The following is a 72,089-nucleotide window of genomic DNA, read 5'->3' as shown; positions in this document are numbered from 1 at the left end:
GCCACCAGTGCCTGCTGGCTTACTTCCCTTCCCAGTGGTTTAGCAGGGAGACGGCACTGAGAGTCTGCGGCTTGGATGGAGCCTTTAAAATGATGGAAGCATTTTTGCTCAGGGTTACGCTGTTTGTCAGTACTTGTGTGGGACTCCTGGTGATGGTATGATTAGACAAAATTATTTACTAGGAATGTGTCAGCGGCTGCTGTTGGAAAAGACTGTCCAGAGCTCTCTGTCAATACAGGCTCTCAGGTACACTTCCCATTCCTCCAGCACTCCCTCCTAAGTGTACTGGGCTTGACCTGCTTCAGGGATGCCCCCAGAAAACCTGGGAGTCTTGGGGCCTGGAGTTTCCTTTGCCTGACAAGAGATACAGCCAAGGCAATGTACGCACATGGGCAATTAGAACAAGTCCTACCTGCCTTCCCAGTACAGCTGTGGGAGTTTGGACTAGCAGAGCTGGGCTGCTCTTGCAGGTAAGTGAGAAGGAAAGGCTGTGTCAAGTCAGCTTGGAGAAGGACCAGGAATACCTGGGTGCAGAGGCAACAGCGGGAGGACCCATCAGGGCTGGTGCTGTCACACAGCCTGCATCCCTGGGCTACACACAAGTCTTTTGGGCCATGTGCAGCCTCACAGCCCTGTGCTGCCATGTGGGAGTCAGGGAGCACACCAGGGAAAGGCTTTTCCTTGCACCAGGCTGACTAATGTCATCCTGACTGCAGCACACCAACAAGTTGCTCAGGGGTGTGAAACTGACGTTAAAGAAACTAATTCTACACCCCATGAATTTCTCCTCCTGTGTTTCCAGCACTGCAGAGAAATCCTTGGGTAAGTATTCCTTACAAGGGGTAGCTCTTTGGTTTCGGGATGAAACCAACTCCTGGAAAGCATCTGGATGTTTATTGTATGGAAGAGCAGGCCAAATGCCAAGCTCAATGCGCCGCTCGATGCCCCGCTAGGCCGCAGCCGCACAGCCGGCCCCCGTGCTCCAGAGGCGGGCGGGGCCCCAGACGGGCGCAGGAGCCCGTGGGCAGGCGGTGTCTGAGGGCCCCAGAGCTGGGCCGTGCCACCGCCTACTGCTTTGAGACCGACCCCCTCTGCCAGCCGAGGGGACATTGTCAGTGACCAAGCTCTGTGGTTTCTAGTGCTGCTCAGTATCTATGCTGGGCCTCCTCTCTGACTCTATTCCCTGGCTTGTACACGGTACAGAAGTGGGCACAACATGGCAATGCTGACCATACCGGTATTAAACAGAGGGGAAGGATCAGATCTCTCAGCCCATAGGCCACACCTCTTATTGTGGGACGCAACTGCTGCTTTTTACTAAAGGGAGTTTTTTTGGAGTTCCTCTATCCTTTCTTGCCACAGAAATACCTTAAATTAGTTTTTGAAGAAATTTAACGCCCACTTTTTTTAATCTTCTTACTGCTGCCTTATGCCATTCCATTCCATCATACAGGCATATGAGAATTGAAGCTTTCATGTTGAAAGCAAAGGAAGCGAATCAAAATTAGGGGTAAAATATTTTTGCTAAGGTGAGTGTGATTTAGCGCACTCTGAAAATCTCTAGGACGTGCTACATTTGCCTAAAGTACAAGACACACCTACTTTAACACTTCATTGTAATGGTGCCAGCTATCTTAGGTACAGTAGTTGAGACTAGATTTCCCATGAAAAATATTGTTTCATTTAAAAATAGGGTTTGTTTTTAATCCACTTAGCAAGCGCATATAACTGCACTATTGATTTTTTAGGACACTTTTGCTGCTAACAGAAATTTAGGATGCCAACATAAACTCAAAGGTTTTCTTTTTATTTCACAAATTTGCACTGAAAACATGGGGGAAAGGATATTAAAGAGAGAGCTGTTACTTAATTTTAGAAATGTTAGCTTAATCTTAGGTTTGGGATACATATCAGGAGCATAAATGTCTGAAATAGGAACATACAAAGTATTTCACAGATTTTTACCACATTATGATCAAGGACAGTTTTAACAGAGGTGTGCTCCAAAAGGGGCAGAAAAAGAATACACAGGTTATTTTTAATTAAACACATCTACTTTGAGATTTATTTATCTTGCTCTCTGTAAATCAAGAGAAGTGCATGTGTTCAGGCAGGCACTATTTTATTCATTTTTGTGTCTGTCCAAAGAGTTGTCATTGTATTCTATTTTTCAATTTTATGGCCTTGTCATAGGATAGTCTGGGGGGTTTAGATTTTAGACTTAGACAAATCATTCATCTCTTCCTTTGTAAATGGTTCATGGGAGACATTGTAAAACTGATGATTATGCTCTGTTAGAAGGCAATGTGTTTCAAAGGAAGTATTTTAAGAAAAACATCAGTTACAGTATGTTGTTCAAACTACTTACATAATTATAGACTGTCAGTTGTATTAAGGTTTCTATTTATATGATTGATTTATAGTTACATTTTAGTGTGCATGTTCCTGGTGATTTTTTATCCCTTATATGGCTTTTTCAGTTAGAGATGCACCGACTTTGCTGGCAGCTCATATGTACCAGGACATGAGATTACTGTAAGTAACGAGGGGGTAGCTGTATGCATTAAGATCTCCCAGTGGTACAATTTTGTCTGTTTTTTAAACATACATATATATACATATATATACATACATACATACATACATACATACATACAGTATAATATTTATAATATATATATTATATATATATATAGAATTTATATAGATATATTATAAAAATATTCAATTAAAGTCTTTCTTCAATTATACATAATATTCTGACAACATTGCAGCTTATGACAGATTCTAATCCTAAAGCATGTGAAGGGGGTTTTGCAGTGTATTACTTAGTATTCAATTATTATCTTTTATTAGGTGGCATAAACATGAATGTTCAAATAGGCTTGAAGAAAAAACTCAATTCAGCTGTTAGAAGAAATAACTTTTTAAAGAGCTGCCACTGAGTGATTGTAATTGTTTTTATATTTTTCTCCAACTTTGGGCAAATTTACACTTTACAGCCTACTTTGAATAAGAGGATACCAAATGTTTCCCAAAGACGATTTATTAACACCTTTCGATTTTTCTTTTCATGAAATGGTTAATGTTTTGCATTTTGAAAATACAACAGCATTTCCCACACCAACTAAAAAATAAACAGAGTAAATGTCAGGAATTGACAAGTCTGGCACCCCAAATGAACAAGGAAGTTAGCAGTGTCCTTCGTTCTTTTCAGGCATCTGTTTATACTCCAGAATCAATCCTTGGTGATTATGGGGTAGATAGTTATCTGAAGAAGATTCACTGTTTATCTTACATGGCCTGCTGAATTTAGATAAAGATGAGGAAGCTTACAAATCAGCAGAAGTAGAGCAATGCTGTTTTGAGTAGTACATGACAAATACTATTCTCTGGGTTTGCAGTTCTGAGGTAATGCTGGTAGCAAAGAGGGTGTTTTGCCACCAAACACCTTTGGAGCATGGAGTATTTCTCATGGAGTTGCTGAAATATGGAAGTATCATCCCTGACTTCTATCTATTGTAGTGTATGTAAATTTCAGGTGGGTAGTGGATAAAAAGCTTCTGATGTTACTGGTTTTCTTCATGTGGCATGCAGGAAAAACTGAGGTTTGCTTTATTTTCTGTTGAGCAAGAGAAAGGAACCTGCACCATCCCTGTCAACCACAAGTAGAATGGCTTGCCTTCACAAGTGGCAGAAGCACAGGAAGTTCCCACTGTAAATATCAAGCTTCAGTCCTCAAAACCAAGGAGTATTTTGAAGTACTCCCAACCATAATAGCTCTTCTGACTGAAAACAAAACACAGAAAGGTGCAGTAAGTTCCAGTCCCCAAATGCAGCTCTTGTTTATCTGTCATTCTACCATGAATCAGCTAACACAAACTGCTACCCTGATCCAGAGCAGCTGTCTAATTACAATTTTGTTATTATTAATTACTGAGTAGAAAATAATTTGTAATTGGCTCAGACTAAATCATAGTTTAAACAGCCAAAAATTACATTACAAACTAAAGTGTAATTAGAGCACTACACTAAAGTGTTTATTTAAACCCAGTCTAGCTACTGCAGATTTTTCAATCAGGTTCTCAGGCTCATACATAGATGTAATTAGTCTTCAGTACTGACAGCATACTGCATTTATTCATTAAGCATCAATATTGTTGAACAAATGTAAATAAAACTTAGACAGGAATTCTTTAAAGGGGCAGTCATGGAAACATCTGGGTGAGATAATGAAGCTGGGAATGATGTGAATGTCAATGAGTTCTGGTGCTGCTCTGGTACCCAAATAATTTTTTTAGACATTCACTTTGAACTCCTACTACTTGCACTGAGTTTGCAAGCACCTTTTACTGGTGTGTAGTCACCTATCTAGACTGATTCTGTGGGACTCTGGGCTCTGCACTTGGACAGATTCCTACCAGAGACAGGATAGAATTTTGTCATCTAACACCAGGAAGGAAAGCAGCACACAGCAATGCCACTGACTTTTCTTAATATATCTTGCTGCATCTAATGTAATTTAACTAATTTTAAAATACACAGTAAGACTCTTGGCAAAATTTGTTTCTTTTGATTATGTGGAACAAAACTAACATATTTCTTACAGGGTATGTCATAATAATTTCAGAAATCTGACTTCTGCTACACATTGCAGGGAGTAACTTTCTTCTGAGTTCTTAGCGGAGAAAGCAGCTTTTGTCCCTGGAAGGAAGAAAACCAACATTACTAGAAAGAAGAACATACTGTGATATAAGACTTCTAGGACACTTGTGGGTAAAACTTGGTGGTAGGCAGGGGCAAGTACACTCAGTATTAGTAGAATGAATGACAGGGATATGGAGATTGCTCTGACATAAATATCAATATTGATGAAAAAAAGCTATACTATGCTGTCTAATGGTGATAGTGTCGTGTCCTCCATGCTCAACTCAGCTATTGACACCATGGTACAAATCTCTGAACAGCCCAGAACTTCATTATGTAGTGTCATGACAGTGATGTTACAAAACAAGGGAAACACCTTTCATACTATTAGCTTCATGAGTATAAAAAACATAAATTCTTTCTTCCAGTTCTATTCAAGATCAAGATTTGATCAAGATCAATATTAGCTTCCAGGGAATTTCTCAGGAGTCACATGCTCAGGTGAAAAAAAATAAATCTTTAGAAGCCTGTTTTATTTCAATCTTTGAGCATTTGAAACTTGGTTTTCCTAAAAATAAGGTTTTAAAGTGTTCAAAGAGTGCCTTTAAAAAGTGCTCAAATAGGTTTTAAACAGTCTAGCAAAGACTGTTCAAAAGCATTCACTGGCAACCCCATCCTGATTTTGTAGGTGGCCTTAAGATATCAATCATGAAGATATGTTGTGCTTGTCTGTGTGAGTGCACTAGACACCTGCTTCATAATAAAAGAAAGTGTAAGTGAATACATTACCATTGGAACTAGTGTTTCTTCACTATTTTGCTAAGATATTGCTCATGTCAACATTTCAGTCACTAAAGTGTGTTTATAATTTGGTAGGCATGATACTTTTCCGATTTTGTGGTTTGCATTCATGTCCTCAGCTCTGTCCCATAAAAAACCTCTAACGGAACTTTGAGAAGCAATGCACATTCTTTACTCTTTGTATCTCCACCTCCAAACCACCTGGCTTAATATAAAATTTCTTTCCTCCTTCCCCCATTTATTGAAGCTGGCTTTGTGGCAGCCTTCCACACTAATGCATTCAGTAACTATCTAATAATAAGACTTATTGAAAATACATATCACTACAGATAATATTCCGCAGAAGCTGACTCCTGTGATGAAACTTTGAACACCATAAACAGGCCAGTAAAGTAAACTTTGCATCTGGTAGTGCTACAGACTTTAAGAATATAAGGAAAGTTCAACAAAAATTATATTAATCCTGCTTGAGTAAGTAGTTATATTATCAAGTGTGCAGGAGTGGAAGAGGGACCACGTTAGCTGTCTTAAAGCCTAAGTATCTGGTGAAAGTGATCTTTCTACGTGTCAGACAGGTGTGATACTTGGGCTGAAATATTAACAGGACAAAACCAAGACACCTCAAGGCAGTAATGGTCTTCCCTTATTTAAGGCTGTGGACAAATTTGGACTCTTCTCTATAGAAAAAAAAGGAAAAGGGAAAAAAAAGGGAAGTTTGAAGAAATCTTGCTATGTAAACTTATAATTTTAACTGAGGTCTGTCTCTTTTACAAACAAGTTTCAGTAACCTCATTTTTTTCTTATTCTTTGTCTCATATTTTCTGTCTTCCTACCCAGATTAGGTAATAAACAATGGTTTAGGATTGGTAAAATGGATTTATGTAATGGATTAGGTAAAAAACAGTGCCTTGTCTGACCACAGTAAAGTGAACCAGGGCTAAATAACCATGATAACCACTTTTTAAATGCAAGCCTATATGAACCATACTGTTCAATGTACTCAGTTCTGAGCAAATGCAGGCCAGCTGTGTACCTTATGTGAAGAATATGGTCTTAGTTTGGTAAAACAGTTGATTGGAAAACATGATAGGTGCCTTTCAAATGTAAAATCAATTTCATGCTTATTTAAAGACTTACTTGCAATAGAGTTCTTGAAGCAGATGCTTATTTCCATCTCTGCAACACTATGTACATATTTAAGGACATGAATAATATAATTTTTAAGAGGAAATTATGTTTTTGTCAAGGAAGCTATCAACCAGATATGATATTTAGTGGGATTTTTTTTTTCCCAATGTGGGAAATGTTTATATGGTTTCAGATGACACTGTCCTTTCACATTCCTTCAGTTCTCTTGACAAAAACGATTCCCACTGAGGAGGTGTTATTAAAATTAAAAATAAAGGACATGGGTATTAATAAAGAAAAGAAAGAAATTATGTCTATAAGATTTAATGGGTTTCTTGTTTTTTGTTATAAAGACTTAGTTGATTATAAAAATCTATATAACTTTAGGCCTTTAGATGCAAGCAGTAAAAATAGTTTTTCTCTCAATATTCATCATATCATGTGTCTGTTTGCTCATGCTAAAGTGAATTTGACATAATGGTAAGTAGTTCAAACAATCTGTACCGCTGGAAGCTTTCCCCCATGAACTATTGATTTACTTACCCCATCCACAGCACGGGCCAAGACACTTTCCATTCTGTTTACCATTCTGTATGGCTAAAATGCATAATTTCATACTGTCTAATGAAATTAAGGAAAACTTGTCATTTTGCTGGAAAACTTGGTATATTTATCTGTAGCTCAGCCTAGTGGGGAGAAGAACCTGGCTAGTTTAGTACCAGACCCAAAAGTTCTTATCATATTAACTTTCTATTTTGCTTGGTGCCTTTGGGTGATTTTATGATGATACACTATTCCCTTATCACCTGCTTTATGCCCAGAAATGTCTGCTGTATCTTTAAGGTGGATCTGAGGAAGGGGTGGGAGCCTAAGGGCTCTGGCATGGGCTTTGTTCAAAGCTGAACTAATGCGAAAGAAGACACTGAAATCCTCGAGCTTTATCTGCTGTGAGAAGGAGATCCACACCAGAGGTTCAACAGGTTCCCATCAGTTTAATCCGATCTGCTGCGTGAACATTTTTTCCTTCCCTTACTCAAAAGCCGGGTGCCATTTTGTTCCCCCTTTTCACATGGCCAGCCAGTTTCTTTCTTTCCCGGACATTTTGAGGGTTTTTGTTCTAATAGCAGGGGGGGTATGTGTCTGGGGGAAGATTCTGAGTGTTAAATATCTACCATTTATTGATTTTTCTCCTGTGCTGTGTGGGCACTTTGTTTATCAATAAACAGTTGGTTTTCTTTGCTTTCACCCACTGGTATTAATTTTCTCATTGGCAGAAAAGGGATTGCTGAAGCCCTTTTTTTTTCTAGAGGAAACAGACAGTCCAGAGCTTTTTCTCCTGAACTTGTCTCTAAACTGAGACACTGGGATAGAGACATTGGTGTTAGCAAGCAAGAATAATATCCTGAGTGAAAATCAAAGTATCTTCAGATTAAAAGTGGTGAGATCATCTGTTCTTTGTCATGAACAGTCAGGCTCAGTGGTGAGCCTTGGCAGGTCAGAGAGTGATGGGCTCTAAAAGAGGTACTGCAGTATGGGTCTTACTTGTCACTTTAAATTCTTACAGGCTAAGGAAGAAGTTGTGCAAAATCAAGAAATCCCGCAGGAAGTGTGAGTTCTGCTGTGGGAGTGAAAACATCTCTCAAATCACTTGAGCACATTCAGAAATGTTCAATCTAGAAATTACATGGATATGAAGGGACTTGTAACAGTGACTTTGAATGGCTTAGCTATCACTCTGAAATACTGGAGTTATAAATGGATGAATGTAAAATGTGAGTAAATTCAAGGAATCATAGTAACATGGAATCATAAAATGGTTTAGGTTGGATGGGATCTTGCAGATCACCTACTTCCAAGCCCTCTCTCATGGACAAAACAACAGCTTGCTCAGAGCTCCTTCAAGCGCGGCCTTGAACAGCTCCAGGGATGGGGCACCATGTTCCAGTGTACCTGTGTGTAAAGAATGTATAAAGCCAATGTGTAAAGAATGTCTTCCTAACATCCAGTCTAAAGCTGCCCTCTTTCAATTAAGGCTATTCCCACTTGTCCTGTCCCAACTGTCCAACTACCCAGTTACCCCAGCTATCCCATTTTCTCATCATGGAAGAGATGCTCTGTGGTAGTACACATTCCTGGGCGTTCCTTAGTTTCTGTGTAAACCCTCCCTGCAGCTGTGACGTGTTTTTTCCCTTCCCCTCCCTGTCCCTGAAATGTTATCCCATTGGTTGATGTTATATGTCTCCCCACCCCTCTCCCGAGGTATGAAAGTACCTGGGAAATGTTTCCTCTTTCTCTTTTTCCTCCTGGATCCCAGCCTGAATAAACATCTGATGTTATCCTGGAGGGAAAAGCAGCCCTTTGGTCTTTATCTTGGTCGTGAAGAGCTTCCCTGCCCTCCTCTTGATGTAGCTAGCCAGGATTACTTCAGGAGGGACAAAGGAGCTACTTTGAGGGAGCTACTTCAATGCTCCAGCCCTCTGATCATCTTTCTGGCCCTCCTCTGGCCTCATTCCTCCAGATCCATGTCTTTCTTATGTTTTGGGCCCCAGAACTGGACACAGTAGTCCAAACAGGGTCTCACCAGAGTGGGGTAGAGTGGGACAGCAACCTCCCTTGGCCTGCTGGACACATGGTTTTGGAGGCAACCCTAGATACAACTGGCTTTCTGGCCTGTGAGAACACAATGATGGGTCACATCAAGCTTCTTATCTACCAGTATCCCCAAGTCCCTCTCAGGTCTGCTCTCAATCTGTTCTCCTAACAGCCTGTGTTTTTTCTTGCGATTGCCCAATCCAGGTGCAGGACCTAGCACTTTGGCCTTGTTGAACTTCATGAGGTTCACACCATGCCACTTCTCAGGCCTAACATGGTCCCTCTGGCTGGCTTCTATTCCTTCCACCATGTTGACCCCCCCCACACAGCTTGGTATTGTCAGCATGCTTGCTGTGGGTGCACTCCATCCTGTGGTCCCTGTCACCAATAAAACTGTTAAATAAAACTGGTCTAAATACCAGCCTCTGAGGACACCATTCATCACTCACTGCTCTCCACTTGGACATTGAGCCACTGACTGCAACTGCTTGAGTGGAACTATCCAGCCAACTCCTTATACACTGAGTCCACACATCAAATTGTTTCTTTCCTTAGCAGCAAGTATCTTGTTCAGGACAGTGTCAAATGCTCTGCACAGGTCCAGGTAAACCATGTCAATATGAATTGGTGCGTGTTAAGGTTCACAGTGGTCTCAAACATGACCTTCATTCTCTCACCCGCTGTCTTTGCATTCTAAAACTGGGACAGTGTGGCTAGAAAACTTGCCAGTGAAGACTAAGGTATAACAATTGTGGGTACTTCAGCTTTCCCCATATCCCAGGTTACCAGATCTCCTGTTTCCTTCTGGAGAGAGTTCACATTTTTCCTGGTCTTTGTTTTATCACCAATGTACCTACAGAAACTTTTTTCATTGACTTTGATGTCCTTGGCCAGGTTTAAAAAATGCCATCTCCAATAAACACAGTTGTGTCATGGCTGAAGTGCAAGTGGAATTTGATTGGAACAGCTATTAGCTCTGCTACTTTGCCAAATCTTTAAGAAACTGAGTGAGCTGTTTTGGAGGCCTAGCTTCTTTCACACCTACTTGGGCAGTCTGGGTATTCTAAGGTGCTCTGATGAATGTTCAGAACTGCCTTGATTTTTTTGGTTATGAAAAGAATGTCATTTCACTTAGAAGAAAAATTATCTACTGTGTATCTCTTGTGTGCTTTTGCTTTTTTCCCCATCTCTTCTTGATGCATTGAATTTTGTTGACAAACTGATAATGAATCTCACTTTTGCTGAGTATGTCTCTCAACCCCAAACATGAATGTGTGATCTATCCTATTGTGAGATTTCCAGAAAAAGGAAAAAAAAATCTTAATCTTACATATGTGACATATTAAAACTCCTCAGAGCTTAGAGAAGAGGGAAACTTTGATCCTGACAAGGAATACAGACCAACGTATTGGGCTCATAGAACTAGATGCATCAGATTTTCGTGTTTGAAATAGTACCCATAGGATCAGTTCGGCTTTGTTCGCTAAATGAGAGAACACACTGATGAGAAGGAATGTGAGTACTATAAAATAAAGATGGAGAAGAAAGCTGCTAAAGCACTTTAAAACATTAGTGAAGACTTTGAAAAAGACCTCCTGTCAGATTTGCAAGATGTTATGGATGATGAAGTTATTTGGCAATACTGTTACTATATGGCAATTTTTTACAAGGGGAGGGGAAAGGGCATCTGGACAGACAACAGAGTTTGTTTTTTTTCATTTTCCTTGTTTGTTAAGCATGAAGAAAAGAGCAGTGGGATATTCTTCTTTAGTGTGGGATAGTGGGATTTTCTTCTTTCAGGAAAGCTATCACTGGTGATATTATACATTTTTGCTCTTTATGTTCATCATTTGTTTGTATCTACGTTTTCCATGACTAGTATGATTAGTTGTACTGTTTCAAATTAATTCTGATCTTTAAATAGGAACATATATGCACATATTATTCTTGTTGAGGTTTACCATGAGGAAGAAGTAATTGCCTTCTGGGTTAAGAAAGGACCATTAAGAAGTATTATTACTCACTGGAGATCACTATTTTAACCGAAAACAGCAATGGTGTTGCCTATAAGCCAGATCCTCTATGTATCTGTATATGTTTTATTATAACTTTTAAAAATATATTTCCTTGTAGCTTCAGCTACTTTCTACCAACACTTCTTTTTTTATCTTGTTCACAGTGCTCAGTCCTACAGGCTGGCAAATGTTTTTAATCCCTTACACATTAATGGGGATTATAGGTAATTGTAGCATCTTATCTATCTTTTTTTAAAAATATTTACCTTAAATTCCAATTGTAGTTCATTCCAGTTAGTATTTTAAAGATGAAAAGAAAAATACCAGTTAAATGCTTAAATAATTGTCTTCTTTTCCTCTTTATAGCATTTTTTTTTTCTCCAGAATCACAGAAATGCTGGTTGTAAAACATCTACAGCGTCTTCAACCCCAAATACCCTGTCAAATTCTCACCAACACTAAACCTGGACAGTTATGGTGTTGTTTAGCTGTGAATGTGAAGAGCCTCTGAGACTCCCTAGCCTTATAGTCGTGCTCTGCTACCCTGTAAGAGCAATGATTTTTTCCTTATTCTCAGCTTGAACCACCCAAGTCACTATCTGTGGTCATTACCCTTTGTCAGGTACTATTTTCTGCACAAAACATTCGTATATAGTGTATGAGTAAACCAGAACCTATGTAGAAGAGCAGCTAGCAAAACCATCCATATATATATGTATGTATATAATATCACTTTGAAGTAAAACAGCTATTCGATTTCCATGGTTATATTTAGCAGCCAGAGTCAGTAGCAAGCCATAAAGTTAATTTTGCTTAATATGATTTGTCAGACTCCTGAGAATTAGCTCTAATCATATTCATTAACCACATTAGATAGTGTCTTATTCAGAATAGAACATTTCATCATTCAGACTGAAGAAAGATTATTTTTTACCCTTGAATTTAAAGAACTAAAATATAGAATAAACATTTCAGTACAAAAAGCCCCTCACTTTTTGACTACCTTTTATTAGCAGAAATCTTTATAAAGACAAATAGTAGTAGTCTCAAGTAGGAATATTGAACGGAGAATAGTTAAAAGAAGAATTAAAATTAAAATTCAGTAAAATTTGTGACTTAATCTGCAGCCATAATTTAAAATAACAAAGGAGTTGAAAAATATATTAATAATTTATTTTCATAACAAACTTCAGAAGAACAAGAACCAAATGTCTGATATGTCATGACTCATATTTTTTTCATCTGCAACTGAAAGTACCATTCTATGCCTGTTCACAGAGTACATTCAGAACAGATGTATGCTTCTATGTTGGGAGCTCAGTGCTGCAGAAGTAGGGTAAATATGCATCAGGCAAATTTATTGAAAATTCTCGGTGCTGCAGGGCACGTATATGAATTGAATACATTTGCTGGTCACTAACAAGAGATGTACCACTCAAAACAAGGAAATGGAGGTAGTATGCTGTTGTTTTGTTTTATGCTGTGTACTAGATTTTGTTGCAAGAATGCTTTTGTGGAGAAGCCAGCCCGGAACTCAAACTGGAAACCCTCAAGTACTTTAAAGAGCAGATTTGTCTAGAAGTCATAAGAGATGAACTATCAGAAAATGTCTTGCATATCTAAGAAGAACTTCATAGTTCCACTTAGGTTTTTAAGCATTTATCTTTTTACTGCCTTCTTTTTTCTACCAACCAGTCTCTTACATAGTCACACACAAGTGAAAAAATACTTTTTTGTTTTGATTGTCAGTTGTTTAATTCTATTACTTTTTACATTTGATTCTTTCTGTCTCTAAAGGTATAATTAAGGTCCAGTGTCAGACTTCAGCTCTGTGCTTAACAATTCTCTCCATTTAACCACTTTTAGGAAGACAGCTTTATGGCTATGATGCTAAACAAACAACTGATGGACTTATGTGTTAGCAGTACTTTTAAAAAAAAATAAATGGTAAAGTTCTAATACTAAGGAGGTCCAAATTTACCTTTGGGTCATGTTGACAATCTGTACGCATAAATTTATATTCAGAGAAGAGAGCATAGAACAGCAAAACTGTACATTGCCACAAGATGAACATTTCCAGATAGTAAGAGCTTTAAAATAGATGTGATTGGCGAGGGGACGATAGGCTTCTCCCTGGCAAAGCTGAGAGCAGCAGAGTGCTGTCAGGGCCCTCAGTTGGTGACTGAACTGTGCTGGCCACATTGGAACACATCTGTACTGAGATGATGCAGGAGCTCATGAGGTAACAGAAGTAAACAGGGAAACACCAAGGAAATATCTTAAAGGTTACAGCACAGAAGTGGGGATAGAAGGTTTTCCCCCTATGTCAGCAGGTGGATTGAGTGTGAAGAGGTGCCTCTCAAGAAGAGCCATGGGCAGGGCAAAGCCCTGTGGGCAAGAATCAGAGACTGAGGCAACAAAGGCAATCTTGTGGTGGTGTCTACTGCCCCCTGATCAAGCAAGCCTATTGGTGAAACCTGCTGGCTCCACTCAAGCTCCACTTCACCACTGGAGAAGGAGGCACCACTCTTCACTGGTCCATGTTCTGCTGGGGAACTTTGACCACTCTGACATCTGCTGGGAAAATAGCACAGAGTTGTAGGAGATCCAGGAGACCTCTGGAATGCATGGAGGATAACTTCCCAACACAGGGAATAGACAGCCCTACCAGAAAGGATGCAATACTGACCTGATGCTTGCCAACATAAACACGCATAATGACGACATTAGGTTTGGAGGGGGTCCAGGCTGCAATGATCTTGCTTTGGGGGAGTTCACAGTGCTAAGGGAGATGGGTCAAGAGAAGTTATGAATTATGAATTTCAATTACGAAGTTTTACTTTATGAAAGCAAAATTCCAGCTCTTCAGGGACATAATAGGCTTCCCTGGGTCACTGCCCTCAGGGACAAGGGTGTGGAACAGAACTGGCTGATCTTTGAGGAAGTCTTCCATAGACTTTGAGAGTATCAATCAGTAGGAAGATACCATAAAAGGAAGGAAGGAGATTGGCATGGCTGAGTAGAAAACTGTTGGTCAAACCAAACACAAGGAAGCAAATGCACAGACTGTGGAAGTGAGGAGAGGTGACTTGAGGAGGGTATAGATGAAGTTCAGTTGTGTTGGAAGGCCAGAGTAAAGCTGGAGCTGAGTAAGGGATTCAAAACATTCACAAAAAGGACATACAGATATGTTTACTAGGAAAAACATGAAAAAAACTGTACCCTTCCTTCCCCCCACCCTGCCCCATCCTTCAGTATACAGTGCTGAAGAATGAGTAACTATGGATGAGGAAAAGGCTGAGGCTGAGGCTTTTTGCCTCAGTGGCGAATTCTCTTCCTGCAGCTCTCAAATGGATGAACAGGAGGATAGGAGCTGGTGGGGGAAAAGTGGAGGAAAACACTATAAATATCAGGTTAATGATCATCTGAGGAACCTGAACATAAGTCTGTGGGACCTGGTGAAATACATCCCAGAGTACTGAGAAATTTTGGTGATGTAGCTGCCAAGCCAAGCTCCACAATATCTGAAAAGTCATGGCAGTCATGTGAGGTCCTGAGAAAAACAGAAACTTGTACCCATCTTTATATGTAGTAGAAAGGATGACCCTGGGTACTACTGACCTGTCAGCCTCCCGTCTGTGCCTGAGAAAATGGAACAGATCCACCTAGAAGCTATTGTAAGGCACAGGGGGGATGGAGAGTTGATTGAAACAGCCATCACAGCTTCAGCAAGCTGGCTGACCAACCCCTTGGCTTTGTATGATGAGATTACTACCTTACTGGACAAAGAAGGGGCTGCATATGTCATTTGTGTGGACTTCTGTAAGCTTTTGACACAGTCTCTGAAGACATCCTTCTCTTTAAATTGTGAAGAGATGGATTTAATGGGTGGACTCTTAGGGGAATAAGAAAATGGCTGGATAGTTGAATCTAGAGGATAGTGGTCCACAGAGTCCTGAAGGGTATCAGTGACAAATGGTGTGCCTTAGGGGTTCATATTGGGAACATTGTTACTTAATATCTTCATTAATGACACAAACAAAGAGATCAAATTTGCTGGTGACACTGTGCTGAGTGGTGCAGTTGCCACACCTGAAGGACAGGATGGCATCCAGAGAGACTTCAACAAGCTCAGGAAGTGGATCCATGAGAATCTCATGAAATTTAACAAGGCCAAGTGCAAGGTGTTGCACATGGATCAGGGCAACTCCTGGTATTGACACCATGGTATTGTCCTAGTTTAGGGCAAACTGGGGAGAAAACCTCTAAAAAGCAAATTCAAGCAGCCCCTCCCCCAACTGGTTCAGGAAAAAGAGTTCCTTAGAGAAACATGAAAAAAACCTGTTTATTTAACAGAAGTTGAATAATATTAAACAATGAAACCTCTTGCTGTTCAAAGAGATCGCACATCCAGAAAAGTCCTTGTTGTGGGGTGTAAGTCAGCTTGCTCAGGTTCTTATCAGTCCCTCTGGCACTGGAAAATACTGAGGCCCAGGGCTTGGTGAGCCACAGGTGTGAGCTCCTGGTGTTTTTCTGGGTTCTTAGTCCAGAGCAGGTTTGAACAGATCCAAGGAAAAAATCAGTCTGGGGAGCTTCTCTGCCTCAGCTAGCTAAAAAACTAACAGCGAAGGAGAGCTCTGTCGCTCTGTCTGTCTGTACCACAGACAACACAGTCCAGGAGCAGCATGTGGGGCAGTGAGGGCTCTTTCCTAACACAAACTGTGCCTTTCTTCTTTACCGCCTTTGCTCTCAGAGCCAGTCTTAAAGGTGCACAACTTAATATGTAAGATTAACAAGGTGACTGGGGAAACAAGCATCATGAAGTCACCTCATGACAGGGATGAACAGATGAGGAGCAACCCTAGAGAGAAGGACTTGGGGGTGCTGGTGGATGAGAGGCTGGACATGACCCAGACACGAGCACTCACAACCCAGAAAGCCAAACATGCCCTGGGCTGCTTCCAGAGTAGTGCATCCAGGGCAGCAGGGAGAGACAGGGGTTCTGCCCCTCTGCTGTGCTTTGCTGAGACCGCACCTGTAGTGCTGGATCCAGCTCTGGGGTCCCAAGCACAGGGAGGTCATGGACCTGTTGGAGAGAGTCCAGAGGAGGGTCAGCAAGATGATCAGAGGGATGGAGAGCCTCTCCTATGAGAAAAGGCTGAGTGAATTGGGATTATTCAGTCTGGACAAGAGAAGGTTTTGGGATGACCTAGCTGTGACCTTCCAGTCCCTGAAGGAAAGCCTGCAGGAAAAAAGGAGAGATTTTACAAGAGAATGTAGTGACAAGGCGCAATGGCTTCATGCTGAAAAAGAGCAGGTTGAGATTAGGTATTAGGAAGAAATTCTTTGCTATGAGAGTTGTGAGGTACAGACACAGCTTGCTCAGAGAAGCTGTGGATGCCAGAGGAGGCCATGAGGAGGCCAGGCTGGACGAAGCTCTGAGAAACCTGATCCTGTGACAGGTGTCACCATCTAAGGTAGGGGGGTTTGGAACTCCATGGTCTTTAAGGTCTTTCTAACCCAGACCTTTCTCTGACACTATGAAGATCAAGTTTAATAAAATATGTCAATTGTGCAGAATAAGCTTGACTGCTTTTAAGATCAACATCTCAGGGATGAACATGACAGGAACAGATTTAATTTGTTTTGAGGAGTACAGATTTTTTCCTGAAGTAGTTATGCTGCTATTTGAAAAGACTAGGTCATTACTATGGCAATGCCATATCACGTGACCCGCATACACACCCGTGGGCCAGATTCAGATCTCAGTCTTGTCAACGTAAATCTGAAATAAAACTCATATGAATGATGAATGATTGTTTATTATATGGACCACTCAAGCTGGAGACCACATAGGCCAGCACATACTGTAAATATGCTACCCTCTGTGTTCAATTCACAGGATATATTTCAATTACCAATGACTAAAGCCTATTTTCTTGGAGAAAATATGGAAAGGAGTAGTAGTTATTCTACTAAATTTGGTTATAAAAACTTCGTTATTTTAATGGATTTCAGAAATTTACTGAAGTTTTCCTCAAATGAAACATTAGTTGTGCAAAAAAGAATTTGCAAACTAAGGTTCTGATGCTGCACAAATATACGTACACATTTAAAATTATGTGCTTGTACAGCCCTCTGGACAGCCTCTGAAAAGTCTGACTGTGAACAGTCTACTCATCTTTGAAAGGCTGGATCCTAATTCAAAATCTGACATAACCAAAGACAGTACTGGAAAAAGAAAAACAGAGAAACACTTTAGCACATATTTCATGTCTGATGTGATCTGATTCACAGGATGAGAGGCAGTGGTTTGTAGAGCCTCTGCTGTAAATTGTGGTGGTGATGGAGCTGGGTGAATGACCTTCACCTTTTACATATAGGTAAAACCTTATAAAAGAAAGGCCTTGTAAAATCAGGCGTTATTACTTTGGCTAAGCTAACAACTTGACTGAGGAGTTCCCATTAGAAAGAAATGATAAGAATCAGTTTGCATAAGAATCTATTCTGGTGAGAGGACAGCTCACACGTGTGGGGAAGAAAATTCTACTCATGTAAAACGTTCACTTCCCAGGAGACAAAAAAATGTAAACCTATCTAGGAAGATAAAAGCTTGATAGGTATGTATACTAGCCATTACCAGCAAATGAACTGAATTTCAATGGTTTGCTGACCAATTAGATTCAAACACAATGCTTTCTGATAATTGTATAAATATGGGCTATGTGAATAAAGATTTGGCTATTCTGCATGAAGAAACCAGTGTCTTTGTCTGTCTCCAGTGCAACATGTCTGAGTGCTGCACTGTCATAAAGCACAGCCCATGAGATGGTGTCTAACACACAAGAGGAATGTGTGTATAGACTTACCACTGTAACTGCAAAAACCACTGCTCAGTTTGGCTTATGAGGTTCAGCCCTTCTGCAGTCCCAGGGGTCCATGGCTGATGCCCATTGTCTGCCTATCTAGGCACACTCAAGCTTCAGACTGCATAGGAAGAGAGGCATGAGAGAGAGAAACATGGGCATGAGCTTCACCCAGGGTCCATATCTGCAAAACTTTCCAGCTCTGGCAATTCACTAACAGTACACTTTGCTGAAAACCTGAAGAGCAGGTAGTTTTCTCTGAAAAAGCGGTTGTGCTTTGTGAGGAGCCTGAGTCTGGGCTTCTCTTTAATATTTTGGTACAAGATTGTGAGTCCCAGAAATCCCTCACTATAAGGGAGGGATCATCCCTATAAGATGAACACGACTGAATCTGCAATATTTAAGATCAGTCCATTCCCTCTCTTGTGCTCCTACAGAGTGCAGTTACAGCAAATGCAACATAGGTCTGAAATACCGTATATTTGTAGGCTGCAGCTTTTAGAGTGCAGAGTAAAATGTGAGAGGACAGAAACAATCACCTAATAATAATGAGATTAGGTAATACAGTAGTGTTCAATGTCAATGATAAATGAAAGAAAGCTTATAAGATATCAGACTCCAAATACAGCCAGGCCTGACGTCTCTTCCATCCATAGTCCCATTGCCTTCCTCCAGAACTTCATCCAGGGGTTAGAGAGCCAGAGCCAGAGATCAATAAATATATCCAGTTCCAAGTTTGTATGGCTGTAGGAATACAGAGGTGTCTATTCTCAAATTTAGCTCCCTCTGTGATAACTAAAATTGCTGAGAAGGTTCTCCGTTTTGGCAATTGTCTTGAAAAGTTCATGCTGCATATGTACTTAGAGAGCAAAGAGAGGAAATATCCAGTCAGATCTATCCTTATATTCAATTTCCTGGAAAGCTTTTAGATTCTGCTGTGGTTCTTTTTGCATATACATGCACAAACAGCGCATCTGGCGTAGTGGATGTAGAACTGCAGCTTCCTGTTTCTACATTAACCCCTGGATGCTTAAAGAACGAATCTGTGCCTATGGTTCCTCTGTAGGCAGTGGTGGTTTTTGCATTGCCTCTTTGCCTAGTAATGAGGCCCACTGTGGTTAGTGCCACAGAGAGACAGGATAAAAAAAAAAATGTTGATGGATGATTAAAATATGATTACTTCCCTTTGCTGCAAATATGCAGCCTGTGTCCAGCCAGCAACTTCCTCTAATTTGCAGCATGTTCTGAAAATATAATTGATAAAAAATTGTTGTGTGACTTAGGCCCTATATTTAACCATCACACATTTTTAATATTGGGGTGGGTTGCAACCCTCCATCTCTCATTTTATTTGCTTCCTTTACAATTCTACTACACACAAAACTACATCAGGCTAATGGTTCAACAATTAACTCTTCTGACTTTGATTTGAGACAAATAAAAAATGCTGGTGAGTGTGCCTTTGAGAGCCATGTGAGGAGCAAACCTTTAAAGAGCTTTTATTTCTGTCCCATCATCTCAAATTATCTTGTTTACCCCCTGAGTTCTGAGCAGGTACCATTACTGCACTCAGTTGTCCACATCATCTTTTGAAGGGAAAATTAATTCTGAATTACTGGCCCTATAACTGCCTACTACTTCACATCATCTGTCAGCAAAATAAGCAGACAAAAGCTGGCTAAGTGGATTTCTGTTAGCTGTCATTTAAAAGGAAAGGGACAGGTGTTGAATGAAGCTTCTTTCTGACTGCTAGTTAACAATACATATAGAAGTTTAATTGCTTGCATCCACCTGCACCCTTGTCATTTCCTGGCTTTATTGATTTTAATGAAAATATTAAGTGCACTTCAGGAGCAACAGCTAAAGTGACATGTTGATTGAAGTATACAGGAAAATGTATAATGGAAGCAGGCTATTACAGTTTTAATAGAATCTGAAAGAAGTAACATCTAGAGCAGCATTTTTCCCTGCTATTCTTCTGCATACAGCAAGTTCTGAAGAGAGTAATTGTAAGCTGAAAAAATGTTTGGTCATTGTTAAAGCAATCTTTCACCCTAATAACCTAATTTTTATTGAAAGTGACCCAGGCTTTTTGGCATTTTTTTATCCATTAGGTACCCTTCGGGTGCCACATAAACACAACAAAATATGGGTATGCACAGAATCCAAATCATAATAGCTCAGAATTGTACACAATGAAAACTTTGTAGTGAAACATAACAGCAGTCTCTCAGTTTCAGTAAAAGTCTATGCAAATGGCTTGGATTTTTCTTGAAGCTACATTGTCAACTTTTATATAGATGATTTTGGACTTAATGGATCAAGGAATATAAAAAACAACAACCATGGCAGCTTTGGTTCAAGAACAACATTCAATGAAAATTTGATCTTTAATTTTTTGTATTCAGGTCTCTTCCTGGTAATACTGGGTGCATCCAAAGCTGTCAGAGAGTAAAGGTACATAAAACTCTGCAATTAAAGAAAGATTCAGTACCTTTTCTGTAATAAAATTTCTTTATTGAAGTTTTATTTTGCTGATGCATCTTTATCATGAGGAAAGCTGCTCAGATTCTTCTCTTTCGCAGGCCAGTGAATCTTACATGTTTTGAAACTGCTAACACAGCCACAAGCCCCAACTGAAACTGTTTTACACACATAATAATCAATTTCTGGTATTTCTCTTCACATTAATTGCCAGTTTTTATACCTTTACAATGCCTAGCCAGAAACCAGGATCCCTTGTTGCTTGGTGCTGCCCAAGCACAGATCAAAAAATTCTGCTACTTAAAAGAGCTAACAATCTAAGCATAAGACGAGAGAGACAAGTTAGGAGAAGAAGCAGTTCATCTTAATTGGCAAAGGTCAACACATAAGCTGTCTGCTTGTCTGTCACATGCTTTTGTACGATTTGTTGAACAACATGGATTCACAGAAAGATCCTGAGATTATCTTATCCGTGTTCCTGGACATGTCCTCCCTAGGGCAAGGAATACAGTGATGGAAAAAGGACTTTTCTGAACACTTAGTAATGCATGAATGACCATACTGAGTCCGCTATCCTGTCTTTGCTCTTAATGAAGGTGACTATAAGAACAGAGCAAATGCTCAGTATCATCTTCCTACAAATACTCTCAACAGATTCTGGGAAAGAATTTTCCAAGAGAGATCCTATCTGTGCATGCCTTTAAAGATCTTTTTCCCCCTTGAACTTAGTTACTGTCTGAACATATTCAACATTTGAATACTTGCACTGCCTTCACAGCTTAGCTACTGGAGGAAATATCTCCTTGATTTATATTTGAACATACTGGTATCCTTGTGCCTCATTCGGATACTAGTGGAGACCTTCCCTATCAGGGCCTTCCAGATTTTCAAGTTGTCTTCAATAGCTTAATTGTTTTTACACAAAAAGCACTTTATGTGAACTTTAGTTGTCTTTGTTGCTTTTCTGTACTGCTTTACAGTACTACTTCAACATGCTGAAACTAAAACTACGGACAGCACTCAATTACTAGTACAACAAAGATTTATAGAGAGGCATAAGGATATTTTCCTTTTGTTCTCCATGCATTTTGTTAATGACCAACTCACCATTCAAGAAGTCCTTTCAATGGCTACTACATCAACATTTACAAAAAGCAGATTTTGTAAATTCAAGGATTTAATTGTCAGCAACACAATATTCTAATTCCCATCTTGTTTCACAAAAAATGGCCTTTTTTCCCTTCTAACTATTAATTTGCATTTATGTGCATTGAATTTTATTTGATATTTTACCCCATTACTCAGATTTTCATCCAGATTTTGACAAGTAGTCCTTATCTTTCCAAACTGGAAATCATAGTACAATTCCATTCTTTTCCAGATCCCTTGCAATTAAGCTGAGCAATATAGACTTTTGTGAGGTTCCACTAGTAAGATATGTTCTACTTTTTCTTTTCTATCTCTTATTTTGTTATGCGTATATGGGAGAATTTTTATTTTTTTCATGTCAAGAGACTCCTAGTTTATCAGACATCTCTGAGGCATTTTTTAAAAAATGCCTTTTGAATACCAATTGATCTGTTTTTTCCTTGTGCTCTGTGCCTCTTTTAAGAAATTGTAATAGATTAATGAGGCATTATTTCCCTGTACAGGAGCCATCTTGATTCTTCTTCTATACATCATATTTTGTCAAATAGCTTACTATTCTTTGGACTAGTTGCTGTTGATCTATCTAGTATACATATCAAAGTTTCTGGTGTATAATTCCCAAGATCTTGCTTATTACTTCTCTTAAAAAAATGTTATCATGGTGGCCACCACATCTATGACACTGGAAGAGCTTTAAATGAGAGATGATGTGTTGCAGTTGGTGGGCTGTCTATTTTATAACTGAATTCCTTTAAAGCTCTTGGGTAAACACCATCTGGTGTCTAGTGATTTGTTATTGTTCATTATAAGCAAGTGGGTTTGTACAGGTTGGACTGGATATGTCCATATTGAGATGACCGGAGAGGAATTGATTTGGACTAACAGAAATATCTTAGAATTAAACTGCTTGTGGTTGACAGTAAGAGCAATAGAGGGGTATTGAATGAGATGATTATGATCAAAGACATGGTCTCAGAGGATGATCATCACAGGAAGACTTTGAATAATCTGACTAGGCAAAATTTGTGAACAGTATGGTAAAGGACACAGAAAAATAAAGATGAAATGAACAGTGAAAGAAAGAATTATTAAATGACTGTGTTTATGAAAGATATGGGGGGAAAAAACACATGAGGGCTTGATTGATGAAACTGCTTGTGAGAATTTGAGTCTCACAAACTGACCCTTAAGAAGAATTAGATAGCAAAAAGGATACTGCCTTAGTATTGTAGTCTGGCAGCCATTTGCTAAGATTGAGAGAAAAAGAGAAAGCTGTAAAAAAATAAGGACTGAAGTATAATAAAGGGGGCTTTCTATATGCAGAATCATACAGAATAAATGTATGTTTTGACTGATCATTGGTGGAATCTCTAGGGAATTCTAAAGAAAAGTTAATTTAAAGTAATGGACATTACATTTAGTAGTGCTGACTTTATGCTTTATTTGTCAAGTATTATTATTCTTTGAAATATTTTGTAAAAGCAGTTTACTCATGTCAGTCATATAAGTATTTTGAAGAGCTGAAATACAAAAGAGGAACTTCATGTGTCATGTGTAACTGTTAATTTAAGCTGTGTAGGAAAACTGAGAAATAGGCACAGGACATCTGTACTGTATACTCCAGATGTTGAAAAGCATAATGGGTTATGAAACTGCAACTCAGAAAAATAACACTGAGGATATAAAAGATTGTCTGAATATTATTTAAAATAATAATTACTTGGAATATCCTTTAGGTGAGAGGTCAATAATATGTTCTCAGCCAGAATATGAACAAAACTGTCATCTTAATTTCTGTTGTTTACATATGAAGTAAGTAAGAAAATGCTCCCCAGTTCACAAGTAACTATGTTTCAGAATGAAATAAACCTTGGTAGGCATTTTTATTTATACCTAGTTGACTCTTAGTGATGTTGAAAATCCAACTGTGTGGACATAGGGAAGAGGAGCACTCCAAAAGACATGCAATAGTAATTCAAACTATCAACAAATGCAGTGTAAACAAACAGGAAGACTTGCCCCATGCTAAACCCAGAGCTGAACAATAAAGTATGAGAAAAATAGAGGGAAAAGACAGATATATACAATTCTCAAAAAATGACATGAAAAAGTATTTTCTTTTCAATACTTTCAACACATACACCTGTCCTTTTCATGCAGTCTTTGGAGGGAAAATTAAGTATTTGTTTACATGCAACTAAGTCTCTTGAAATCTCCCTTGATTTGCTTCTTAGAGCGAGGTTCTACACAGGCAAGACATGAAGTCTTTAAAAACATACAGAGCCCTAAATATTTTAATTATGTACTTTCTTACATATCACTTTCATTTATTAGGTTGTCAGCATATTACAGGTGTGAATACCATCAGATTCTCACTGTGTGTTTGATAACCTTAAAAAGAAAAGGAAGCAAATCTGAAAGAGAGAGAAATGTTTTTACTCTGATATTAATAATTTTTTTTGTATGTGAAAGTGATTGTATTTGCAATAGCATTAGGAAACCTGGTGTATTTTATTCAAAGTAATAACAGCTGAATTTATAACTAACAATTGGCACCAAGTCTGTCTGAGTTTAAGAAATTTTTGGACAACACTCATGGACAGGCACATGGTGGGATTCTTGTGCTGTCCTGTGCAAGGCCAGGAGTTGGACATCATTGATTCTTGTGGGTGCCTTCCAACTGGAGATATTCTATAGCTTTGAGGATATGCAGATTACAGATTTTGCAAAGAACAGTTATTTGATAAGTCCTGAAACAAAATACAGTCTTATATAAAATAGAGATGCTCAAGTTTTTATATAATTCTGGATAAATTTTTGACAGTATTCAACCTTTTAAATGGATTTTTATTTAATACTGTTGGTGAAATTAGCTTTTGCTTTTTCATGATTCTTTTTGAAAAGCTTTTTCAATAGACATTTATTTCAGATGGTCAGAATTTTTCTGCATATCTATTGCCAGATAAAGGCAACTTCTGTATTGTAAAAGCTGATGTTCTGGAGAAAGAGAGAAAACAAACCTGTTGTCTGTCTTTCAGCCTTGAAAAGCAAAGTTACCAGTTTTATCTGCCAGCTTAAATAGTGGTTGAAAAAGATTTGAAATATACATTATACGGTTGGGTATACATAAAACAAGATGAGATGTTGAATCTATTTAATGACTATTCCCATCTAATATTAATTAATAATAAGACATGATGCTATCAAACATCTGCTGTCTAATCTACTATGCCATAATCATGCAAGACTATATCTGTCTGCAAAAACTGTGATGTTAATAAATACCATGAGTTAACAATTACCACACTGCAAATTGTTTTGTTAGTTTCAATGAATACTAATACTAGAAAAGGAAGAGTTAGTCTTAGCAAATATCTTTTTGCTAGTTCTGGAGATCAGCCACAGCAAGCAAAACACTTCCATGTGAAAAAAATAAGACAACCCTTGGAGCATCTGATGAATATTTCATAGCACTTGCGACTTTCAGGGTTCTTGTTGTAGTCTAGTCAGCACTGGGCTAGATAGAGAACACTATCTTTGCTCATATCAGTAAGCATCAGTCACACACAAAAGACTACATTTTAAAATTGAAATGTAATGTACACTTGAACCCTTTACATTTTCTTTACTTTCCAGAAAAAAAAAAAAACAAAACAGGAAATTTTAGGGATCAGTCTTATCAAATTTGAAATGTCTTGGCTGCTATTTCCAGGAGCAAAAGGCAAACATTTAAAGAAGATTTTTTTTTCTCTTCTTATAGTTTACTTCTGTTATAAATTACATCAAATATTTTTTATCACACCACAACCCATCACTCGTGGCATTTTGTACCTTCCATTCTTTTCCGCACTGCCTCTTTTTAATGATGTACCTTTGCAGTAAAGTAACATGTCACTAATTCAACAGCAAAGTTTTGATGATAATGTCTTCTAAGGAAAATTACAGGAGTTTTCACAGAAACTTAAGTAAGACAAGGTGTAGGAACACACAAGTAGACGAATTTGTACACAATTAGAATAAGATGTAAGGCATAAATTTATCCTCCATTCAATGAGCATATGAAACTAACACAAAGTAGCAGCTTCAGTTTCATATTAAGTTAGAGGACATCTTAGAATAAAAAATCGTGTGACTGTCTGACTAAAAAACTTACTTTAAAGTATTAGTGAATTAGAAAAATTCTTCTTAATGGGTTTTGCGCAAGAAAATCACTAAATTTTGAAATAGGTCTTCAGAGGAGATGTGCAGCAGATCATGCTTACAAATGAATAGGATCAAAAATACAAGGCCACATCAAATATGATTTGATTTTTACTGCATCAAAAGCTGCTACATGTCATTTAGGTGTTTCGTTTCTAAAGCACATACCTTGACTGTGATTAATGAGTAACTTGAGTATTGCCTGGCATCTGTGAGTGGGAGGCATATTTACTTTCTCATAAAGAATAAAAAAACCTGAACTACTCAGACACTACATTAGTAATTTTTGAAGCTATGATGGGAGTTCTATGATGGAGATTCAGACACAGGTAGATGCATAGACACAAGTTTGAATTTTATTTGCAGTTATTTTTTTTAACACATTATTTTCATATGAAGATAAAACCTGTCCAACACACAGAGCTAGCCTCAGCTAATGCGATAAGAAAAATTAGTCAAGTAGCTTAAAATTCAATTGTGCCAAGCAGGAATTTTTAAGCGTAATTGTCCTGAATAAAGCACAGCCATGCTGTGATTTTAGCTATGGAGAAACACTGCTGGAAATCAGTAAAACAGTATGTTTTCACACCCACTACACCTTTCTAGTCAATAAAAATATCAAGTTATGAGTTGTAAAGACATGGTATTTAGGTACATTACTTGAGAATGAAAGACCAGGGTTTTTTTCAGACAAGGTTTATGGATAATACTTTTCCAACTTGCTTCCTAATACAGCTTTTAATTTGATAATGTTTAAACAAAGTTCTGAATAAAGACTACCAGCTTGTCTTTCCAATAGTACCTATCTGTTCCTCAGTTCCTAGTGAAAAATCTTTACAGAGCATTAAATGTTCTTGAGGAAGTTCAAAGTGCTGGAAATTTAACCTTCTTCATCATTACACAAAAATAGTTTGTTCTGAATTTGACTTATACACTGTCTTACAGAAAGCAAGCAAAACCCCAACCAAACAAAAAAACAAAACCAAACAAACCCCTGCCACTTTTTGAAACTTGATTCCCAAGTAGTAACTTACCTATATAGCTGAATAGAAAACAAGATGTCTGTATCTCAACTACATTTTGGGACTTTAAAATGTGAAATTATTTCCTGGAATCACAGAGTAGGTAAGGCTGTAAGGGTTCAACTTTGCTCTGAAATGGTTCCCTACAGCACATTAGAGTTGTGTCCAGAAGACTTTTGCATACCTCCAAGAAGGGAGCCTTCATAACCTCTCTGAGCAATTTTTCACCTCAGAAAGATGAATAAGCACTGAAATTCCTTTGATCAGGTTGTCCCTAAGTGGGAGGCAAATACTATTACAGAGCTGGACAGTTCAAACAGCCCATTTCTTTCTTGAGTTCCTTATGTGGGGACACTGAGGATGCCCCATGCTTCATTGTGCTTGTTTATACTACATGTTGCAGGACAGCACCTTGGCTGAAAAATAAAGAGAATAAAAATACTCAAGTAGATTTTCATTTGACAGTTAAATAAGAATTATATTGACTTGTGTAATGCCACCATTGAATGCCACTAACCGGACTGGTGCTGACTTGTTCAATAAAAAACTGGATATCCAATAAAAAGTATGTCCTGCAACAAGTCAGAATGACTCTTCCAGTGCTTGGCCTTCACATAGAGAGACAGTTGGAGGAAAAACAAAGAACCTTTGCATCATGTGTTGCAGTCAGTCACAGTTACAGCTGTCCTGTTACTCTATTAAGAAGTAAGAAGCCATTTTCCTAACCTGATTCAGCCGTAATGATCCCTTGGGAAAATGCTACCTTTGGTTTGGGTCTGAGACTTTTTATATTATACCTACATTCCCTTAAATGTTGATAATTTTACATTTATATACACCTACTGTATATGTGCATATACAGACATTATAGATACATGCATAGCCTCAAACTATATCTAAATAACAGGACATGTGAGGGCATGTAAATCATAAATGAGACAACTGCAGACACAGAGACAATAGTGAAAAAACTGAGCCATTATAAGGTGTAAGTCTGAGCCTGTTAAAAATATTGGATAGGTAAAGTAGCACATACATGGTGCTAAGGGAAAACATGAAGGAAAGAAGATGACCTTGCACATATTGGTTCTGCCTGAAAAACTCTTAAGTGTATGGGAGAAGAGCTGAAGGGAAGAAAACACAAGATAGGTTATCTGTATGTAGTTACAACAAACCCAGGTGGATCAATACAGTGGGTCACAACCACCATTAGCTGGGTCTAGAAAAAGGGCTCTGAGAGACAAGACTGCATTAAGTAGAAATGTGTGCTTCCATTTAATGGGGATGGATTGCAAGAATGCTTTCATATCTTCTCAGACCATCTGCTCCTCACAGAGAAGGGTTCATAATCTCCATGTCAGGCAATACCTGCACTGTGCTGAGCCACACCTATCATGACTGACTGGAACTTCCATGGTTACACTGTTCTTGAAGTTTCAGTGGGGTAGAAACTCCTCTGGAACTTCCACAGAAAATACATGATCACAACAACCGAAATCCTTCCATCAGTAAAATCTTTAACCTTTGACATAACAGAAAGAGAGCCTCGAGGTATAATTATTTTTATTGAATGTGATATGTACAGCAGATTTGGGAATAGAATCTTACTGCCAGGGGATGTAAAGCACATATTTAAACAAAAGATACTTGCTTATTAAGAAGGCTATGTAGTTTAAATAATTCTAAAGAAGTCTACTAGCTGATTGAGGAATCTCAGACCTCAGCTGCAACAGTATTCATTCCAGTAGGTGTTCTAGCAGACTGGTACAGCTTGTGATTTTTCTGAACATCTTTCTGAATATTTCTGAACAGTCTTGAACTGAAGCTAGTGAAGATGTCAGAGCCAATCCTTTGAGAATTCAATGGCTTGAGACCTTGTTTTGAGACTTGTTTGAATTGCTGGCTTGCTTAGCTTTTCTTTTTTTTTTTTTTTTTTATTATTCCCCAAAACTTACTCCATTACACTCCCTTGTGCAAATTACAGAATGAAAGAAAAAGCACCCCAATGTAAAAACAATAAGTACTGAAAGATATGTGACAATCCCCTTCAAAAAGCACACTGAAGGTGATGCAGACAACCTTTAGTGTTCATCATGTAGTGCTTTAGATAGATGAGTGCATTATCTGCTAACGTTTAGAATCTTGCTGTAAATAAAAATATATTGCCTTTTCCTTTCCAAAGCTGTCCTTTCCATCCATGCTCAAACATAAACCTTCTTTAATGAATCTTAATAATCTCTTTTTTTTTTTTTTATAAGCAGCTCAGTTTTGAATTTGTTTGAAGATACATAAGTGACTCCATTGTCTTTATCCTTGGGGCGCACAGAGGTAACACAGAGGGGACAGAATTGTCTCCACCCTGGAATCCCTGTGAACATTTCTATTCATAACAGGCCAGACCCAGCACAATTGTGTTCTCTCTCAGACACTCTGTCCTATAAACAGAAGTAAAAGCTTATTCAGAGCAGAAATTAAAGAATTGTAATACTATTTTATTTTAATTTTAATACTATTTTAATACTTTTTTATTAATTGAAATTTGTATATGTAGGCAATTATGTAGATCAGAAGGAACTGAGAAAATGTATTTTTCAGAGCAGAAGAACATCTGAGTATTTGCTATTCTATCAGGCTTCAATAAAGAGGAAAAGAGGAGAAATCCATGCATCTGTGAAATATAAAACATATTAGGAAGGCTTGCACTGTGATTTTCAGTGATATGTGAGATCTAACTATTTTCCTTTTACAATTCATATGTCAGCCTTCTCTGGTTTGCTTGTGAAATCTACCCTCCTACATGCATGTCAGAACTTGTGAGGAATCAAAGACCCTGTTACTCAGTTTAAAAAGTATCTGGGGTGTATCGTAAGTAAGATGGTGAAGTCTTCAGAGAGCGTCAGATATAACTATGGCAAGCAATAAGAAAGATGTTCTTTTGATAGCACTGACAGACAGAAGGAACACAACTGTGTAAACCTCAACAGGATCCTTGTTCTTCACTTTAGTTGTTTCTGCCTAGAAACTGAAAAGAAGCAAACTCAATTTTATGTGTTGTTATAATGTAACAGAAATGTTATTTTGGGTGACTCTTGTTCACTCTTACATGTTTTGCCCCTAGCTTCTGCATGTCTGTGGCTGAAGTCAGAGATTTGATCCAGTCAGAGATCACAGCCCACAGGACGGCGTGAATGAATGAGGCATTTGTGGAGAGCATGACCGATGCCTTGTCATATTATTTCCAGCAGGTAATCTGATAGTTGTAGTCTGGCCTAGGTGACTCATAAGGGATAATTCCAGCAGAAGATGACTTAGTCACTTAGTTTTTACTTGTTTGAGAGTTTTCTGCTTTGCTGAGCAAGGTCTTCTCATCACCTCCAGATTTAGAGTGAAATAGCATTCCCTGATGACTAGTATTTTTAATTCCAGATATATCTTATCAATGCTTTCTAGCATTGTGCAGACACTTTGTAGCATTATCCTGACATTTCATTTGATATGAACAATATTTTCATTTGCTTTTCTCAAATCTGCATTCTGTAAATTGATACAGCTAACAGAAACATTTCTAATTCATTTCAGTATGCATAATTTCATATGAGTATACTACAAAGTAGGACTTCTGCTACTCCTGTATACAAAGTGACCTGAAAGTGAGTGTATTCAACAAGCAAACACCCAGTCATCTCCCACACTGATAAAATCTTCCTGTACTGTATCATTAGCAAGAACTGTTAGAAGTATTCTCTTGAACTGGCCTTATTGAAACTAATTTTTGTTCCAGAGCAAGTAACTCCTCTAGTCAACTCTTTCTAATCAAATAATCAAATATTTCTTTGAATGAGAATATTTAGTTAATTTAAAATTATTTGCTTTTGACCATATGAGGATGTATTGTTTAGCATTGCATTTAATCTCATTACCAATTTTTTTCTATTTCTTTTTTTGCCCAAAAAACCTTGATTTTGCATTAACTGGTTATTTCAGTGCAACAGATACATTTGATAACCACTTTCACCACAGTTTATGAACCCAAGGGCAGTATTATCGTGTTGTATAGTCATAAAAAACAACATACTTTCCTTTTCCCTTCATAATATCCTTCCTTGTATTAAATCCTCAATCTAGAGCAATGGTAGATGTCCCTTTAGAGATAACTTTTGCCTATGCAAACTTGAAGATTGATTTGTGCACCAATACTAAGTAATTGCATTTTCAATTCCTTACTATTATATAAATTAATATAGAATACTACAGTTTCTTGAAATTCTTGGTAGGTACTGGTTTGGACTGGGATAAATAATTAATTGTACTTCATAGTATATAGTATTGAGCTGTGTTTTCAATTTATGCTGAAAACAGCATTGAAAAACTCAGGGGTGTTTTAACAATTGCTGAGCAATGCCTAAGCAGCATTAAGGACTTTTATGCTTCTTGAAACACTTTGACAGCAAGTGGACTGGGAGTGCACGAGAAGTTGGGAGGAAATACACCTAAAACAGCTTATCCCAACTGACCATAGGAACAGTGCAGGCCACGTGGCATTATACTTAGCAATAAAAACTGAGGGAAGAAGAGTGGGACATTCAGAGTGACAGTAAGATGTTGTTCAGCAGACATTTATCAAGATTGTGAAATTCCATTCATAAATGGTCTTTGCTGGATGATGCAGCTCACATTTCTTTCAAAGTAATGGAAAAAAAAGAGAAACCTTGAGTGATTCACAGTGACCTGAATTTACTGTGTATGCTATAAACACTAGCAAGTCTCATCATTGTATAAAACTGAAATAAAGTTCTTCCCATTAGATTGCAGGAGGCTGAAAGGAACCAGAATGCATGAAGGTTAACTCTACAAGGCTAGGTGAGAGAGTATTTCTAGTAGCCTAGAAATGGTGTATCTCAACTGGAGAACTGGGCTTGTATTGCATTTTGTGTTCCCTTCATACATTTACATGATAGGGAAACAAACACAGTTTATGAACACAACATTATTTGTCCGAGCCACTGTTTTCTGTCTGTACTTTCAGGATATTTATATTTACATTATGGAATTTTATTATGTACATTTATGCCAACCATAGTTATATGGAGAAGCACACTAGATTGGATAAAATGTTTTTCTATTTTTCTCTATTAATAGCACTTAGCAGGGAGGAGAAAGAAATGCATTTATATGTGTGCTTATGCACTCAAATACAAAAGTGTGCCCTGTACTGTCCTACACACATTTTTACTGCCACAAAGTCCTTGTTCTGAAAAGTATAAATTTCAACCTTTTTAAGTGTCAGAGGAGAAAGAAAGCTTTTGCAACTCTTTAAAATGGAGAAGGATGCATAGGAAGCTGGTTTGGCTTTGCTTCTGGTTTGACTGACATAAAAACTCCACAAATATTTCTGGAATTTACTAATATTACCAAGCAAGTATTTTAACGTTTTAAAAAAGATTCTAAAATTTTTTTATTAGTTCCTTTTAGGACAGAGATACAGACTTACTGCATACCAAAATCTAATTTTTATTTCTCTTAGCCTGTGCTTTTTTTTTCCCCCCCCCCTTATTTTTGTTGACAGTCATTCCCTGGAAATAAGTATCTAAATATTTTATTTGAAGACTATTCAAATAGATGGGAATGTTTCCACTGATTTACTTGTTCTTTACACCTGACCATATATTTGCAAGTGCTGAAAGTCATCCCAAGTGGAAACACATCATTCACTACCTAGAGAACCTACTGTAGTGAGGACTGTTTCCTTCTTCTCTCTGTTAACATTTCTTAACTTCCATGGTAACAACCTAAACACAATAGAATCTAACTTTCCATTGCTTTACAACTTCTGTAACCATTTGCATCTCAGCCCTATGGAAGCTGTGTTTTTTCTTAAAACCACTCTTGTTGCTGTTGGCAATACAATTTATTATATAGTGTTTAATTGTTCCCATAAGATAACACAGATAAGTAACTCCAAGACACCAGGACTTGAAAACAGATTTAAAAAAAAAACAATTCTTGTTCAGCTCTTTCAGATGAGTAATCTAAACTAAGATACAGGCAATATAAACGTTTAGAATTAGACTTGTCTTAACCGAACAGGTACTGATTTAAAAAACTTGTGTCCCTTTTGCATACAGCTTATAGTGCTGAGCAGCAGAGATGCAAGAACATTTTCTGTAAAATATTGATGACTACAAAAAACTCAGCTATTGAGACTGACATTATTTCACAAGGAAGGTGGAGTGATTTGTTTAGGCTAATGTCACTACTTTATGCAGTTTCTTATGAGAAGTATGGAATATTTATTTTATTTCATTTGTCGTTGATTGTTGCATGTGAGTTTGGTTAATTCAGCTTTCTTTGAATTCACAGCAAGTCATCCAGAATAAATGTATTAAACAGTAGCTTCATCATGAAGTTTTTTAGGTGACTTAGAACACAAGGACAAATTGGAAAACTAATATAGTTATTTGTGCATTATTTTGTCATTCATCATCAAAAGAAAACATGTCATAGTCTGACAGTCCTTCCATTTCCTAAACAATTGAAATCACTGGACACGGCAACAATTATCTGCAGTAAGTGGCTTTAACAAAGGCTTTGCTACATATGCAATTAATGATTCACAGAATCATTAGAGATCACTTTAGGTGTTACTTTTCAGGGCTTGGAATGAAATGGCTTGGAAGGTTAATAATTCACAATTAACAGAACTGTCTCTGATGGTTAAAAACTTCACATTTCAGAGAAATGTTAAAAAAATTCTTTCTCTATTCAAATATTTTCTCTATTTTCAGATGTCCATCAAGATGTGACTTAGGATGGAAACTATTTTAGGTGATTCTCTCCTGGTATCTCAATATTTTCAGATTCTAGTGACTGACACCACTATTTTGAGAAAGTGAGAATGAAGCTTCCTCTCCAAACTGATGAAAAGTGATGAAAGTAGAATATAAAACAGGATGAACTATGGATATGATCTGAGGCTATTTTAGCAATAAAGTTGTAAGAATGTAATTTCTGGAATGAAATCATGGATCAGAATGAGAACCTATGCCCTAATACTCAGGGAAATCACCATCTAAGTGTTCTTTTATACCCTAGAGCCTCAAACAAATCTATCTGGTCCCAAAATATTTGTGCTGACCAGGAATGTCTGCAATTCTCTCCCAGCTTTGGCAGTCACACTGTGCTTGCTCAGATTTGCTTAAGCAAGTTGGCTGCAAAAATTATTAGGCTTAGAATAAACTTTTTTGTTCCCTCTTAAGAGTGTATTCCAATTGGATATTTTGTGAGTGCCAAAGTTTTGTGCAATGTTTTGATCTTCTAGGTCATATGGGAGTTTTTCCGCTATGTATCTCTGGGTAATTTTTCCTCATGGCAACTGGTTGTACCAGGCCAAGTCTTAATCTGTTGCATGTCATAAGTTTTTGTTATAAATTTTGGTTGTCTGGATGATGTTAAAAAAGCTGTCCTTAAAGGAAAAAGAAAAACATGATAGATAGGAATTTTTAAATAGTCAGCAAACGCAGGAAAAAAAGAGTAGTTCTTGACATTCTTAATACCTGTTGTTTGTTTGTTTAAGAGTTGTTGTTGAGTTTAAAAGCATATCAGATACATGTGTGACTGTGACTCGCTATTATCTCTCTAATCTTCTCCCCTGTGAATTTTGCTAGTCAGAAGATCTTTAGGAAGACATATTAAAGTCCATTTGTGCCTATTAGAATCTGAAATTCATCTTCTCTGTGGTCTCTGTGGGTTTTGCTGTTTCTGTTGAAGAGATTGAGCATTATATCTAAAGCTTGGTGCAGGATTCTCTGTTTATTTGTACTCTAATGGAGCTGCAGAAAGAATAGAACTGTTTATTTAATTTCTTCTATAAAGAACGGGTGTTTTATTATCAGTTTGTAGTGCAGTATTTCTTATTGCTCAATTGAGCCAAGTGTTGTTGGCACATATAATTGAAAAGGCAGCTCTCACTGCAAAGAGCTTGTGAAGTAAAGAATATAAGCATAAATGAAGTAGCAGAAGAGTTGGGCAGAATAAGGTGAGGCTGGAAACCTCCCATTCAGCACTGTAACCAGAAGTCACAGGAAAATTTCACTCTGACTATTAGCAAAAATTTATTATCTAGTGGTGCTCTAATGGCAGGATATTATTCTCAGGAGGGTTCTGAGTGACAAAGACTGACAGTGCCTTTATGAAGACTGGATATTGTATGTTTTTGCTTTGTATTTGCTTAGCAGATATGCTTGTGATGGCTCCAATAGACAGGCAATTCTGATTTTTCTGTTCAATGAAAGGATCTCCTGTAAAAAAATTTGACATTTTGGGGTTTTACTGTTCAACTTATTTCAGTTGTGCTTGGAAAGCACTGGAATATCCTTGCAGAGTAATTAAACTGTGAGGTGTCTACTAACTGCTCCTTATTTTTGGTACAGTTTGTCCTTTTATTTGGATTAATCCTATATTATTTTAAAAACCATAATACAGTTTTATTACTGAGTTTACATGCAGAATGGAACTAGTGAAAAGGGTTAAGTAACAGGAAATCCTTTCTTCCTAACACAAAAAAAATTGTGATGACTCTGGGTGGTAATTGCTACAAGTCTATGATGTACTATTGGACAAGCATTATTGCAGCCTTTCTCTTACTGCTGATGTGCTGTGTTTATATTGTTGTGTATGTTTTACAGCTGTGGGAAACTTCTTTCCCCTATAAAGGGAAATATATATGTATATGTATATGTAAAATATAAATATAAATATATGAAAATATAAATATAAGTATACATATAAATATAAATATAAATATAAATATAAATATAAATATAAATATAAATATAAATATAAATATAAATATAAATATAAATATAAATATAAATATAAATATAAATATAAGAAATTATTGCAAAAGCCACAGACTCACTTAGATGTGTGCAATGCACAGATTCTCATGCAAACAGCAAAAAATTAATTTCTAACATGTAGTCTGAATCAGAGTTCTGGCGGGAGCATGACACTCAAAAGGAGTGTCAGGAGCTACTGAGAAGCATTTTCTGTTTGTTTGGGAGTTGTTTTTCTTCAAGCATAAGAAACATACATATGAAAATATTTCACTATTACATGGTGGCAGCTTAGTCTTTGGATCTTCATATTTCAATAGTTTTCTGACTATATAAGCTTGAGGGAGATGAAAACATGGAAGGATAGATTCAGCGGGTTAATAATAATTATGAGGGAAAATGTGTGCTCTCTAGATCCTGTGGTGTTTGTAACCTGTTGTCCAGACATTCCGTGCATTAGTTTGTTCTTATTTTCTTTCCTACAGAATGAATTTATTTTAGCTTCTCCCAGATGTCCTGTCTCAAACAAATAAACCAGATGCTATTATGTCCATAGAAGAAAATAAAAAACATGTCTCTGAAAACATGCCAGATGATTATAGGACACCTACATATCACAGAATGAATCTCTTATTAAACACACACACTTACTGCTGATACAGATTGTCTCTGGACCCCTTGGGAATACTTTAACACTGCTGAAACATTGCTCTATGTGCTCCAGTTGACTTACTCCATAAGGAGTTACTTTTTCAGTTTCAGTGCTGTGTCTTTAAAAAAAATGCTCTGAGAAGATGAAATATTATTAAATACCTTCTGTATCCTCTTGTGTTGACTTTTATTTGTCTGAAATAAGAGCAAAGTGATGCAAAAACAGTCAGAAAAATGCTGGATTTTACTCCTGCATTGCTTGCCACATAAACTGATCCATAAAATCTTTGTTATTTAAAATATCCCCAGATCTTGGGATGAAATGTAGTTACAACTTTGTTTAAATACCACTTTCAAAGTGTATCCATATTTATTGCAATCTGAACCTTTGTGGTAAGAGAGTTCAGCACAGCCAAGGAAATTCTAAAATCTGTGCCACATATTACAAAAGGAGGGCTATCCATGTGTAGTAAGGAAAGAGGTGAGGTCTTTCATTCTCTCACTTTCTCTGCAAATTGTTTTACCTTATTTCTTCCTCTTGGTCAAGCAAAATCTACAATACTAGAGTCTGTTGCACAACTAAAATGTTGTCACTAAAGTGATATGCTTTGTTGGAAGAGAAAGTTGTAGAGACAAATGTGTCAGACACAAGTTATAAAGATTTATTTTTAGTTGCTAATAAATTCCAGAGCTACTACTATGCTGCAGATTGCTGTTTAAGAGTTTTTCTGCCTATGTAAGTTCAGTTTCCAGGTTAGGAATACCTGTTTTCTCCATATAAAAAGAGTTTATAATATACTTTGAAAAGCACCGATTACCAATTGAAAAGGTGAAGTGAGCTGTAGACTACTGCCCTTTGAACCAGGTGCACAATTAGGTATTTGAACAAGACCAAGAAGAAGAAGAAGGTGTTTTTTCTGTAAGTCTTGAGAGATTATATGCCTATGCTCTCTTAGTTCTGGGTGTGTAACCATGCTGATTACAACTATGTGTGAAAGTGATGCATGAGCATACTACCATCTATGCCAATTGGTTAGCCAGTTTGAGTGCTGTGGGGAGCAGAACCGTAGCATAAGGGTACACCAGTAAGACTATCACTAGAAAAAAACCACAGCAGGATTTCAGTTAATGGAGCACTGAAGTAAACGACCTCTCTGTCCAGAGGAAAATGAACAAAACCGCCCCAGACTTTCTCTTCCTGCTCACTCATGTTCTAAATTAACTGCAATAGCTGACTAATGTGATCTTAAGTGTCATCACCTAAGAAAACTGTGGAATTATTTTTGTTATGTTCAGTGAGGGTAGAGGGAAATAACTAAGCAGAAAAGAACAAAACAAAAAATGTGTAATTGAATATATGAGGGATGGAGTTGAATAAAGATGCATACAAATAATTTTATTTAAAAATATGGCAACGTCACAATATTAACATAATTGTTGTGGAGTCAACAAGTCAAATCATCATAAAATTTCTTTATGTGAATATCCATTTTGTGGAATTCATGATCATGTTAATTTGAGATGAAAAAGAAGGCAGAGAAAAGAAGCGATATAGGAGATTCAGTTTCTAATATTAATCTCACCTGTACCAAGACCCACAATTTAATGCGATTTTTGACTTACCCAGTATTATTGTACCAACTAGTAATTCTTCAAAAAAATTGTAGAGATTTCTTTTAGGAAAAACTTATTGGCAGTGGAAAAAAAGCAAAGCCCAAATTTAGTATAATTTGAAACTGATGATATGAAGGAAAATTGTGGAATAATGATATAACTCAGGCTGATAAAAACTGTGTTTTATAAATGACCTATACAGTGAGAAAACAGCAGGTTCAAGATATAAAAAGTGTAATAATTATGCATGGTTTCAACACTTTTTTTCACAAACCAATTCTTTTCAGTCTCTTAGTTGGTGGTCTCAAGCTGAATTATCAATAATAAAATTCTTCTGGAAGTTTTTTTTTTAATTCCCCTAACCAGAAAAATCATGTGTAAATGTGAGTGGCCACAAGATTATCTATATTACTTCATGATAAATTTGAACAAAGATAACAAAATTATGGCCTTAACAGAAAAGTTTTGAAACCATTCTCATTCTGTTTTTTAAGTGATTTGCTACAAATCTGGACAGAACTCTCCTCAGAAGTTATTTTAAATATCTGTTCAACGAAATGCATCCAGTAGGAACGATCACAACTTAATATTGATTTTTTTAAAAAAAAAAAAATTCAGGTTTTTCATTTTAAGTGTTCCTTTAGATTTTAGGTAACCTTTGGAATCTGAGACCTTCTCAAGGATCCTTCTGCAGCCCAGCACCAGTGGGTATATCTAAACTGTTTCACTAGGGACATGTACTGCCCAGGAGTCAAATGAAAGCGGGGCATGGTGCAGACCAGCTTTTCCTGTCACTGTGCTCAGGTGGCCATCTCACCTGCATGGTGCTGCCACTCAGTAGGAAGATGCAATGAATAGTGCCTCAACAGTGGTTGAAACAGTCAGAACTAGTGAAAGGATGTGTGGTTTTGCATTGGCAGATGCCATGTTTTGTAGCAGGTTGTAAAAGCAGCAGAACACCATCTTCTGAGTGCAGAGGTCGAACGTCTTCTTGGAATTCCCAGATTTACCTGTGAAATCATGAACAAGAGCATTTAAGCACAAATACTGAAAAATTAACAATACATGGGATTTGATTTGTTTTGAGCTCTGTCATTTTTAAATTTCAGGTATTTCTTTCCTGTAAGTAATCTGTTTCGTAGGACTCCTCCATCCTTGTGATGCATACCAACTCCTATTATTATGCCTCTGTCTTTTCTGCAACAGTACCCTTCAAACGTGTCATCAGTGGGTCCACCCAGAAGATCTGTGATTTGTCTGAACACTTAGCTCTGTAGAAGTACAAATTATTCCTACTCTGGTGCCTCTTTATGAGCTGTCACTGTGAAAGAACTGTCATGAAAAATTTGAGCTGAATGTGCTTGATTCAAAGCTTGAAGGAGAGGACAAAGACCTTTTTGCTTGAAAACTGCCTCTGTACTTTAAAGATGCATATGTGACTGAGAGACAAAAAAGATGGGCTGCAGCAGCTGTAAGATGCTACACATAAAATATAAAATGGAAATATTAAAAGAAATAAGGGAAGAAAAATTAAGAAAGATTACAAGGCCTGATTGAATAAATTAGGACAAAATCTGAGATGTGACATCGACATTATGGGGATGAGGATGAGTTTCTCCGTGATGAACTGTAGTAGGGAAAAGGAAAGATTGAGTAAAATCTGAAACAGATGTCAGGGTAATAGGTGCAGTAAGAAACACAAGCTCTCCAAAAGCTGAGCAACCAAAGGAAAAAGAAGAAAGCTTTTTCACCATTTCATCTTATTCCCTGTAACTTGGTTATGCTCTGTATGTTACAGGGTCATCCTCAGGCTGCATTTGGTAAAATATGATTTACTGGTGATCTCCAGTCAGTAGACAGAAAATCTGCTAGTGTGTCCCTAGGTGTAAAGTGTGAGGAAAACATCCCAGTGTCTGTAAGCTGTAATATGTTGGCTTATCTGAGCATTAGATGGCCTTTTTCACCACTTGCCAGTCACAAGCCTTTCTGTGTTTGCTGCCTGGGTAGATTTGCATAACTTTGACTCCATCTTTGGCAGAAACACATGCTATGCTGAGAGTATCCCACTTGCATTTTTATGAAATCTGCTCAGCAGTACAAAAATGCATGGATTCTTTGGATTGAAGGAAACTCAGTTTTTTAATAATGACAGTTTCTTTAGATTGCTGCAGAAGGTAGAAATATAAACTACCTGAGAATTTTTCATTAAGTAAAAACACTTAGGATTTTCTGGGACATACTTTGATTCCACTAGTTTGTTGATGCACTGCTTACTGTATTTATTTGCTTGAAAACTGATTGAAATAATGGTAACTATCACATTGACTTGGCTGCTTTCTTTGAACCAAAATGCACTGCCAGTTTTCTTTCAGCCTTTTCTCTAATGGAATGGAAACAAGAAGAGACACTTAAAAAACCCACTCTTTCTGTGTTGACAGTTCTTTTTCAAGTGGGTTTTTACCCTGAGCACCAGCACATTTTTCTATTTCAGTTATTTAAAAGGAAAATATCCTAAATCAATGATTGCATTTTCATTCTAAATTTTTGCACTATTTTTAAGCAAGTGTGTGTGCTTTGAGAAACACCATTCATTTTTTAGCTTATGTTATTTTCCTCTTCAGGTCCTTACTCTCTACTCATCTGAAACTTTGACTGCCTGATGATGTTGTGCTTCCCAAATAGAGGGAAGGTCCTAAACTACCATACTATTCTAGGTGTGAATGCATATTTGAACATTTTGTTAATGACCAGGAAACAAAAAAGAAACACTCAGACTTGTTGTACCACTTCATTTAGGGGAAAAATATACAGGAGACTCCAAGAAAACTCCTCTCCAGTTGTCAGATGGTTTTCTAGCCTAAACTGACATTTATTTAGAAGCACAACCCTAGTGTGCTGAGTAGCCAAGGACTCAAAGCCAGATGCTAGTTTAGAGGGCTTAAGTAATGATTGAGTCTCTATTATTCCTGCCTCTGATGTTTCATATCTGATGTACATTCGGGTGCTAGCTCTCCTGCTTAAAAATGACTTCTTGCCATAGGATTAATGTCAGCAAGGCAGCCATCAATTCTGTTCCACAGCAGCCAGAGCTGGCAAACCATACACTTTTAGAATCAGGTCACAAGAATAAACACATAGGAGAGCAAAGAAAATGTGGAATTGCACATTAGAGACAAGAAGATTTTCCAAAGTATGACTTTTTTCAACCACTTAACTAGTAAATAATGACACCAAGTTACACAAGCCAATACATATATTTAAGTATTGAAATGGATTCTGTATGGCTTCTTCACATTTTTCTGCTCACTACATTTTTGGATGGAAATTTCAGGAACATTCTAATCTACTTCTTGAACACACTCTGTCTGTGAAATTAGCTACACCTATTTCATTACACATTTTAGACTTGGCCAGAATGATATCCAGAAGGCTGCTTTAAAAGAAACTTTCATCACTTTATGTTCAGAGTAGGCTTTTCTGTCTTTTTACTGCAGTGTGTTCTGATATGCCATTTGCCAAAGTGTTACCTTCTCCTACATAGAAAAGGGACAAGCAAAACACAACACTAAAAGTGATCTGGAATTATTCCTTATTTCTTTTATCTGGTGTTAATCATAGAAATGCCCTGTATTTAAAAAAGAAAAAAAAACAAAAAAAACAAAAAGAAAAAAAATTGGGTCTGCAATTTGCAATATTCTTGTGGTTGCTCATCAAGCCAATACAGCCACAGAGATTTCCCAGTTCTCACTCTCCTAAGAACTTAAATCTGTGCATTAAATCTAACACTAGAAGCCAGTGCATTGACTCCTCTTTAAAACTGGGCATAAGATAGTGAACCTCACTATATTTTCAAGTGGCCATCTCACCTGCATGGTGCTGCCACTCAGTAGGAAGATGCAAAGTGATAATGGAAATGACCATTATCACTTTCTTCATTGCTCTGAAGGTTTGACTCCACACCTTCAAAAAACAAATTTAAATAAATCTCCCTTACAATATCCAGAGTATCCAGTTTGCTTTCCAAAACAAACTAACATAATTGAAAATGCATAGTAGTATGCGCAGTTTCATGAGTTCAAGTAAATAATAGTAAAACACATTTAATGTATTTTTTTTTAAAATATCTTTTTCAATAGGACCTTTTGAGCTTTAAGCTTTCAGTTTTCTGGTTGAATACTGTATTTAGCCTTTGTTAGAAGGGTCACTAATTTATGAAGCTACTTTAATTTACCTATTTGTACTTTAGTCTTTATTTTTAACTATTTAAATTGAACTACAAGTCAAATACCTTGCTCTATGTCCAAGAGTTTTGTTGACAGTAGTCTTTAAAAATCTGCAACATACTTTTCAGGTAGATAGATTGTGTTAAACGGCATTTTAATATCCATTTTTCAGCTGAAATCCTTTAAAATGTTGACTCAGAAATTGTGTCAGTAACAACAGTTATTCTGAAGAGTAATGTACTTTTCCTATGCCTAGTTGAGAGGAATTTTAAAGGGGATGCTGATTTATGTGATCATTTAATTACTGTATACAAAAACCATAAACTCATATGTAAAATACATGTCTGTATTTGAAAATGTATGATACCTGTGTTGACTCAAAATCATCTGAAAGACAAGAAGCTTAATGTAGAAGACCTAACTTGTAGCCGTCTACTGTGCTTCACCCACAGATTATATATTGTCTATCCTGCAATAATTTTCATCCTGCTTCCTTTATATTCTGAGTTTTTTCTGCTGTCTAAAAAGTTTGCCATGATCTGAGTAGACCTTTCTCTAATTTAAAAAAAAAAATAAAAAAATAAAAAAAGAGGAACAAATTAACAAAGTATAATTTGCTCTAAGTCCTGAGAATCAATCCAAGTATGTCCTGAAATGCACATTTTTGCTGAAAAGCATGCAGCTTTTTTTATATCCCTAGAATTCTTTAATCTTGGCAAGACTTAGCACTGTTTCATTTCTTAGTTAATCTTTATAAGTCACTCTTCATCTGTTAAACATTGACTCTTCCAAAACATTACAGTTTTACTATGAAGAGACAGTAAGACAGATGGATAAGGTTCAAGAAAATTGGTTTCTTAGTCAGCATCCATACACATAATGAGTAAAATTTTCTGTTTCCCTAATGCTATATTGTAAATTTTATTTAAATAGTGCCCAGTGTAAGCTACTTTTTTTATTAAAACAATAATTGAAATATAATTGAAAATAGACAGCCCATTATTTGAAGTTTTGTACTTGAAAAGAGACTGACTTAGATCATCTTAGTTTGTGCCATAACATGGGGCAAAAGTTTACTGACTGTAGGTGACATTGAACAAAAATCTTAAAATCTATACATCCATGAGAAATTTATTGCTAATAATACCTTTTGTGTCTATATTTGTGAAGTTGGCGAAACGCAAATCAAATAATTATTTTATATCATTTGATTTAGAGTAGGTTAAGCTAGATTTTAGGAAGAAAATCTTTACTGTGAGGATGGTGAGTCACTGGAACAGGTTGCCCAGGGAGGTTGTGACTGTCCCATCCCTGGATGTGCTCAAGTCCGGGTTGTATGGGGCTCTGTGTGACCTGATGTAGTTAGCAGCATCCCTGCCCATGTCAGGGGGTTGGCAAAAGGTGGCCTTTATGTCCCTTCCAACCAAAGCCATTCTAACCAAAGCTTGCAGCAGAACCCACGGGAGCAGCTTTCTTTCTGTGCAAGGCAAAGCACTGTTATAAACCGGTCATCAGGGAAAACCTGGAAGAGGATGTTCTCTATGTTCTTGAATCCTGCAATGGAACCCAACACTGATAGCGTAAAATTCTAAGGGAAACTGACAAAACAGACAAACCAATATGTAATTTACCTTTCCCTACAAAGCAGCTCACCTGGGCTGATAGACTCAATGCTGGTGGTAGAGGTATTGACATCTGGCATGGGCCTTTCAGGTGGAACTCTCTGTGCATGCTCAAAAGGGTTGCTCAGGTTAGAGAAATTTGAGTTTTCTAGAAGAAAGGGAGTCTTTGGAGGACAGAAGAATCTGTGATATAAGGAGTAGTCTGGCATAATCAGGAGGAAACAGACTATTTTAATGAATATTTGAAAGGATTAAACTATGGGCTAGGAAAGAAAGAAAGAAATAAAAAAAAGACAATTAATCTAGGAATAATAGCAATACAAATGAAATTATTTTATGTTTCCAATAACTAGAATTGAAATTCAGTTGCTGGGGTGATATGGGGCAAAGAAGAGAGAAATCAGTAAGACCATAGAGGTCAGTGTAAACGGTCTTTCCAAATCTACTAAAATAACAGGTCAGTAGTAAAGAGGTCAGTGAAAATGACCTCATGAAATTAAAAACTAAAAGCACTTGTGAATGAAAGTTTGAGGACTATCAGAGCCGGCACAGATCATATGAAAGTAGAAAGTAAAAAGAAGGAAGAGGTGGAAAATACCTCTTTGTCAAAATTCTAAGACAAAAGAAAGTCTTCCTTCTCTTAGTTCCTTTCACGTGCTTTCTCTATCTTTCTCCCCCTCTCCTTTTTACCTTTGCTTCTCCCTTTATCTTTTTTCTGTCTTTTCTTGTCTCCCTCTCCCTCTCCCCTTCCACCTTTCTCCATGTACTCCAGATGAATTTTCAGTACTCCAATGGTAAGCTGTGTATCTAACTCTTTTACCTATATTCAGTTCTTTACAATTCTTTCTCCTTTTTTCTTTCAGTCTTTTTACAGAGCAAAGTAATGGCAATGGAGTGTTCAGTTTGGACTAATGTTTTTAGGAGGTGTCACAGCATGTTCTTCTTCCAACCACATATATTTTATCTCATGTATCTTATTTATTTTGCCACACTAATTATCTGCTGTGGAAATTTGGTGGGGGGTGTGATAATTTCTTTGAAAATTTCCACTGTGCTAAGGAAACAGCCTGATAACTGCAATTTATAACCACGAACTGCAAAGCTGAATTGAACATGGGTGTTACTGAAACCAATCCAAGCTTGAATGCCTGAGTCCTAGATATGTATATCAGGAAGAAAAAATAAGGCTTAAACTTGTGCTTTCATAAACTGTTTGGGAAGGATATCTTTATTCAGATCAAGGTTTAGAAATAGAGGTGTACAAACACTGGAAAGCTTGTTTCAGTTCCTGGCAACAAGGTTTGATAACAATTGTCTTACTGTGTGCTCAGGTTCCTGTATTTCTAACCTAGAAAACACTCTTTTGCAATCTGATTTTACAAAACATAGCAGAAAAAACAGAGAAAAGTCAACAGACATGCTTAGATCTGTACCAGTCTTGACCTAGGGAAAGATTAAGAATTTCTGGTTCTAAGTGGATTTATGGAATTAACTAGACTCTGAAGCAGGTTGTGCAAGGACCTCCTTTTCCTTGGAGTTTTGAGGGATGTGACTAGAAAAAGTCCTAAGCCATCTCTTCTAAATTCAGTGCTGACATCATGAGAAGAAGGCTGAACTGAAAAAACCTCTAGATACTATCCAACCTGAGACTGTAATGTGAAGTTCTTACTGCAAGAGGGAAATTATATGAATGAAGAATGCCATGAAAATATATGAATGAGAATTGCATGGAATAGGTTGAACATTTACCTCTGTCTATTTTTTATTTTTATTTTTTTGTTGTTGTTGTATTACCAGAACAAAAGTGATAGTATAAGTGGAATTATAAGTGAATATGAAATGAATGTGTATCTATATATCCATACCTATGTATATCACGTATATATACCCAAAACAGACAATATTTATAAAAAAAATCATGCTAAGTTGAAAAACTCCCTGGTAGTAGACAACTGAAGAACTACTTTTTCATAATTTGAAAGGATTTCCATTTATAGTGTGTCCTTTTTCCACAGCAATACAAATTAATGGAAAAACAAGAGCTCTTTTTCATTTCTCTCTATGGCTTGTTGATTCTGTCAAGCTGTGTAAGGTCAATGAGTAGATTCTACATCACTGTTGAGAGGCGGGAAAGAGAGAAGCAGTAGTACCATCTCTCTAAAATCTGCAGTATTACTGGCTGCAAAAAAACTCCTAAAGCGGAGGATCTAAAGGAAGGAGTTATGATTCAGATGAAAGGCTTTAATGGTCTTTACAGTGGAGTTTCCTCTGCAATGTAGTTGTGTGTCATATGTTAGCTATCATTACATACCATTGCTTACCCAAAGTGAGATGTAGAATCAGGTTCATTACTAGAGGCTGTCTGCTTTCCTCTGGAGTACTCAGGTTTGACCATGGTCAGATAAAAAATACAGCATTTTTCTTGTACAGTGTAGTGCTTTCTGTGTTCCCAACTGTTGGAATGCCAAGAATGTTATTTTCCATTTGCTGGTGGAACTCCTTGGGGTTGTAAAGAAGAAAAAATGTTTTAGAGATCTAAATATAAAGGAATGCAATTTTAACATATTGTGTCATTAAGAAATTTAGAAGCTTTTAGACAGATTGTGGAGGTAGCAGAAAATGAGATGCAGTGTTGCATTAGATATGTTTTTAGTATTTTCTTCTTTTTGTAAAAGCTGTAATTTTCAGAGTTTAGAACCAATTTAATGTCCCTGGAGCTAGAGCTTTTTTGTATCCATTGTCCATTAGGTGAATTGCTCAGCCAAGAATGGAATCCATTTATAATGTATAAAATATAGTAAAATGCTTTAAAAACAGTCTAGGTAGGGAAGAAATCATCAGGAGTCCATTAAATTCAAAGATGGTGAGTTCTGAGGTTCTTCTTATAATCAGATAATGGGTTTTTGTGCTTTGATAAGAGGCATTAGATATAAGAAGATTTATTTAAAAGTTTGAATTCAATAAAAATTTATACAGAAGTAATGCAAAATGCATTCTGTTTGACATTTGAGACAGCTTTCAAAACAGTATTGTGCTTTAAAAAATACCCTGTGACTTCAGTAATATTTATTATATCTTAATAAAAATTAATAAATAACACCTGAAATTATAGTGTCAGCATTACATACTTTAAAGACACCCATCAGAATTCTCTATAAAGTTACATTCTCATGGCATCACAACTTGGACATGAAAATGTGGTTTTACAAGGCAAGATCACAGGTGCTGACATATTTGGTAGCAATTAGAGCAAACCTTCTCTGCAGAGAATTTAAATTGTAAAGAATACAAAAGGAATACGACGGGAATACGAAGGCAGCAACTGAGTCTAAGACATCCTGCTGAAGGTTCCAAGTTCCACAGTGTCTCATGTGTGCCCAGGCTTATCTCACAGCTCACCTGTTTAGGTCTCCTCTAGCAGCCAGTGGCTGGCAGCAGCTGGCTGGGGTAGGAGCTGTCACTTGGAGCCATGCTTCTCTGTGCTTCCACCGGCGGCTGCAGAGGAAAGAAGGTCTCAGTATTGTGTACCTTGGCAGGAGCAGGGCTCCATTTCAAAACAGCTGATGAGGCCTGGAAAACATAGGAACAGGCTTCAGATACTGGGTTAGCATTTACATCTATCTGGTGACTAGAAACTCACTGAGATATCCTAAACAGTTTTTGCTGCACCGTTGAATCTTGGTTCCTCTGTGAGTTGATGTAAATTTTCTCATGCTTTTTATTCTTTTTATTCTGAGAAGAAGACGTATCTCCCAGTAGGAATCTGTTCAATGTACAAACAAGGAATTAAGGAATATTCTGGAGTTGAAAATCCCAAAGTGAAAAAATTTAAAAGTTATTTTGGGTTGAAATGGAATTTTTCCAAACTTCAATGCAGCAAATGCATTTTAGTGCTTAGTCAGCATATATAAAGTGTGCTTCATCTTTGCTATAATTTTTACCAAAATGTTTTCTTTTTGGAAAGTATTAAACCCATACAAACACATCTTTTTTTCTGGTCTATTTTCTGTGCATCATTCTAAGACATCTTTAGCTGATTTACAGATATTCTTGTAGTTTGTCCTTCAATATCCATTACATGGCTTCTACTCAGATTGGAGAAGTTTATGTGAAGCAACAAGCTGAAAGCAATGATGATGCCTAGGTTTTATTTTGGACTGAGCTGATCATAGGGGATGGAACAGTGTAATTGGCAACTTTTGCAAATCAGTGATTTGCCATGGAGAAGGGTCAAAATATTCTAGAGGGAATATCCACTGCAAGAACTATGTAGAAATTGAGAAAATATTGAAAACAACCAAGATGCGCTTAGTGGATGATGTCTCCAGGACAGAGGAGACTCAGACAAAAGATGAAGTTACAACTTTTAGGTGCTCCTTTCTATCCTGCCTCTCCCTTCCTGTTTCTGTGTCAGCTTACCTTACATACACATGTACAGTTTTCTAGTTCCTTCAGAGCTCTCATGGTGTTCTGGATAAATAGTATACATTTCAGAGAAAAAATTGCATAAATGTTAATTCACCCAGTAGGTTTAAATGACTCCTTGGGGTCAAATGAAATGCATGTTAATGACACTCATGTACAGTAAGAAGCACAGATTTTTGAAATCTGTCACTATACACATACAGAATCAAACAACAAAGCTACCATTTAAGCAATGGCATGAATGCCTGCAATAAAACTTGAATTGCAGACAATACTTTGCTTTAGAATCTTGCACCTTCAAAAGTCTATCTTCCCCTATTTGGAATTAACAGGCATTTTCAACAGTACTGGGGAGGTCCCAAGGACCATTATGAAAATGGAGCACACCACCAGTGGAGACAATAGTGGTGATTCACCACATGAGTGAAACACAGCAGGATCGCTATTTGAGACAAAAAGCAAATATGTCAGATGAGACAATTCCATTACAGGAAGAAGGATATTAATGATTTCATACAAGGCAATGTGTATGCAAAGGGAACTTGTTTGTGTTGTACTCCTCGATGTGACCACTCATGCCCTTAAAGCTACAACAAATCAAGATACAAATCAAGCTACAACAGCCAGGGAAGAAGGCTAAGGCCAGCAGAGTGCAAAACACCATTCAGGAAAAGATTAAAAAAATATGCTTTCCAGCAGAAAAATGTTTTCTGGTTTATTGATTGCTATTTTTTAATGTGGCTATTTGAGAATGTATTTACATGCTGAAGGTAGTCTGTGGTTCTCCAGACAGACCAGTAAGAAGAGAGGATCTTAGAAGTTTTAAGACAGAGATTTTATAATTTATGAGAGAGATTAGTTGGTATAATTGCCCATGGTAGCAAGATCCACAACGGTATTCCAGGAAGGCTTTTTCACTGTCCTGTGTCCATGTTTCCAGCACTAAATGTAGAATGAAGTACTAAGTCAGAGATCTCTTTTGGTTCTCTAGCCAGGACTCCAAAAGATTATACAAACTTGGGGAATTACTGTCTACTGTCCCTAAGAGTCCACATGACATTTGGGTGCAATGTGAGAGAAAATGGTGAGCTCACCTCCTCCCACTGTCTGCTGGAGACAAAGGAACTACTTAAGGCTTATTCACATGTTCTCCGATCTCTCATGCCCAAGAGACAACGCCCTCCCCACTGCAGGGCTCTTTTCACAGTGTGTACTTCCTGGCTTGAAAAGAAATAACATCTGCCTCTTTGAGCATTGCTAATAACAGCTTTGAGGTCTCCAGCATTCCTTTTTTTGTTCTATTTTCAATTATATAGGCTGTATTATGAAGAATAGAAAGGAAAGAAAGAAAAAACCACGGTAATTCAGGCAACACTTGTGAATTCTGGGTGACATTTCCTCTGTAAGGCAAGCTAGCTTAAAACTAACGCTTTAGCAGAACATTTTACTTGCCTTTTGTGATTGGGCTACAGTGACATTACTTTTATTATGATTTAATATATTCACGGGACTTCCTTCAACACCCTTCCAACAAAGACAAGTGATAAGTCTTAGAGTAACACACAACAGAGGCAGAGAAATGGTTTACTCTGCTTTAGACTATGCTCAAGTAGCAAGAGGAAATCCAAAAAGTAGAAAATATATGTGAAGATATTTCCTTTTAACTTCTCATAGACACTCTGTAGGTAGCCTCACATCTTATCTCTGGATCTGGAGAGCAGGTGCCTCTTGTGGAGGGCAGTATGTGACTAGTCCAATATTGGAGAAATAGAAACTCTAACTGTGTCCTTGAGAGCCACTGCCACTTCTCTCTTCCCTTCCTTCCCATAACAATACCACCAGCTTGGTAAGCCACTGCTGCAATGCCTCAGTAACAAACTAGAGCATGTAAATCTTTGAACATCCAAAATGCATTACTTGTAATGTAAATCCCTGATCCTTGACCTTTAGTTTTACTGCTGTAAAGGTATAAACCTCCAGACCACTCTGTGTTGGGCAGGGGCAGTAGTGAAGAGGAGTCAAAAATGCTGGTTGGAGGAGAGATAAGAGTAGGGCTTCTACCTCTAAATGTTTAAAATGTAGTAGCACAAAATTTAGTAGATACTTAGCCCAAACAAAGAAGAAATTACAAGATAAAGCACATACAACTTTCATTCTGAGAAGGAGATGAAAAATAAAAGAGCATGCTAGGTGTTCATCATATCATTTAATGTACACTGTGTTAAGATACTGCAGTTCTGAAGTGATGCACCAAAGCTAGTTACAGCTGAGAACTCCAGTAAGGAAAAATTGAACAATTTTGTCTTATTTTTTTGGCTGCAGTTTGGCTACATCACTGTTCTTTAGAATCACTTCTCTACTTAGTCATCTTTTCAATGAATGTTATTGCTTCATCAGTGTAAGGCAGCTGCCATTGCTGTTTTGCCCTGTTAAGGACAGGCTGCTCTTTTGAAAACGAGCCAGAACACTTGGGAAATATATTTTATGGCCTAAGAGAATTTTTAAAATGGTGGATAAAAAGGCCATAACTTTATCATCTGAGCAAGAAAATTCCTTTTATGTATTATAATTAAATTGATTAAAACTGTTGCATAAGCTTTGAATTTCATGCAGTGGTCTTTTTAATTACAGGTTCCATTTAAGACAGATCCCATCACCTACACCAATCATTAAGTAATGATGGTGTATATTATTACACTATTGCATGTTGACAAAAATCACAAAAAGTGAACTTTATACTCAGGAGATCCAGAGATTAGCTTCAAACTTTGGTTTCTTCTGGCAGGATGTATGTAGATAAATTTTTCCAGTGGCAGATAAATCATGATCTAGGAAAAGTCTGGTGTAGTTGCATGGCAAGTAACCAGGATTTAAAGAAGCAACAAGATTTTAGTTTAAAAGTTTAGATGGCACTACTTAACCTTATTACTACATGACTTTTTATTAGTATGGCTACCTTTTAAAGATGAGTGAATGATCAAAAATCACATTCACCTGGGGCCTTTGACTTGCCATAGGAAAAAAACCTCTCACACAAGCATTCACATGCAGTCACTGCAGCCATGGGAGATAGAAAAATGACTTATACCAATGTGTATGACATGGAAAGCTGGGAAAGAGAGAACTATTAAAACTTTAGGAATGGTAAGAACAGAAGAATATTTCAGTTTTGGTAGAGTTGCTGTAATGCTAATGTAATGTATAATCATTCCTTTATTATATTCTCCATGTATTAATTTTATCAACCTTTATAATAATGTTTATCCTACTGCATTCTTTCAAAAATGGCCCACTTTACCTATTTTATCTCATAGAGATACCTATGTCTCATCATCTTTAGTACATTTTATGCTATTTTCACTTCTGCTATCTACTTTAAAGGAGGAGTATAGAACCAGAACCACTCTACAATAAAAAAGCGACCTTGCCAAAGACTTATAAACATATTTTCCATTTTCATGTTCATGTCCTACTATTCCCAAAGTTTTATTTGCTTATTTGATTGCTGCAGAGCACCGAATTGACATTTTCAGAGGATTACCCAGAATGACACCGAGTTCTAGCAGAGAGTTCAGAGAACATAATTGTTTGTGAGCGCAACTGTGTTCATCATTATTTGTTGCAAATGGAAATATCAAAAACAATGAAAACATTTAAAATTTGGAAACCAATCATTTGATCTCCATTGAAATGAAGGTAATTAGAAAATTAAGATAATACAATCCCTGAATATCGCAAGTTGGAAAGCAACTATATATATATATATATATGGGTCACTGAGTCCAACTCCCCAGATTCTAAATTTAAAATTACTTTCTGCTATAAGAACTTAAATTATTTTTTCTTGCAGCAGTAAAACTGGATTTAGTTATGCTAAAATCTAAATATGAACAAGCTGAGAGACTATATCACACACATTGTCTTGTGTATTTCATGGCAGTGGAAATAATGTGCTAAGTTTGTGTTGATGGTGATAACTGGAGGAAAAAAAACATTATTCAGGCATATAAGCTTCTATTAATTTGTTTCAATAGCTACAACATTTTTGTCTTTGTCTATGGCAGTATCAATATAACTGATAAAAACCAACAGTAACAGTTTGGTAAGGACATAGTGTGGTGGGTTTTAGCGCTAGCTAAAATAGCCAGGGTACTTAGTCATTTCTTGCTGTGAGATTGGATTAGGAGAAGGGCAAAAGAGGCTTAAAACTTAAAAGGAATAAAGAAACTTTATTAACACGACTACAAGAATAAGAAACCAGAATAAAACCTCCAGAAACCTTTCCTCTCCCTACCCAACCTTTCCTTTCCTGACTCCGTAGAGACCAAACTTGGGATGTTACAACAGTACCAACTATACAATAGTCTTTTCATCAGTTCTTGTAGAGAGAGGAGTTTTCTCTTGCCATGCCATGGAGATTCCTCCACAAGAAACAGTTTTCTTGTGGCTTTTCATTTCTATGAATAGCAGCTGTCCGGGCATAAGTTCTGCTCTTGTGCCCTCCTCCCATTTTCACAGCCCTTTTAGAGATGTGTTCATGGGCCATGAACTCAAAGGGGATTATTTTAAGGATGAGTTATTCAAAGGCAAAGGTTCTCTCCATCTGTCTCTGTGATCATCATTGAGAACAGAGGTTTTCTTCTTCTTTTCCTGGGGGCAAAGAGTCTTCATCCGCTCTCATCTCTCTCTCTGTTTATGCATCTCATGGGATCACAGTTACTCCAACATCTGCTTAGCTCCATCGATGGATATCTCTGCTCAGATCTGCAGCTTGAATACTTCATTCTCCCACTACTCTTTCATGAATTAAAGGCGATATTTCAGTATATCATTGTCCATCTACATGGCCCTACCAAAAGAATATTTCAGCCTATTAGAGCATCTCCTCATTCTCCTTCCATTTGAGGCTCGACTCTTTCTTTTACTGATCTTGATGTTTCATGTTGTCTTTCTACGTGTCACTCTATTCTTTTCTTTCCCTGGAAAGAGGGACAAGGTCTGCAGGTCCCATCTGTGCACTCAAAGGGTAAAATCTCCAGGCCATGGCAGGTAATTGCAGTGTCAGATTTCAGGCGGTGCTGGTGCCTCTCTCAGCTCCGCAGCCACTGGAGGGGTGGACGGTTCTCGGCCCAGAGCTGTCTGTGAGGACTGGGGAGGAACGGGGCCCAGAGTGCTTCCTGGGAAGGCTCAGCGCCACCACAGAGCCTGTCCCGGGCTCGGGGGAACCCCGCAGTCTCCATCCCCCGCCCGGGAGCCACTGGGCTCTGGCTCAGCCCCCCTCAGGCCGCACAGGCCGCAGGGCAGCGGGGCCAGCCTCACCAGAGCTCTGCTGCCTTTCAAGGCCAGAAAGAGAGAGAGAGAAGTTCCCAGGCTTGGGTTTATAAAAGGTGGTATTCACAAAGGTGAACTTACTTTTCAGTGGTGCAAGATGCTCTCAGTTCTCAGAAGTGGCCAGCTATTGGCCTGATCTCAAGCACAGAAGAAACTCCCAGCAGCTTCTTTCAAAGAAATCACTTCCATGGGTGTTTCCCACTTCTTTCTCTAAATGTCAAACTACCACACATAGTAAAAAGCCATTTTAAGAAAAATCCATTGCAGCATCCTATGCAACGTACATTACAATGCTATTGTCCTACCAAGTCTTAAGAAATTATCTGTCAGACTATATCCCTGTTTTTCAATCTCCCTCCCAACATGAGGGTCTCTAGGACTTCTCTTGTTGTCTACAGGGTTTTTTAAATTAATTTTTTCAAGTAGATGATCCAGAAGAAACATGCAAGTGACTACTTTCCTAGTGCTCAGTCTTGTTTTGACTGGGACCTTTGAATGCTGCTGTGACAGAAATTCCTAATCTGCCAGAGATTATTATTATAGGAATAATGTAGTTAAATTCCATGGGATAAATCATCAGTATTGAATTTAAGCATATGTGCAGTATTTTTATTTGACTCAGGTCTGAATACTGAAAAATGAGAGATGGTGTGGATTAGAGAAATGTATTAATATATCAAACTGCAGGTTTTATATAAGAAAATACTAATTTCTCCCTGACAAAACCGAAATTTGCATTATTCTTTCTATGAAGTCTTCTTCTTATCTGTGATCCAAATCATTGGCCTATGCAATGCAATATAAACTTCAATGCATTTCACTATGCATGTATCCCATGTGTTCAGCCATACCGAGTGAGTCTTTGGCATAACTAAAAAGCAAAACTAAAACCAAAAATTACTATAAGGAGAATATAATACAAATTCAAGGGAGTGCAATGGAGAAATAAATTCAAGTTAAAAAACAGTTAACATAGTTACAACATGAGTGTGGTGCATAAAAACTTCAGATTACCATTACCTGACTAAGAATTCTTTTCTTTTACTTGACTTGAATTTCTTTTACTTGAATACATTGGCTTGAACTACAGTCTTGGAAATTTGGGCAAATTCTTCTAGCACTATAGAAAAACATTCTCAGAAAGTCAGACTACTTGCAAGAATTCAAGGAAAGAACTGAAAATTAGATTATATAATGAGGTCCCTATGTCACAGATTGTCAAATTTCCCAGTTTAAAACTCCAACATAGCTGAAATTGTCAGGAACAGAACTGGACTCTGCAAACTGGATGGTCCCTGTGGAGAATTTTGCTGAATTGCAGCAATATCTGTCTTTGTGTTCAGGTTGGTGAATAACTAGTGATAAGAAAGCTTTGTGGACCAAAGTTCAGGGAACTCTCTTCACACTTCACAATAAAGTACAAATATCTAATACTTTCAGATACCTCTTAACTTTCAACATTCTGGGGTTTGGTTGTATTTTATTTGTTTTCGGGTTTTTTTGGTTTTGGGGGTTTTTTTTGTTATTTTGTTTCTTTTTGTTTCTGTTTTTTTACTGTAGCTCAAAGTTACTTTCTGTATGTGTATTCTATATTTACTTCTACAAGTCCTCTATATAGATTTCATTGCTTGTGCAGGCAGACATAAATTAACCTGAAGCAGCATTTTTGAGACGAACATGGTTGGTAAGAAAGAGATGTGGGTCACCAGATTTTCACAAAACATATATTGAACAATTATTTTCTTCCTTCTATATGCTAAACTGTTAGGGCAAATATAATTTTTCAGAAAGAGAAGGAGCATTGGGATTCATCCTAGCATTGTTTGCATCAGTATTCGCTGACAGTAATTTTATAATCTCCTCAACCCTTTCGGATGAATGGCAGCTGAATGAAGCACTTTGTATATGGGTTTGGTCTCTTGCAAGTACTAGGAGTTACTTTTTCTCTGTTACTGTGGGTTGAGATCTCACTGTGTGAGATCAGCAGTCACTGAAGATATTACATAAGTGAAGAAATTATCATGGCTAAGCTCATGGGTGGTAACTTGCCAAAATAGCTTGATGGCTCATCTGGACTTAGTAGGCAGAATAACCTACAGTCTTTGTGGTTTTTTTCAGAAATTTAAAAGCATTTAAACTAACATTTTGGAAAAATACCTAATAGAAATGACAAAATTAATTGAGGGAAGGTATTCAGGTTTTGAGACATATGTAGGCCAGCTCTGCATATCTCCCACATGTAAGGATTTTACTAAAAGAAGGAAATGAGCATTTGGTAGGATCTTGGCATCTTCCTTCTCTGCCTCTTTCCCACAGTGACTACATGATCCAATTGCTTCCAAGTGAGCAGTGAGCCTGTTTAATTTGCTTAAAAGTAAAACTTTATACCCTTCTTTGAATCTATCAAAGATAAAAAGATAAGATTTTAATCCAGCAGCAATGAAAGCAGCACTCTGACACTAGGCACCTCTAACAGTCCTTCCAGTGCAATTTTGCCAGATCCTGTCTATTTCTGAGCTGCATGCAATAACACGATGTGCCCTTCTTCTCTCTCTTCTCACTCTTTTTCCCACTCTCTCTTGCTGCCTATCCCTTTCACTGAAATGGCACCTAAAGAACAAATTGCCTTCTTTGTCTGAAGCCTGCTTGTTCACAGTGGGGCTCTTGATCTGAAAAAACTCAGAGATGTCAGGCTGTATAAACACTCAGGGAAAGATATATTTCATAAAGGTTCCCACTCTGAAAAATTATATGCTACTTTCAAAATGCTTTGCCACTTTTAAAAGTGTAATTATACCCTTCTCCTTAATGACTGACGTAGCATATGTTTACACATATTTTAGCTGACTTATGACAGTACACAGAAGCACATTGCACATATGGTTCCAACAGCTAAAAGATAATGGGACCAACATCTGAACCTATCTGTTAACATTGCCCAAGTATTTCTGAATACAAAGTACACCTAGTGCCAGTGCTTCTGCCCTCCCTGGCCCTTTCTTTATATAATAAATTATGTTGTCATTTTTTTCCTCTGGTCTGCAATCCATGTCATGTCAGCCCTTTCAATCCTATTTCAGAACTTTTGGTTGATTGGTTAGTTGTGGTGGGAAATTTTTTGTTTATTTTGTGGTAGGCTTTCTTTTTTGTCTGTTTGTGGGTTTTATTTATTTACTTATTTATTTACTTATTTATTTGTTTATTTGTTTATTTATTTATTTTCTTGGTAATTTTTCCTCAGTATTTTCTGAATACTCACTTGATCATGCTGGTTTGGGTTCCTGTTATAGGGCTGAGATACAGCTTGGAGAATATTTTCATATTTTTGCTTTAAAGAGCTGAATGGAACATAGAATTAGTTACAATACTGGAGCCTTCCAACTTTTTGCTCTTGGGGGAATATATGCCCAAGGGTGTGGTGACTCAGAATTATTATGCTTTAGTGTTTCCAACAGGGGGTTATAAACCAACAAAGGTGGTCCTGTCCTGACTGTCTTCAGACAAATATTGCTGTCACGGTCATTGCCACCTCCTTTGAAGATTCTGGGAAGGAATTGAGGACTTGGATATGGCAAGGATGGTGCTCTGTGAATTGCTGAGGAGCTACTGTAGATCAGTGAAGGGAGCACACAACAACAGATGTCAGCACCCCAGGAAGGCACAGGGGCACAAGGAATTCAGTACACTGGTTAAGCCATGACTCCCAGGAAGCTTTTAAGATGCAGACCTAAGTAGAACCAGGCCCTTGTTTACACTTGATGAAAAAGACACTAAACAAACTGCTCTCTCATTCTCTGGGACTCTAGGGTTCAGAGATCTACTGAGAAATAGAGTTCAGTCTCTTGAGGGACAACTTGCCTTACCTCACTAAACAGCTGTTCTGGCTGTTTAGCATGCACTAGGGAAAATATTTTTGCACCATTTTGGTCTTGCTAACACAACAAAAACTGTTTAAAACCAAGTACTAAAACTACTAAAGTAGTGGACAAGAAGTGTGTAGAGAAATGCTCCTGAAGATTGCTACTGCTATCACACACTTTCACTAGACTGTTCTCCTCAGCTAACACTCTCCTAACATAACTATTTCTGTTAGTTATTACCAACTGAAACACATGGACAGCTGCTTAGAACTAAAGAAGCACGTAATTGCCTAAACTGACAAAGCTGACAGTGTACATCTAAGCAAGACAGGACATTAGTCTAGCAGGTATGATCAATGTGTTTTCCCACTTTTGTACTTCTGTTACATTGTCCTTTTCAAGATTAGTTAAAAAATGTTTGCTATACCCAAACCATGAGTTCTGGCACTTCTTTGTAAAGTACCCCCCAGAGAAATAAATGTAAACTCCTTATTTTCTTAGTGATTCAGATGCATGATGCCTTTTACAAAACTTTTCAAAGATAAAGATGTAATAACAGATAACCTGACATAAACATCTTCAGAATATAAACATGGTTCAACAAACTTTTGGGAGACTGCCACCATGCGATGATTCTCTTCATCCATGACTTTTTCTGGCACCATTAACGTGTGAACCCAAAAGACCAATTGATGTTTGAGGAAAAGAGGTTGAATTTGCTGTTGGTGTGGGGTTGTATAGCTCAGCTAAAGTCAGTAGGAAGTCTTATTATACCTTAGTCAAGGTAACTGAGTAAAACAAAGTTATGTATTTATATGATAAAAACAATTAAGCATACTTGCTTAATCATTATAGAAACAGTGAAGTTATCTCTCACACCCTTTGGAAACAGAAAGTCAGTGAACTTGTCCAGGACTAATAGTGATTATTTGCTTGGACAAGCCAATCAATCACTGAAATAGATTTAACTTGCTTCTAAGGTAGAAGTGGGAAATTTTGCATTCACAGTGGTCAGTGGCTGTGAACCCTTCCAAAACAGCTTTCTGGAGTCAATCTCATTTTGTGCCATGCCAAAGTAAAAAAAAAATAAAAAAATCAATGCTTCCCACTAACATTGTTCCACAGCTCAGAGAATAGCAATTTCCTACGGTATGCTAATTTATTTACTGCTTTTACTTTCCTTATCAGTGTTAAAGCCAAATGTATTTGATTATCTCTGATCAGTTCATATGTAATTAAAAGTGCCCTTAAGAAAATACCTTTCTCTTTCAAAACCAGTATACATCTGAAGCATCAAATTGGAAACAAAGTCCCAGAGGGTCAAACTTTGTTAGAAAGAATAAAGACTTATTTTTATTGCAACTTTAGCTAAAAGCTAAACTTCTGCACATCCTGTGATAAGAATGTGACTTCTAAGAAAGGTGCTTTATTGTAAGAAATCTTAAATTGTTGATAAGAATTTGGGTTGTTATAATTTTAAATGCTTGCCATTTGGTTTTAAGATGATGATGAAGCTCTATTAACACTTTGGCAAACCTCAGACATCTCATTATTCACATTTGTAGTTGTAACTCACATCCAGGTATCTAATGACACTCTCAGATGATGAATACTATGTCAGTGTGAGCTGAAGTGACTCTGTGTCTCTGAAATCCAGGTCACTCACTGAGTTCTCTAAATATTGATTTAGATTCTTCACTTTAGACACTTTAGTCTGACAACTTTGTCCTTAACTGGTACCTTCGTCTCTATCCATCCAGTGCTAAAGATGTCAGCAAAAAATAACTTTTCACTTGATTTTTCTCCTGCTTAACTTTTTCCAACTAGTTTCCAATGTTTTCCTGATGTCCTATTTCCTTTCCACTCTCACTTATCAGTTTCCACACTAAAACATGTTGTTGAATACATCAAAAGATTTTCCCTAATTTTAAGCTTTTATGGTTCCACAAATATTCTTTCACTGGCTTCTACAATAGGTCAAGCTAAAAAAAAAAATAAAATAAAAAATATACAATTTACTGGATGTTTTTCTGTCTTTATTCCTGTCTTTCCTGTCTGCCCACACTGTTTTTTAACTCTGATGACCATATCAAGCTTTATGCAACTGATATCTCTGAGTAGTTTGCACTGTAATGATGTAACCAACATCAAGAAACCTTAGTTGTTCATTCTTCTGACTTATAACTTTGTGCACCGATTGTCTCTGTTCTGAATTTACCTGCTTTAGAGAAATATGCTTTAAGAGTAAATTGGCCAACTAGCACCTTCCCATCTTTCAGGACTATAGTTACTTAATCAGCAGTAAAAGCCAAGATTACAGAAATATATAGGACAAGATATCAGATTTTCAATTGAGAGAAAATCTGGCCACCCAAACAGTGTGTGATATGTGCTACAGGGCCAGCTTTTGTCCTTCTGGTCCTACAGCCTATTGACCTCTACAATACAACTGATAGTCCCTAAGTGAGCCCACAGTCAGATGCCAGTATTCTTTGCTGTCCATGCTAGATGGTGTTGCACATGGTACAGATTTAGCAAGGTTTGCATGCACTCCCCTGTCTTCATTTCAAAAGCATTAGAGGAATAGCTCTTGGCAGCAGTTAGAAGAATGACAGCTGAATAGAAAAGAGACTACCTCGGCATCAAATCACCATACACTGAGGACAGAGAGATGCCAAGAAACAATGAATCTTAACTGGTGAGGACAGAAAAATGAAAAGTAGGTGCTTGCTTTTGGTTGTTTCTCTTTAGAGCAGTTATAGGTGTATCTTGATCACTTATGTCCTGAAGATGCTAATATAGGAAAGAGGCAAGATAGTCCAGGAAAGAGACAAGGGAAGATAGCAAGGAGTACCCTAAATTTTATGTGGTGAATTGAAAACAATGTCCTAAATTTATGACATTTAACTTACTGTAGTATGAAAGAATGAACATTCACTAACCCAAGTGAAAAAAAAAAACAAAACAAGCTAGAAGGAAGAGTTCTGCTGCTGACATATTCTCAGAGTATTAAGATTCACCTTCTAGTTTGACTTTGATAATGTGGTAGTTTGACATTTAGGGAAGGCAATAAGAACTACTCATGGAAGTGATTTCTTTGAGAGAAGATGCTGGGAGTTTCTTCTGTGCTGGAGATCAGGCCAATAGCTGGCCACTTCTGAGAACTGAGAGCATTTTGCACCACTGAAAATTAAGTTCACCTTTGTGAATACCACCTTTTATAAACCCAAGCCTGGGAACTTCTCTCTCTCTCTCTCTCTTTCTGGCCTTGAAAGGCAGCAGAGCTCTGGTGAGGCTGGCCCCGCTGCCCTGCGGCCTGTGCGCACAGATGGTTCCAGGCTGACGTCCACCCCTCCCAGTGGCTGCGAAGCTGAGAGAGACACCAGTACCATCTGAAATCCAGCACCTGTTGCAGCCTGGGCAAGATTTAACTTTTTCAGTGCACAGATGTGACCTGCAGACCTTGTCCGTCTTTCCAGGGAAAGAAAAGAATAGAGTGACATGTAGAAGGACAACATGAAACATCAAGATAAGTAGAAGGAGTCAAGCTTCAGATGGAGGAGTGATGAGGAGATGCCAAATGGGGCTGAAACATTCTTTTAAAAAGGCCATGGAGATGATAATAAATCTCCTTTAATTCATGAAAGAGTAGTGGGAGAATGAAGTATTCAAGCTGCAGATCTGAGCAGAGGTATCCATCGATGGAGCTAAGCAGATGTTGGAGTAACTGTGATCCCATGAGATGCATAAACAGAGAGAGAGATGAGAGCGGATGAAGACTCTTTGCCCCCAGGAAAAGAAGAAGAAAACCTCTGTTCTCAAAGATGATCACAGAGACAAATGGAGAGAACCTTTGCCTTTGAATAACTCATCCTTAAAATAATCCCCTTTGAGTTCATGGCCCATGAACACATCTCTAAAAGGGCTGTGAAAATGGGAGGAGGGCACAAGAGCAGAACTTATGCCCGGACAGCTGCTATTCATAGAAATGAAAAGCCACAAGAAAACTGTTTCTTGTGGAGGAATCTCCATGGCATGGCAAGAGAAAACTTCTCTCTCTACAGGAACTGATGAAAAGACTATTGTATAGTTGGTACTGTTGTAACATCCCAAGTTTGGTCTCTACGGAGTCAGGAAAGGAAAGGTTGGGTAGGGAGAGGAAAGGTTTCTGGAGGTTTTATTCTGGTTTCTTATTCTTGTAGTCGTGTTAATAAAGTTTCTTTATTCCTTTTAAGTTTTAAGCCTCTTTTGCCCTTCTCCTAATCCAATCTCACAGCAAGAAATGACTAAGTACCCTGGCTATTTTAGCTAGCGCTAAAACCCACCACATTATTTTGTGCATTGGCTGAGAAACTCAAACTGGTGAATCTAAACCATTACAGATAATGATGAAATTATTTAACTGAAATGAATGAGCAATTAGCACAACTAAGGTATTGGATTTGCATGGCAAGACTTTGGTCATGATGGGGCTTGGAGAGGCAGCTTCTCAAAGAAGCTGCCAGAATATTCCTCTGTATCTGACAGAGCTAATGCCATGTAGCTCCAAGATGGCTTGGAGCCAAAGGTGAGCTTGGACATGGATAGCCAAACCTGAGCCCATCAGCAGCAGTGGTAATGTGTTTAAGAAGAGGAGAAAATTACTGCACGGATGCAAGTTGCAGACAGAGAAGAGAGTGAGACTATGTGACAGAAATGGCTCTGCAGTCACTGAGGTCAGTGAATGAGGGGCAGGAAGTGTTCCAGGTTCTACAGCAGAGATTACCCTGCAGCCCACAGTGAAGATCATGATGAGGTGGGATGTTGCCTGCAGCCCATGGAGGTCCATGGTGGAGCACAGATTCACTTGCAGCCCATTCATTTTTGTGATATTTTTATGTATTCACAACATATCATTCTTTCAAATGAACTAGGATACAGCAGGTGCTGTTCTGACATTGAACTTCCTAAGTGACACTGTCTACTCTAAAATGACTCCACCTTTGCTTTCTTTGCTCTTTTTGCATCCATATGGAGCAGATGTGTGTTTGAGGGAGATTGTGGCCCCATGGATAGGAGCCCATGATGCAGCAGGTTTGCAGGCAGGATCTGGGACCTCACAGGGGATCCACACTGGAGCATTTTGTCCCAAAGGGGCTTTACCCCATGGAAGGCACTTATACTGGAATAGTTAATGAAGAATTGCATCCTATGGGAAGGACTCACATTAGAGGCATTCATGCAAGACTGTCATCTGTGGGAGGAACCCTACACTGGAACAGAGGAAGAGTGTGAGTAGTACTCCCCTTGAGGAAGAAGCAGCAGCAGAGGCAACATTTGATGAACTGACCATAACCCCAGTCCCTGTGCCCCTGCACTGCCTGAGGAGGAGCTGGGGAACTGGGAATAAAGTTAAGTCTGATAAGAAGGCAAGGGTGTGGGAAGGTGGTTTTAAGATTTGGTTTTATTTCTTATTATCCTGCTCTCATTTGATTGTAATATATTTGACTGATTTCCCGAAGCTGAGTCTGTTCTGTCCATGACAGTAACTAATGAGGGATCTATGCCAACTTTCTTGCTCTTAGGGAATACATCTGTAATGCAAAAACAAATAAGAGGCTGATGTTAGGAAATCTCCTTAGTAATTTTACCTTCATAGTGTAAACATAACAGATATTTGACATTGTGAGAGTGAGTTTATGTGGACTCTCATTTTTGTGATATTTTTATGTATTCACAACGTATCATTCTTTCAAATGAACTAGGATACAGCAGATGCTGTTCTGACATTGAACTTCCTAAGTGACATTGTCTACTCTAAAATGACTCCACCTTTCCTTTCTTTGCTCTTTTCTTACTACTTAGATACAAATTATCTTTGGAACAGGCACATCAGCAAGAAATGCTTCTAGTATAAAATAGATACGAATTGTATTCTTGTGAGAATTTTGTTAGTATTTAATTTGAGAGAAGGAATTTTGAATAAGTAGGAACATGTAACATGTGACTGGGTGGGTTTATTTTGAATGATGGTCTCAAGTCTTTAAGTGATTAAAGATTACATAGTTCTTAGAATGTTATTATAAAACAATTGACATATAGATTATTAATATCACAGAAACAATTTTCAGAGAAAAACAAAAAAAAACAAACCTGAAGAAGTCTAGTGGTTTTGAATAATATAAATGGAAAGTAGTGTGAAATTTTGAAGAAAAAATATGTAAATATTTCTTTTAAATAGTATACTATTTTTGGAGAATGGAAGTACAGTTTTTATTTTAATTTATAATCTATTCAGTACCTTTTCTTTACAGTTTAAAGGACTGTGCAGACAAAGATAGCAATTAATAGTGCTGTGAGATACTCTGCATTTGTTGCACTCCTGTAATTGATGATAAAATTATGGGTCATCTAGAGTACAGAAAACAAAAGAAATATTATATTCTTGGTGTGAAGCTTCAAAAATACTAACTACTTTTTCAAGTCTTCTTAAATTCCAAGCTTGTAAATAGTCTTAGCATACAAATATTCAACAGATTTTGATCCTCTCTTTTATTAAATCCTATCCTATTTTTCAAAAATAACCATATAGACTTAGAACATGAAAACATATGGCAGCCTTCTGTCAGTATCTTCTTCTATCTATTGTTACAGGCATGAAGGTGGGTTATCTGACAAATTCCTCTTATAAAGGTCTTAATTCTGCATCTTCATGCACAAGTTTAAAAAGCTATGCTAGTTCATAATTACTGTACTGTATGTACAGTTTGGGTCCATGAAAGCTTAATCTGCATCATAGAATCATAGAATGGCTTGGGTTGCAAATGACTCTTGAAAGTCATCTTCTCTAACCCCCCTGCAGGGTGGGGACATATTCAACTCAATTGTCTGAGAGAACATGAAAGTCTATACCTGCACTATGCTTATTTAAGTATTTTGCTTCTCCCACTATCACAGCTTCCAACACACTACATTGACAAATGCTGTAATCTGGAGCAGGCTACATGCATGTGAAACAAGTGAAATACATAAATTATTTGCAGTTCAACACACAACCCTTGGATTGGAGCTGCGGGCATGGCTAAAAAGATGCGCCTTTAAGCATAGGGATGCATTCAAAGGTGACCGCTCTCTCTCAGAGCACTTGGACAAGAACAGACAGTATGGCACATAAGTGACAGTAAACCAGTCTTTAATTACTGTGTAGCCCTTTCTCAGCCAAGTATTATCTTGGCTTGAGGCAGGGAGTGCATGCACATTGGAAAATGTAAGAGACCTCTACTGGAGGGTTAAATGCTTTGTACAGAAAAAAAGTACAAAAGATAGAAGAAAGCAATTCAGGTGAAATAAAGCTGCCAGAAGGGTAAGGTTCATAAGGCACAGGTTAGCCTTGTCATACTGACAGAGGTATTAAGTGTCCTAAACCCACATTTTTCAAAATCAAGCTTTTCATCATTGCTGTGCAAGGCACAGTCCAAGCTCAGCTCATGCACAGTCCAGCTTGGCACTGCCATGCATGGTGAATATTGAGCAAAGCCACTGATTCTGCAGACAGATTTCAGATCCAGGGGGAAAAAAAAGGGGGAACCTTTGGCAGCAAACACCTTCCATGACCTGCAATGCCACTAATATGTGCTGTGCTGTTCTTTGGCATGTGGGAATCCTGGAAACTCTCTCTATCTCACACATAACTCCCTGCCCACCTGTGACATGTTGGGAGTCCTGTTACTCATTCAGGGAGGATGGATGGGCATGATTTAGGAAGCTGAACAGCCTTCAGGAACAGTGCATTTCCCATTTACAGGAAAATATTGTTTTGTAGCCTGGCTAAACATACATCACTACAACACAGGGAGTAGTATGGCCTAAGGACTGAATCAAGGAACAAATTATCTTCACTTAATTTCAGGAGTTAGAAATTAGTAACTAATAAGCTGTAAATTCATACAATACCTATAGGTAGTCACTGTACATGACATAGGAAACAGAAATATGTGTTTGACCTAAAAGTCCTAGCCATACCATCATCTTTCAAGGACAGTCTCATAGATGTCTCAGTCACTGTGTGTGTCAGCCTATCTCTGTAGCCAGCAGAGGCTAATCTCATCCTGTTAAACATTTTATACTCTGATTCTGTATAGGAAATGGAAGCAGCTTCCAGTGCAATCCACTATTGAACCTCCAGTTACCCTAATCTCTTCCTAGTTTGTGGTTTCAAAGTTTGTGGAGGTCTGCTACATTAATTTTTTCTCTTCCATAAAAGTGCAACTCACCTGCTACCTGGTGTGTCAGTCTTCATCCTTCCATCTCCCCTGCATACATTTAGCATCAGACCTGCCTCATCTCTTGATCCTGCATATTTCTTTTGTTTTCCTACTGAACTGAATTGTTCCCATACTTACATGCTGTTTATTGTGCTATTCTTTTAACAATTCCTCATGTTGTAGCCTAGGTCCTACATCAAATTCCACAACTGATGTCACTAATTTTCTACAGTGCCCAAGTCTTGACTGCATTTGTATCAAGAATACTATTCTTCTACCAATTTAACTAAAGATTGTCAGTCATCTCTAGCCTCCTCTGTGCATCTGGACTTCTCAGCCATTTGTAGGTGCTGCCCTCATGAACTCAAGCAAAGGTTTCTTTGAATAAAATTGCATTGATTTCCTCCAAATTTCTCATTCTTTTTTTCTTAGTCTTGATCCTCTGTGATTTCTGTGACCTGTTAGTGGATGTCATTACTCCATCTCTGTGCTGACTCCTTACTTCAGGAATATCACTGACCAGAGACAGAGACAGTCAGTTCTCAGGGGGCTTTGGTCAACACCAGCTCCTGGAATTACCCCAGTACCAGAGTGCTATGCTACTCCTGGGGCAGCTGCAATTAATAATAAAAAAAACTGATATGCACAGATCCATTCACAAGCCCACAAACGCTTGTGCTAAATCTTTAGTTCCTTCTGGATGTAAAACTATGGAATAGGAATCAAGCCTTGTACCTTCATGAATTCAGTAGCAGCCATACAGGGGTCAGAAATGTGACCTTCATGCGTATGGACCAGAAATAATTTGAGCAATCTTTGGTAGAAATGTATGGAAACCAAGCCATTTGATGTTTCTGGCACTGTTGTGTTTGTGGGTGGTCATTTACAAACACTGCAGTGTATCTGTCTACCAAAAAAACCCCTTTCCATGTTTTAACTAAATCAGAAAGATTGGAAAAGAGAGGGGTTTTGTTTCCACTAAACACATCTGTCTGCTCATCTAAATACACTCATGCAGAAATTTCCAGTCACTCAAGTCTCCAGGGTGTTTGAAAATGTCTGAAGTCTCTTTAAAGAGCAGATTAGCATGTATCCTAAAAGTTAGACTGTAATACTATTTAACTGCTCTATTTTTCCATTATGGGCCTGTCAGCAGGAATATGTTGCCCTATAGTACATGACAAGTGAAAACGCTAGTAACATTGTTTTCCATAGACAGAAAAAATACCAAAGAAGCAATTTCTTAGCTAAAATGTCACCTGTTAGATGTATGGGGCTCCCTATATTTTTGTTGCCCTGGTAACGAATGGTGTAAAATGACTCCTTTGCACAGCTCCATCAGAATGATTGCATCCTGGTTTTTCCATCATTTTACAAGAGGCTGTTTTCATTCTCCCTTCCTGACCATATTAAGTGTAAGGAGATTGAATTACTGTGCTGTACACTCTCCATCCAATGTGGATTTAAGAGTTGATATTGATGTACTGAGAACCACGTTCTTCTTCAAGAAAAAAAGCCTACAAATTATAATGAATTTGACTTTTATGTATCGACCACTCTAGTAGTGAAGTAGTGTTTCTGCACCCAGGGGATAGACATGGCATGATCAGCATTTTTCACTTGAACGAATCCAATTGATAAAGCAATATATTCAGTGTCACTTTGCTTGATCTCCAGGTTTAACAATAGTCATGCTAAAAGTAGATACATTACTCCATAAATTTTACTCATAAAAAATGTGCTAGCCATTGCTTTATACAGATGCACTCTTTCCAACTTTTCACTGAGCAGGGCAGAAAAAGACTAACAGAAATATTGTGCCAAAAGCATGTAAGTGTGGGCAAGTGGCTGACAAGTATTGGTAGTACTCACTTATTTACGGCTGAAAAAACCCAACTCAGCACCGTGAGGTGGGTGGTGATTAGCTTGTCTCTTAGCTCATGTGAACCTTGAGACCAAATGACTTTCTCACTCTGATACTGCACTGATACTGGGCAGCTGCAAAAGTAACCCGGGAGTCATTACTTAACTAATAAGGGTACACAGGAACATTTTGAATATTTCTGAAGGTTACAGTAAATAATTTTTCTGGTTATAGAAAATATTATTTTGCATCTCACTAAAATACATATATCACCGCACATTCTGTGGAAGGGAACAGCATGTCATTCATCCATGCTACAGAGGATTAAAGGCACAAAGAAGATGGATAGCATTGTAAGCTTTTATAATTAAACATAAGCTATGGAATATCATAATTAGGATTGTAATGACTAAAATATGTGTTAAATATTTTTTCCGTAGTACAAAAAATATCTTTTTTAAAACCCTATGTGTGTAATTGAATTTTTTATGCAGAATATATCTTCTATGAAAGTAATTTTAGAATTACAATCCAGAAGAAGATGAAGGGGAAAAAGGTGAATGTTTATTGCATGTGTAAAAGTTGCTTGCAACATTAAAATAGTGTGAAATTGAGAATGATCAGTTTTCACCTAGTTTATTGTGTACATCTGGGGTTCAATCCAGGAGAGAAATTGTTTGAAATGTGTATTTTAAGGCACCTTATTGTTTCTTTTAGAAGTTTTGAAGTGCTTATCCTAAGTTTTAGCAAGTAAAGAGAAGAATACAAGACTTGGTATCAATGATGTCTTATTTATGATGCATCTAATAATGTTAGATGTGGATATCTAACCTTGAATTTTACTGGTAATCCTTTAACTTAGTTGTTCCATACCTTGGGTTGTGTAATTAGTGAAATCCCTTATCCATTCTCAGGTAAAAATCTGTTTGGACAACTGTCGTGGTTTTAAAGCATTAGCTAAAAATATAGTTTTCTGTTACTCTGATGCCAGCTGCCTGGAAAACTCCGTCATCAGTTCTCTCCTCCCATTTCACGTCACTATGAGGTTTGTTATGGGTCATGTGTCAAGGGGTGTCATTTTAAGGATGAGTTATTCAAAAGTAAAAGTTCTCTTCATCTGTCTCTGTGAGCCTCTCTGGAAACAGATGTTTTCTCTTTGCCTCTTAAAGGCTACAAATTTCCAGCAACTCTCCCTTCTCCATTTCTGTTCCAGCATCACATAAGATCACAACTACTTCACCATTTGCTCTATTTCCCCCCAAAATACTCTTTCATGAATTAAAGGAGTTTTTTAGAACACTATTGTCCATCTCTATAGTTTTAGCAAAATAATATTTCAGCTTATTAAAGCATCTCCTTATTTCTCTCCCTATCTGAAGCTTAATTTCTTTCTTCACTGTCTTTGATAGTTTATGTTGTCTCTTTGCCTGTTGATCATTCTCTCTCTTCCTCTCTCTCTCTGGAAAAAAAAAAAAAAAAGGATTAATCTGCAAGTCTTATCGGGGTAGTGAAAGAGTTTAAATCTTGCTCAGGCTTTGTAGATGGTTCTGTGACCTCTGCCGGTGCAGGAGCTGGAGCTGTCTGTGATGGAAGATTTTTTTCATGGCTGCTCTGGAGGAGTGTAGTCACTGTCACAGCCCGCTGCGGGCCAGTGGCTTTCTCTCTCCTTACTCGGCAGTCTCTGGTGAAACTCAGCTGTGGCAAAAACTGCAGCCGAGCCAGGGAGCGGCCTGGCCCAGCCAGAGCCTGGGGCGAGCCCCGCAGGCCCCATCTCCTGACCGGGAGCCGCTGGGCCCAGCCCAGCCCCCGCCCCACAGGGCCGCATGGCCTGGACAGGGGATGGGAGCCAGCTAAAGCTCAGTTACCTTTCACAGCCAGAGACAGAGAGACAAAAAAGTTCCCAGGCTTAGGTCTTAAGGTGGTGTTCACAGGTTGATCTCACTTTTCAATGGTCAAAACTACTGTCAATTCTCAGAAATTATGAGTTATGATTAGTTATTGGCCAGGAGAAAAACTCACATCAGCCTCCAGCAGTTTTAACGTCCTTAGGTGTTTTTCTTTGTTTTCTTAAATGCTAATCTGTCACAACAACAAATATCACAGTGGGGAGAAAATAAATCACTCAGTTTGACTTGGACTGGAATTCACTAATACTCTTAGGAATGCTTTGGGAAGTGAAGATCTCAACCTCAATGGTTTCTCCAGCTCCAGCTTTTCTTGCTGCTGCTTGTGATGGCTTTGCTTGGTCACCTACCAGCTGCAGCATAGCTGGCTGAAATGCTCATGCAGAAAGGTGGTAAGAATGGTTTTATTGGTTTGTTTAGCGGTTCCCTAAATGACATGAAATTTCACACTATTTTCCGTAGAGAGTTTGTAAATCTTCTTTGTACTGTGACAGTTCCTGTAAAATCAGCTAAACTCTGTTAATTTGCAATTTCTTCTGCCTTCTGAATTCCCTGACTTCCTTTTCCATATTTGCCCGTCAGTTTTCATACCTGGGACCGTATCATACGCAGTATATTTTGGCACACCTCAGATGTATTTGACAAGGATAAAAATCTCTGCTCAAAGGGAGTATGAGTACATCATGAGCAGCAGGTGTCACTTCCTGGTGAAAGCAAGTGGGTTACCAGAGCAGGATTAGCAGTCAGATCTGCATAGTGCCTGTGGACCTGAACCCATTGTCCGGCTATGTGATCAATTGTTACCAGCTTGTGAAGCAGAGTCTCATATCCTCAGGAAATTTTAGAAGAAGGACAAATGAATATTCCCATTTTCTTAGCAAAACTGCCATAGTAGTAGAAACAATAATTAGTAATAGTAAGAATAGCTTCCTAAGAAAGAATAATGACACAATGTCTAGCTTTTGAACTGCTGACAGTATGCACACTATTACCCTAAAAAAAGCTGTATTTTATATGAAGTACTGTTTTGGTTTGTTTTGTTTTGTTTTTTTTTTTACTATGCTGTAATGATGGCACAGAAGATAATCTTCTCCCTTTGGGGGAACTGGTATAAAGGCTTTTTCATTTTATGCTCAACCACTGAAACCATTCCTCATCCATATTTTAGGGAAGGTGAAGTCTGCCACGCATTACTGCCCTGTAAAAATATTTCCTTTGCAGGATTACGGCAGCAGGAGGAACTAACAAGCATGGAAAGCCCTTTCTGGAGTGCGTCACACCTAGTGGGCTTGGGCAGTCAGCTGAGAAATTTCAGGGTGGCCGGGAGTTTGGGAGATAGGGCACATCTCAAGGAAAGAAATGTCATGAATGGTTGGAAAAGCAAAAAGAGTGGAGTCATGGTGACAAAAAATAACCTGTTCTAACCTCCCTCACCTTTGAGATGTTACTGCTGTTGCTCTCCTGGCTAAAAATGGCTTCTTCCCTGCCTTCTCAGCAATATTATGAAGGCAATGATTTATGTTTTGGATTCATGAACACACTGTACTTAGCCCAAACTGTACTGCTGCCCTCTCCAAAAGCAAATAGGCTGAGAGCTTCCTTTATACAACTCTGGGATAAATTTCTGATTATCATTTTTCCTGGGCTGGTTGAAGAGAAAGAGGTGGGGAGAGGGAAGAAGGGGAGAAAGATTTTTTTCCAAAGTAATTGGACCACCTGCCTACAATCATCTCTGACCTCTGGATAAATGGAGGATTCCACTTTGCTGTGCTTATACAGTCCTTCAATACTCGCAAGCATAAATAAGACTCATTTAAAAAAAAAGTAAATCCCTCTGTAAAGATAATTAAATGGTGATGAGAAACCCTACCATAATAAAAGCTCTCAACAGAAAATGAACTTTGCCTGCTTTATGTGAGTATGTGTGTGTCAGTGTCTGAGTGTGTGTGTGAGATAATTCATCCTACAAACACATTGACAAATGTAATATTTCTTCACCTCTATTCACTGCAATACTTCACAGTAAGGCAGTACAATTGTCTTTCTGAAACCTTAATAGCCCTCTCTTCCACCCTTGTCCCCCCTGGAAGGTCATTTTAAAATCTCTTTTGACAGTCCTAACTGATCTTATCATAAATCATCCAACACAAACACACGCGCGCGCGCGCACACACACACACACACACACGTGCACACACACACACACACACACACACACAGAGGCAAGGCACATCACCTAATCAGGATGTTGCTGGCTAATTTAGGCCCACTGATTTGATATAACTGGGTAGAATTTTATTATATCCTGTGATTGTAAATATGTCTGCTCTCATTCACAGCCTGGGGAGGCTGGAGGGTCATTACATCTTAATTGAGTAATTTCTTTTTAAATCTCCACAGGCTGGGTTGCTGCTTCCGCAGTGACCAATCCAGGGCATTCATCTCAGTCTATGCCTGGCTCCAGAAAATTCTGCTAATATGTCTCCCACCTATTTCTGCAATTTTGTTTTTTTAAGTGTCCTAAAAGGCCACAACTGGCTTTTTGGCATACACAATGAGGCAATGAGGAGAGCAACCTGGAAGCAGATAACGCATTCATATTTAGATAGACAAA

General features: G+C 37.8%; 6 long non-coding RNA genes across 8 annotated transcripts in view; 4 read left to right on the top strand and 2 right to left on the bottom strand.

Annotated features, from left to right (window-relative positions):
- LOC111940677 (uncharacterized) overlaps positions 1–984 on the bottom strand; it is a 4,995-nt gene extending 4,011 nt beyond the window's left edge. Inside the window, exons 1-2 of the long non-coding RNA XR_002869608.2 lie at positions 838–984; positions 413–524 (exon numbers count right to left, since the gene is read on the bottom strand). This is a non-coding gene — a long non-coding RNA (uncharacterized LOC111940677). The remainder of the gene's footprint in view (positions 1–412; positions 525–837) is intronic.
- Positions 423–4,772, top strand: LOC111940676 (uncharacterized). Of its 3 annotated transcripts, XR_015280420.1 has the most exons (5): positions 423–470; positions 2,481–2,535; positions 3,405–3,541; positions 3,635–3,810; positions 4,658–4,772. It is a non-coding gene; the product is annotated as an uncharacterized LOC111940676 (long non-coding RNA). The 3 variants fall into 3 exon arrangements; XR_002869605.2 differs by lacking the exons at positions 423–470; positions 4,658–4,772 and adding an exon at positions 1,003–1,197 and having other exon boundaries at positions 3,631–3,810; XR_015280421.1 differs by lacking the exons at positions 423–470; positions 3,635–3,810; positions 4,658–4,772 and adding an exon at positions 1,047–1,237.
- A 292-nt stretch (positions 4,773–5,064) lies between these two features.
- Positions 5,065–5,430, top strand: LOC147648416 (uncharacterized). Its single transcript, XR_015280424.1, has 2 exons — positions 5,065–5,148; positions 5,336–5,430. It is a non-coding gene; the product is annotated as an uncharacterized LOC147648416 (long non-coding RNA).
- A 2,453-nt stretch (positions 5,431–7,883) lies between these two features.
- On the top strand, positions 7,884–11,286 carry LOC147648415 (uncharacterized). Its single transcript, XR_015280423.1, has 2 exons — positions 7,884–8,014; positions 8,141–11,286. It is a non-coding gene; the product is annotated as an uncharacterized LOC147648415 (long non-coding RNA).
- Positions 11,287–30,058: 18,772 nt separating this feature from the next.
- On the top strand, positions 30,059–33,774 carry LOC147648414 (uncharacterized). The gene is made up of 3 exons (XR_015280422.1): positions 30,059–30,149; positions 31,710–31,764; positions 33,690–33,774. It is a non-coding gene; the product is annotated as an uncharacterized LOC147648414 (long non-coding RNA).
- A 4,906-nt stretch (positions 33,775–38,680) lies between these two features.
- On the bottom strand, positions 38,681–47,410 carry LOC147648413 (uncharacterized). Its single transcript, XR_015280683.1, has 3 exons — positions 47,248–47,410; positions 46,170–46,347; positions 38,681–39,013 (listed from the first exon to the last, which is right to left on the bottom strand). It is a non-coding gene; the product is annotated as an uncharacterized LOC147648413 (long non-coding RNA).
- Positions 47,411–72,089: the final 24,679 nt, after the last annotated feature.

This window comes from Cyanistes caeruleus, chromosome Z, assembly GCF_971803275.1.
Source record: "Cyanistes caeruleus chromosome Z, bCyaCae1.hap1.1, whole genome shotgun sequence".
Taxonomy (NCBI): domain Eukaryota; kingdom Metazoa; phylum Chordata; class Aves; order Passeriformes; family Paridae; genus Cyanistes; species Cyanistes caeruleus.
This window is presented reverse-complemented; position numbering and strand designations above follow the sequence as displayed.